Source organism: Colossoma macropomum, unplaced genomic scaffold (genome assembly GCF_904425465.1).
Source record: "Colossoma macropomum unplaced genomic scaffold, Colossoma_macropomum, whole genome shotgun sequence".
NCBI classification, from domain to species: Eukaryota; Metazoa; Chordata; class Actinopteri; order Characiformes; family Serrasalmidae; genus Colossoma; species Colossoma macropomum.
Genome location: NW_023494791.1, coordinates 4,960,855 through 5,021,802, shown reverse-complemented (window position 1 = coordinate 5,021,802; position 60,948 = coordinate 4,960,855). Strand labels below are relative to the sequence as shown.

The 60,948-nt window shown below is 38.3% G+C and overlaps 4 protein-coding genes across 4 annotated transcripts; 1 reads left to right on the top strand and 3 right to left on the bottom strand.

Moving 5' to 3' along the window:
- Positions 1-4,758: 4,758 nt before the first annotated feature.
- LOC118810028 lies at positions 4,759-16,258 on the bottom strand. The gene is made up of 9 exons (XM_036573545.1): positions 16,207-16,258; positions 14,715-14,890; positions 13,748-13,972; positions 12,065-12,267; positions 11,242-11,373; positions 9,437-9,574; positions 7,958-8,189; positions 6,389-6,590; positions 4,759-5,048 (listed from the first exon to the last, which is right to left on the bottom strand). The coding sequence occupies exons 1-9, from the start codon at positions 16,256-16,258 to the stop codon at positions 4,759-4,761; spliced, it is 1,650 nt and encodes a 549-aa protein (XP_036429438.1).
- Positions 14,805-20,507, bottom strand: LOC118809885. The gene is made up of 8 exons (XM_036573394.1): positions 20,193-20,507; positions 19,946-20,112; positions 18,752-18,882; positions 17,251-17,417; positions 17,048-17,133; positions 16,870-16,950; positions 16,663-16,778; positions 14,805-14,890 (listed from the first exon to the last, which is right to left on the bottom strand). Exons 2-7 carry the CDS (start codon positions 20,051-20,053, stop codon positions 16,704-16,706), a joined length of 648 nt encoding a protein of 215 aa, XP_036429287.1. The 5' UTR covers positions 20,054-20,112; positions 20,193-20,507; the 3' UTR covers positions 14,805-14,890; positions 16,663-16,703.
- A 5,692-nt stretch (positions 20,508-26,199) lies between these two features.
- psmb1 (proteasome 20S subunit beta 1) lies at positions 26,200-32,279 on the bottom strand. Its single transcript, XM_036573688.1, has 6 exons — positions 32,076-32,279; positions 29,568-29,675; positions 29,381-29,462; positions 28,521-28,650; positions 28,210-28,316; positions 26,200-26,495 (listed from the first exon to the last, which is right to left on the bottom strand). The coding sequence occupies exons 1-6, from the start codon at positions 32,174-32,176 to the stop codon at positions 26,310-26,312; spliced, it is 714 nt and encodes a 237-aa protein (XP_036429581.1). The 5' UTR covers positions 32,177-32,279; the 3' UTR covers positions 26,200-26,309.
- Positions 32,280-42,232: 9,953 nt separating this feature from the next.
- Positions 42,233-55,572, top strand: LOC118810131 (p53 apoptosis effector related to pmp22). Its single transcript, XM_036573687.1, has 3 exons — positions 42,233-42,543; positions 49,189-49,329; positions 54,208-55,572. The coding sequence occupies exons 1-3, from the start codon at positions 42,339-42,341 to the stop codon at positions 54,417-54,419; spliced, it is 558 nt and encodes a 185-aa protein (XP_036429580.1). The 5' UTR covers positions 42,233-42,338; the 3' UTR covers positions 54,420-55,572.
- The last annotated feature ends 5,376 nt before the right edge of the window (positions 55,573-60,948 follow it).

Here is a 60,948-nt window from a genome sequence, read left to right as displayed (position 1 = left end):
GGCTAATCCCAGCCGAGGAGCATGCGACTTCACATTCAGAATGGCTGGACTGGACACTCCACTGAGATTACTCTCCTCTTTTACTGACGCTGCTGAAATACACAAACGAACAAGAGGCAAACCTTTCAGTTTAAACAGCTTTCTGTTGGTTACAGTAAGTCTACAGTATTACAGTAAGGCTCAGCAGGAGCTCCAAGTCTCTCTAAAATTTAGCAGATGGTCTTTCATGAACTGTAATAATCCAAAGATTAGAAGCCATGTTTTAACTACTGATTACAGAATAATACTCCAGCACTGTAAAACACTGTCGAGGAGGGCTGGGAGTCCAGTTCTAAGTTTACAAGACCAGAAAGCAATAATCAACATCCAGCAAGTGCAAGAACAACATTTCAAAACTCAAAATAGGTCGGTTACATATGAATTGTTTATATTCTTCCTAGTGAAAAAACACTCCTATTGGGATATGATAATCTAGCCCAATGTTTATTTATGGTTATGTCTATGCTATGAAGCCCTAGAAAGAGAATTTTATTTGTCATCCTGGCCGTATAACTGATAAAAAACAATAAAAAACAAAAATAAAACACTGGACACTTAAATATAAATATAATACAATATGAATTCAATAAAGCTCTTTATAAAGCACAGTATAAAAATCAAGCATGCTTCCACTGGGAATTTTAGGTTGGGGGGTTTAAGATAACTTGGGGCACTTTTTTACGCTTTCAGGCACTTCCACAAACCCTAAACTAAATCCTAACACAGGACAGCACTAGCTTTGAATGACACACATAAAACCAGGAAATAGACATCATTTAAAATTTTTGACTTTAAACTGTCCCAAATTCACTCATACAGCATTAGGTATAAATTAATGTCCAAACCTTTCTGTCATTTACAGTCGTGTGCAAAAGTTTGGGCATCCCTGGTCAGGTGACGTATTGTTGATTTTCTGAGTGGAAATAAGTGAACACATCCTCTACAGAGACACACTTCTGCACATTTTAATACACAGCTACAGCAAAAGTTACAGCACATTTTATATTTCATGTTTTAGCTCAAAGTGTGATCTCTGTAGAGGATGTGTTGTTTTCACCTAGAAAATCAGCACAACGTCATTTGACCAGGGGCGCCCAAACTTTTGCATATTACTGTAAATGTTTGATTGTACTACAGCTGGCGTGAACAGCTGTCTACAGGCTTCAACTGCTCGCTGATATTGCTGAGTAATGCCCCTATAGTTCTTCTCAAAAGTGTCCAAAACAAAGGAAGCATTTTTTCATTTGTTCCACTGATGGAACAGATACACTTTAGAAACCATTTCAGTCTGTGATCACGTCCGTCAAAACACAAGCCCTTCCAATCTGTCTTGTTTTTTGTTTGTTTTCTTTTTTTTCTGACTTGTGCGCACACGAGTGAAACAAAAACTCCACAGTAATTCAGCCAAATCACCCCCTCCTATTATACTGCTCTAAATTATATTGAAAATACTAAGTTACTAAAATGCAGAGATGCTGTTGGTGTGGTAGTTTCAGAGCAGCTCCTGCGCTGTACTAACTCTGTGTGGAGGAGAAACTTCTCTGATAACAGCCGCAAAAACCTGTGATTGTGATTTAGTCTAAAACAGATCTGCAGTTTGTGCTGTCAGGCTGTCAGGTTTCATTATAAACTGCTGTAAAACGGTTTCATTAGAAAAGAAAGCAAGAAAAAGAGCTGATATTCCCATCTGAAGTGGTTACATAACAAAGCTGAGTTAGACAGTGTGGATAGGACACATGGTGGTACTCGGATAAGGATCACTGTACTTACATATCTACACACACACAAGATACATCAAACTTGTCGTGTCTGTTTTTTAAAGTGCTTCACGTTTGATTGTTGAGGCATCTGTGCTCTTTTAGCTTCATACCAGCAATAACTGATTTACTTTTAATATTTTCCATATTAACAAAAACTGTTTTATCTAAAGGCTTTTGCTGATCAAATTTATTTTAGTTTCCATTTTTTGTAGCTCAAAAGAGGTGAAGCTTCTGAATACTAAAATATCAACGTAACAAACAAGTACTCGAGTATTCACTTTATTCTGGCCAGTCCTAAATTCTAGTTTATTCATTTTAGTCTATGTAAGATTTAGTGACTTTTGAATTGACCAGCCCAAAACATCAAATACAGTGTCAGATATAGTATCAGTATATCAGTATATATTTTCAGTGAAAATAACCGAGGGCAAAACGCACAAGAAGGCTAATACATATTGTTGTGTATTACTCATTAAACAAAGCAGATGGGTGGAAAAAGGATGGGCAAAACGCCCAGGCATCAGAGACACTGTATTTCACTACAGGCTACTGATAGATGGGCACACCCAAAAACACCTACCAGTGTTACAGCAATAAAGAAAGGATCAGCAGACATGAGTAAACCTGAAGCTGGCAATCACAGTAAATTCAAAATGCAAAGTGGACACACCTGCTGGCTCAGCCTGTGGAGGGCTGCTCTCCTGTTTGGACTTGCAGGGAGAGAGCTGAGTTTTAGAACCCGCCTTGCCTGGACTCCTCCCTCGTCCATCACTCTTAGCGGCCGCACCTCTAATACAAAATATGATAAAATGAGACGTACTAAGCAGATGCATGTATTCTATATAGTGTATGTTTTGCCTCAAACTGTATTGAACCTAAAAAAGTTTTCTTTCTAAGAAGACATAGTCTTACTCTAGTGGGCACACAATCTACATATACGAAGTATGTCCTGTGAATGACTTTCCATGTCCACTAAATGGCCGATATATTTTGGCAACATTGTCCTCTTTCAGTGCAAACTAGGCAGTCCTAATCTTGGGTCATGCATACATAAGTAGTGCCTTTGCAATCACAAGATTGATGTAGTTTGTCCCGCTCACACAGTAAAGTCAGAGAAACCTACAGAGAGGAAGTTTGTTCATTCAAGTGGCCTCGCCAGCGTTCTCTGGATGCACCTCCAGCAGTAAAGTGAAAAAGAGCCGTTTTTAAGATGTCACCACATAAAACCCATGTGTCAAACACAAGGCCTGCGGGCCAATCAGGCCCGTGACACAGTCCTATTCAGCACGCAAAATAATTTTAATTTTCTATTATTAGTGGCCCGTTTCACCCTGAGATGCACTACAGTCCCCAGCATGCACTGCGGCATAGTGTGTGTTCTGACCCTCTTCCCTCAACACCAATCTGTGGGCCAGCAAAAAGAAACGATGCCAGGTGTCTAGTTCAAGCAAATAGGCAGGTTTAAAAAAAACACCTAAAACTATTTATTTTTATTTAGAATTATATTTAATGAATATGTGTTAAATATGTAAATGTGTTAAGTATTTAATGGCTATTTTGCTGTTGCAGTTTTGGAATATTTTGACACCCCTGATATAAAAGTTGGGTAATGTTTTTAGTGAGTAAACACCACCACCTGTATATGTAGAGCCTGTGTCACTCATTTCTCCTCACTCACTCTGTTCTGTTTTGTTCTGCTACAGCGGTGTGGCTGGCTAGGAGTGTTGGACTGAGGACCATAATGCTCATTAGAATATTAGGCCACGTCCAGACAGTTCTCACAATAGGTCTTATCACAGGGGTTGTGGCTGTTTCACTGCCCTGTTCCGGCTCCATAGCAGAATTAGATTTGTAGGTAAAAATAAAATAATCCTCCTTTGCAGTAAAATAAAGCTCTGCTGATCGTTCAACACAGTTTCAACAATAAATGGTCTTAAACGCTGGAGTTAATGTAGAACTGCTAATTCACCCTTTAACCCTGAAGGTTGGCATGCAGACTGCTGGTCTAGCTAGTGGCTAACGAAAAGGCAAAGAATTTAGAAACAAATGGACTTATTTGCATTTATAATCACTCCAGCTGGTTTCCTGATACATTTAATCTGCAAAGAGAAACTGTCAAACACAAAAAAGTCACAAAGCTGAAGTCGGTTTCTCATTCGCCAGCTTCTTGATCGAATTCTCCCGTTCCACCTTAAATCATACAGCATTCTAAATTCTGGCGCATCAGGCACCATTTAAGGTGGACCAAAATAATTTGAACAATATGCTGGCAAATGAGAAGCGACTTCAGCCTCGTAGAAGTTGAACGTTGAGAGACATTTTACAAGAAACTGTTCTACTTTTGAAAAAGTTTCCTGCTGGAGATGTGAGAAAAGCAGCTACAGATGAGCTAAAGTTTAAAACAGAGCAAAGTCTGCATTTTCGTCTATATTATATTTGTTAGCCGAAATAGCTCATTAGCACATACTGAGACGTATTTACAGCCGAGATGGTAAAATGGACATAAAATGTTGTGGCTCCCAAAGTGGTTTGATTTTTGCTGAAAGGACAAAATGGCTCTTAACATTTGGGTTGCCGACCCCTGTCTATTCAGTAGTAATTTTAAGCTGTGTTTTTACACCGTTCACTGGGACGACTGTTACCTATTAAATTGACAAAATTACATGACATAACCAAAGTGAAGTAGCAGCCACCTTAAAGCCTGAATTTTGTCCATACATTTCTCCATGTTTTTATAGTAAAGAGTTTGGCCTACAGTGTCAGAAAACACATAATCAAGTCTGTCTAAGATTACTTAACAACTTGACATGAGGCAAACGTGATGAATTAGTCTTAGCCTTGTAGCTGAAGTGCAGACTTCTGACACCAAACATATACTGGCTAACTGACTATATTTTGGGTAACTATTCCTTTAAGTGTCCCAAAAAACAGGTGAAGTTCACTCAGGTGAGTATATCAGTTACACTGGTGCTCTCCTGTCCGGATGTGTCTCAAATGCTAACCTTGCTGCTTGGCCAGTCTGTTTGGCTGCTGTGGCAGTCCTGACCCCACGGCCTGGGGCAGATGCAGCGCTCTTGGCTGTGGCTGTAGCTGTAGCTCCACCTCGGCCTGGAGCACCTCTGCCTCTTCCAGCTGCTCTCCCAGCTGCTGTGGCCTCAGGAGGTCCAGCTGCTTCTGTGGCCTTAACGCTGGCCTGCCTGTCTGTTTTCTCCTCCTCTTTAGCCAAGTGGTCCCTCCACCACTTCTGCTCTGTATTAAGCCAAAAACAAACTCTTTCACATAAGCTGACTTTTAAAAGGCCACCAGGTGAGACAATGCATCAAACAAAATGCTAATGCTGATAATAATGAATGACAGAACCAGTGAAATGTATTCTCCAGCATCTTCTAAACTAATGGTTGTCTGCCAGCTATCTGTACCATATCGCTGCTGTCGGAACAAAACCTTGAATCTCCAAAAAAGTTACTTCATAGGACGAGGAAAAACGGTCTTAACTTTTAATGGAAGTAAATGGATAAATAATTTTTTACAAGTAATTTTGGACCATTTTTGTTGGTCCATTCATCATGAAATTTTGTCACATCATATAAGGCAACGGGCCTTTTTTTCAAATGATGTCAAAAAATACAAATACGTCAAAAAATTTGTTATGATGAACAATAATGACAATGTATTTCCCTGTGCATAGAAAAAAAAACCTTTTGACTAAAACATCTGGAAGCAAGTTTTGCTCCTTTTTTAACTACCTGTAAATGCAATGGAATTATTATTGTTATCATATTAATTATCATACTTAACACACAATCCACACTTACATATCATGACTGTCATTTCAAAACTGTGTACCTTTATATTTTCCAGCTGCCTTTTAAAATGTGAGAACATTTCATGATGAATGGACCAACAGATATTACATTAACATATATTAAAGAGTACATAATTAAATCACTGAGATGTAAACAGACTCATTCAGAGTGGTTTGATGTAAAATTGCAGAGAAACCCACTGACTCACAGTGGCGGTGAGAGGAACCAGGGGTCTCAAAATATAACCATTTTATTTTCTATCCAAAACCACCAGTGAGCCTACATGTGTCTTTTTATATGTAATGTTGATGATGGAAAAATTGTGGTAAACCTGAAAAAATACACTTTTCTGGGGACTGCTTTGCCTTACAGAGCCCTGCATGTACCTATCCATCACAAATGGATAAACAAAAAAATCTTCATCTCATGACTCAGACATCAGGCAGTGTATTCATAACCACTTAATGTAATAACTCCCTGTGGGGGAGCTTTTAGAGTCACTAAACCCTTTAGATGTCTGGTTCCTATCACCACCACTGTGACCAATTGTGATACTTCTGATAGGTAAGTTTGTCTGGAACAGCTCATTTCACATCAGTCCACTGTGAATTACTTTGTTGACATATTTACGATTGAATTATGCAGAAATTTAGATTTTTTTTTAGCTTCCTTTATAAAAGTAAAATATCTGAAACATTACACAAGATCTTAAGAGTAAAGAAGCAGTCTGTATAAAATGCTTGAGCCCACTTTAAAGTGATAACCCTAAAGACTTAAGCTTACTGGTCAGTTGCTCAGGAGGATCTCCGGTCAAAGCCGATCCCTCCAGTGCGATACTAGCCTGGAAACTGAGGCAGGCGTCGGCCATGGCTGCCTGACCACTTTCTGAGCTGGGGTCACTGTCGTATTGGGCCAGTTGGCTCAGGCCCAGCAGGCAGAGTGCAGTGCTGCTGCGGGGTGTGGTCATCACTCCCACCTTACACACCTGCACAGATCAGAAAGAAAGAATAACACACAGACCTGCAGTAGAAAACTAAACAAAGTCAAAAGCTGAACAAGACTTGATGACCATGACTGTCATGAAGAGAACTATTTAGGCTCATAGACAGAGATGGGTAAAATATTAATGCATTACAATTTTTACAATTAGCTAATAATTAGCTAATGATATGACACAGATGCCAGGTCAATTACAGCCTGTAGCTGGTAATTTTTCTGGTGCTGAGTTTAAAATAAAATATAAAATACGCCATAACCTTTGCACAGGCCATATTATGTTTTCATTCCCAATATGTTAAATTCAGCAAATAAACAGAACAGTATCTGTGCATTAAAATGTGCAGAAATGTGTTCTCTGTAGGGAACTAATTTTCACTTAGAATATCAACAGTAATGTGTTATTTGACTAGGGGTGCCCAAACTTTTGCATATGACTGTAGGGGGTCACAGATATATGAGACACCCTGCGAAAATGCAAAATAATACTGTGCAGTTCAGGTGGATTGGAGCTGGCAAACACTGCTTTAGAGAATAGATAATAGGCATGTTCATATATAGCTTGCTAACTAGTATTGCGATATTGGCCTTTGGCCTCAAACTGATAAGGCTGCAATATGATGACCATGATGACCAATTACAGTTCCAGGTGAGTGTTTCTGAGGATGCTTTTGATGAATCAAAGTATTTTAACAAAAGTCAAATATTTTGTTGAACATAATCAGAGCAATCTTTCACATTATCTCACATTATGTATTTACAAGTGCAATAACATAATGCTGCAATATAATTTGTTATATAAATTGAATTTTGAATCGTCAAAAAGCTTCTTCAAACTTACCTCATTTACAAACAATTCTTTTCTCTTGTGGAAATGTGTAATTGCACGCAAAGTGTAGAAGAACATTTTGTAACTTGGGTTGTGCTTCCCGAGCGGAACGATCTGATGATTGCAAGAGCGTTGAAAGAGAATTCAAAGAGAACTCAAAAACTCAAAACTTGGTGAAGGACGTGTCTTCTGAGGATGTGAGTGAATTATCTACTATTCTCATCATATCTTCATCTGTAAATGTTGATTTTGCATTTGAGACTTAAGCACTGAGCTGGACCTTCTTTCTGAGTCCGTGTGTGTGACGTTAATATGTAAAGATGTACGACGTGGTCTGAAAAACTCCCGACCCCACGACTCTGACTTTTAAATTATAATTTCAGTGTGTTGTTCAAAGGTTGTTCTTCAAAAGCATCACTCTGAAGAATGCATTATTTTAAGACTTGAGCTATTTTCAAGCTTAAATAGCAACATAAATGTATTTCAACTGATAAAATTCAGGCGAAACGTCAAAAATGTGAACTCACTTTCTCCTGCATGTCCAGGAGCTCCCTGCAGGGGGCGATGCAGGAGAGCCGTATAAGAGCAGTGAGCGCCTGGCATCTCTGAGCGATCCACGCCTGCCTGATCACGCTCTGCTGCTGCATGAGGGCTTCAAGCAAAGCAAAGTGGGCATCGAGCAGCACCCACTCCAACTGCTGAGTCAGCTCACCCCGACCAACACACACGCTAACAGCTCGAGCAGCGAACACAGCAACACTGCAGAGGAAAATAATAGAGAGTTTGTCCCGGTTTGCTGCTGTAACAGCTTCTATTCTTCTTTACACTAGATGCTGGAACACTGCTGTGAGGATCTGATTGCGCATTAGTGAGGTCAGGTACTGATGTTGGATGACTGGCGCTGGATCACTCCAACTCATCCCAAAGGTATTGGATGGAGCTCCATCACTCCAGAGAACGCAGTTCCACTGCTGCACTGCCCAATGCTGGGGCACCTGATTGGGCATTGGGCAAGGTGACCTAAGACTCATGTGCAGCAGTTTGCACACAACTGAATGTTTGTGCCAGCAATGGGTGCAACTTAAAGTATCTCAGTTAAAGCTACACTATGTATTTTTAGTCAAAACGTGTCTTCTGAGGATGTGAGTGAATGATCTAATATTGTCATCATATCTTCATCAGTATAATGTTGGCATTTGAGCCCTAAACATCGAGCTGGACCTTCTTTTTGAGCCTGTGCGTGTGATGAAAAGATGTACGACATAGTATGACAAACTCCCAACCTGCCCCGACTCGAAAACCTCTGACTTTTAATGGTTATTTCAGGCGTTACAGGATGACTCGCAGAAGCGCATGCTCACCACATTATAGCCTGTTTTTATTCTCCTGACTCAGTAACACTACTTCTTTCAATTTGAACACTAAAAAAACTTACATAGTGCAGCTTCAGTTCATTAAAGGGCTGTCTGGATACTTTTGGACATGTACTGTATGATAGGTGACTGAATATATTTGGGATAAAATAAATTTGTTTGTTTGAAAGTGTAGTACAAAATAACACTACACAGATCGTACTGCAACCAACATACTAATTCAGTTAACCCCTTAAAACTCCAGGCTTATTACATACTATGGCTTATTATTCAGTAACTACAGGGACTTCAGTGCAAATGGCTGAGCTATTCTTAGGTTATAGAAGTGTATAATATTCTTTGGGCCCGCCGGTGGACCAACAGAGATTAACACATTTGCATTCTCACATACTTATAACTTAAAGCCTGGGTATACAAGAAATGGCGACTGTGCACTGTTTTTATTGGATTAAGAGTTTCTTATTTTAGTCAGTCCACAGTCCCACCTTTGGGCGCATGTTTTGGATTTAGTGTCACTTCTCTATCATGTTGTCTGGTGCAAATAAATACGCAAACATGAACACCTCTAATCCAGCTATAATGAGGAGAACTCATTCATTATCAACACATTTCATGGCTGTCACTGCTACTTACATGTGATAGACCAGCACTGGACTCATCTTCTGCCCTGAGGTCATATGTTTGGACAGCAGCGCTCCCAGATTGAGACAGCCTCTTAGAAATTGGACATTCACAGTGGACAGAGAGTATTCAGCATCCTGTTTCTGTTCTCTGTGGAGAAAAAACTATGTTTGTATCCAGGGTTGGAATGTAACACAATATAATTATTTGGAATTCATGTTCAGAATACAGAATGAAGTCCAGGTTACATTTGCATTCAGTCCAGGTTATATTTTTAAAAAGCAGTACTATGAATGTGAATACTTTTTACATTTTTAGGACAATACTGTTCGAATACTTGCCCACTAAATAAAAACATACAATCAATGACACCATCAATGCTTGTTTATTAACTAATTTAAAATCAGTGCACAGCTTGTAGCAAAAACACTGACGAGGAATTCAGCAAATAGCTTCTATACATACACTGAAGTTCCTGCTAAAGCCTGAGTAGACTGATAAATCAATGTGACCAGTTATTAATCTCAGTGTTACTGAGCTCTGCTAAAGCCTGAGTAGACTGATAAATCAATGTGATGATCAGTTATTAATCTCAGTGTTACTGAGCTCTGCTAAAGCCTGAGTAGACTGATAAATCAATGTGACCAGTTATGAATCTCAGTGTTACTGAACTCTGCTAAAGCCTGAGTAGACTGATAAATCAATGTGACCAGTTATGAATCTCAGTGTTACTGAGCTCTGCTTAAGCCTGAGTAGACTGATAAATCAATGTGATCAGTTATTAATCTCAGTGTTACTGAGCTCTGCTAAAGCCCTGAGTAGACTGATAAATCAATGTGATGATCAGTTATTAATTACTGTGTTACTGAGCTCTGCTAAAGCCTGAGTAGACTGATAAATCAATGTGATCAGTTATTAATCACTGTGTTACTGAGCTCTGCTAAAGCCTGAGTAGACTGATAAATCTCCAAAATAGTGGACATGCTCTCTTTAGTAGTGGACACATTGATGAGTGATAAGCTCAGCATTAGTGCTGTACTAAACTTTGTGGCATGTAAATAATCACATAGCTACTCAATTCACATTCAAATTGGAAAATTATTTGTTTATTTATTTATTTATAACTTTTATTAATTTCCATAGTAAACACACAAACAACATTCTCTGGAAAAAAATATTTATTTTTGAAAGAAAATATTTATTAAATAATTTTGTTTTAGTGCATTTGTCACAAGTGGGACAATAAATTTGACAACATGTATATGTATACTCATCCATCCATCCATCATCTAAACCGCTTATCCTTCTGGGTCGCAGTGGGGTGCGGGAGCCTATCCCAGCTGTCATTGGGCGGAAGGCAGGATACACCCTGGACAGGTCGCCAGTTCATCGCAGGGCATATATGTATACTCAAAATTCCATATTTATTTATTTGACAAAGTGAGTTTTAAGGACTGCATCATGATTGTTTTTAAAGCTATGGTGATTTATTATGATTATTTATTATCAAAATTAAGACAGCTAAAATGTCATAAAATAAATAAAAAAAAATGTTGAGGATTGTAGATCGTTCTTCAAATGATAAGCAATTTTTTATTAAACGCATTAAAAGGAGATTTTTTTCCAATGTGTCTTATCAAGATGAGTTCTAAACATATTTTACATAAGTTTACTTTTTCGCGTACTGTAATGAACTTTATTGAATACAGTTAGGACAATGTATTTTGCATTTATCCATCACTTTTTCTGCCCAACTCTGTTTGTGTCAAATAACTCTTTTAGCTAATTTAGAATGATTAAATGGTCATGTTCCTCACCGGTCTTGCTCTGGTGAGGTAAAGTACTGGTCCATAACATACTCTAGGCCCTGCTGGAGGAACAGAATTGCCTCTTGCTCCTCTTCCACTGATGCTCCATCCTGCTGCAGGACAGCCAGGCCCATGTAGAACCTGCAGTGACAAGGCTTTTGGTTAAGTATAAAGCTTATCTGATCTAAAACTATAGATGCATGTTGCAGCAACACAACACTGCCTTATATAGTACACTGTATGTCCATAACTAGACACAAGTGTCTAGTTTTGGACACAAGTACATCCGTGTTTTTTCCCAAAATCAAGTGTGTTGATAGAGTGTTAGCCACCCTTTGCGGCAAAAACATTACATCTCTACTTTTCTGGGAAGGCTTTACACTAAATGTGGAATACTGCTGCAGGATTTAGCCACGAGGGCAATAGTAAGGTGAGGTACTGCACAATGCTGGGGGGGATTTGAAGTGGTGTTTGAGATCCAGTTATCTAACATTAGTACCTGACCTCAATAATGCTCTGGTGGCTGAATCCTGACACTTGACATCAGGCATGCTGACCTCAGGCTCAAGTGCGGCTGCCCCAGAGCATACCATTCTATTGGTCAGTGCTTCTATGGGGATTGTACAAGCTGTGTGCTCAATTGAAGTCCTGTGTCAGCAATGAGTTCACTTTAAAGAAGCTGAATTCACCATTCAGAAAGGCTGTCTGGATACTTCTGGACCTACAGTGTAAATTATCAATGGCCAATAAGTGTAGGTACCTAGGTGTACCTAATAAACTGGAAACTACACAATCCTACAAAAATTCCAACCAAAAAGTGGCCAGGTCTGACCTGAGCGCTGCTTGTGAGGGTGTCAGGGCCAATGCAGAGAGTAGATGCTGCAGTGCCTCTCTGCTCTTCCCCTGTAAGAGCAGCAGACGGCCCACCTGCAGGTTTAACTCCCATCTCTCTGGACTCAGAGACCAGGCGTCCAGGTACTTCAGAAAGGCTCTGTGGAGCCAGCTCTCCTCATCACACACTCCAGCCTTGTGGTCCTGAAACAATACAGTCAACACTATAACTGCCCTAACAAAGCAGTCAACACTGTAACTGCTGTAAGAATACAGTCAACACTGTAACTGCTGTAAGAATACAGTCAACACTGTAACTGCTGTAAGACCACAGTCAACACTGTAACTGCTGTAAGAATACAGTCAACACTGTAACTGCTGTAAGACCACAGTCAACACTGTAACTGCTGTAAGAATACAGTCAACACTGTAACTGAACTGTTAATACAGTCAACACTGTAACTGCTGCAAGAATACAGTCAACACTGTAACTGAACTGTGAATACAGTCAACACTGTAACTGCACAGTCAACAATAACTGCTCTAACAAAGCAATCAACACTGTAACTGCTGTAAGAATACAGTCAACACTATAACTGCCCTAACAAAGCAGTCAACACTGTAACTGCTGTAAGAATACAATCAACACTGTAACAGCTGCAAGAATACAGTCAACACTGTAACTGCTGTAAGAATACAGTCAACACTGTAACTGAACTGTTAATACAGTCAACACTGTAACTGCACAGTCAACAGTAACTGCTCTAACAAAGCAATCAACACTGTAGCAACTGTAAGAGTACAGTCAACACTGTAACTGCTGTAAGAATACAATCAACACTGCAACTGCTGTAAGAACACAGTCAACACTGTAACTGCTATAAGAATACAATCAACAATATAACTGCTGTAAGAATACAGTCAGCACTCCAATTGCTAAAACAATAAGGCCAATGCTACTCCTGTAATAATAAAGTCAACAGTATAACTGCTGTAACAATAGTCAACACTGTAGCTGTACAGTCATTACAGTCAACACTGAAACTGCTGTAACAAAGCAAACTGCACTGTCACTGCTATAAGAACAAAGTCAACATTCAAACTGCTGTAACAATAGTCAACACTCTAACTGCTATAACGATAAATGCTGTAACAATAAAGTCAACAATATAACTGCTGTAACAATACTGTCAACACTGTAGCTTCTGTAACAATACTGTCAACAGTGTAACTGTTGTAAAAATGCAGTCAACACTGTAGCTTCTGTAACAATACTGTCAACACTGTAGCTTCTGTAACAATACTGTCAACACTAGCTTCTGTAACAATACTGTCAACAGTGTAACTGTTGTAAAAATGCAGTCAACACTGTAGCTACTGTAACAATACAGTCAATGCTATAACAATATAGTCAGTTCTGTAGCTGCTGTAACAATACAGCTAACACTGTAACTACTATTAGAATACAGTGAACACTGTCAGTGCTGTTCCAGTAAGAGTGCATCACAGTTCTTTAGTTGCATTCAAATGTCACCTTTTTGTAACACATAAACAGCCATACAGCAGAACACTAAATACTTTTTCATGCATAAACACCAGAGATATATTGTCTCAACAGAACACAATACGCAGAACCAAACCCATAATGAGCACATTCCATTATGACAAACATTGCACTGCAAACCTTTCCAGCTTTTTTGGAAAGCCAGATGAAAAGAGTCTGGACATAATCAGCCTTCCCTGACTGGCCCTGCTCTTTCAGCTGGTGGAACTCTCTGTCGAGGGCTTTCAGCTGGTTCTCTACTGTGGGTGTTCCCAAGAAGCCATGAAGCCTGCAAATGGCCAAGATCTCCTCCTGCCTCCCGGTAGTCTGGGCTTCATTAAGATTTCGGTCATCTTCCTCAAGAACCTAGGAGACAAACAATTGCCATGTAAGAACTTCCGCTTCACTGGCCCTTTGAGTTTTCAGTTTTCACATAAGCCCCATATGTGACGGGGGGGGTTCTCAGCATTGCAGTGACACTGACATGGTAATATACGTGGCACTGGTGCTGCTGGAGTTTTTAAACACTGTGTACTCTTACTGACCACTCTGTTAGACACACTGAACCTTGTAGGTGTACAGTTAGAAACTATATCCCCTCTGTTTGCAAACATTATTTGTGTTTGTCATCTAGTTTTTCATTAAGAGGCAGTTTCTGACCACAGGACCACAGTTGGCTGGATATTTGTCCTTAGCTGACCACTCCCAACTCATTTGTACCAGCTCCATAGCAAACTACCATGCCTCTACAACACTGGTGTCACCCATACAAATTATATTTGCTTATTGGTGGTCTTATAGTGGTCCCTTTCCACAACAGCTGATGAATTGCTGATGAATGAACAGATGAGCTACAGTCAGTAATGGTAAGGTACAAAGTGCTCCTGTAATATAACTGACTGTCTACACCAATGAGTGTAGATAAATCGTAAGTGTACCTAATTAACTGTCAACTCAGCGTATCATTTTGTTTGGGCCGGTCTTTAACAACCCAGAATACAGATCTAGTAGCGGCATGCATGTGCTGTTCACCACTGTACAAAAACACGCATGTATTCTTGTCCTATTTTTCCTCACTGACTGGTGAATTTGAGTCTCTCTCCCATACCCTCTTTTTCAGGCCATACATTTCTGTAGCATAGTAGTATTCCTCTAGAGTCTTTCCAAGCAGGAAATGCAGTTTGGAATCCCTGGGCTTGAATTTGATGGCAGTAGCATAGTGGATGGCTGCCTGTTCCAAACAATCCAGAGGTGATTGTCCTGCCTCATACTGCAACACATCACCTGCAAAAGTAAAAAGGAAAGATTAGCAGGTACAAAAAAAAGACACTGATACACTTTGTATGGCCAAGCACCACAGTATTTTCTCTCCACCATTACGGGTCAGTGAGAATGAGAGTGTTCAATTTTTTATTGCTTTCTGATGTCACAACCTCTAAGCATTAGAGATAGCAGAAGACATCCTACAAATCAGCGCACCCCGTTAGGTATAATTTGTCTCTGTCTTTTCATCTGTGGTTGATTGGTAACCAATAATCAAACATTTCACTTTAACTGATACCCCAGAACTGTCTCAAGAGGGAAAAGCAGAGTGAGTAGCACACAGTTTCCATACAACAACCACATTTTCTCTTTAAAGATTAAGGTCTGTTCTAAACATTGTCAGATATCTGAGTCATCCAAAGTACAAACAAAGCAAATCTACCTTCAAAGGTACAACATGGTCCTTAATTTTTTACCTTTTGCTACCCAAGTTTTTAAAGGTGTATCTTTTCATATTAACTTACTTTTTTAGGTAAAAAATAAAATAAAAAGCATGGAGAAAAACAGGTGGTATGACGTCTATGTAGATTACTCAGTTACAAAAAGCACTCTGATTGGTCCTGACTGCCACAGGATTAAAATCAATCATAAAGAAGCAGAGTTCTAGTTGTAGTGAGCGAGAACTGGATCAGGTCTATAACTTAAACAGCAACATACAGTTCATTATATTCAAATTAACAGTTGTAATGAAAGTTATTTGACCCACATAAGAACAGATCTGGCAACAATGTAACCTGGGAAATATGGCAAAAATGTAATATCACAATACTTCAAAACATTATCATAATACACAATGATATTTCAGGTTTCCGAGTTAGAGGGTAAGTTAGCACAAAGCAAAAAGCCCCAGTACTGCTGCATCTTTACAAATACTACCAAAAACAACATCATAAAAAAATATTTTTATATATTTATATTTTTTGTTCAGTATTATGTACTGCATTACAGTACATTCAAATAACAACAAAGTGACATGCTTACAAAAACATATTGTGACATCATTTATCACGATAACAATAAAATATCATCTTATTGCCCAGCCCTAGATGCAACCACCCATTGCAAGGTTCTTTAAGGAGTGGTTTGTCAAAATATCAAATCTACACAATTTTCCACTTGACCCAGATGGAGTCGATTGACTGAGACATGTTCAGAGTCCAAGTCTTGCTTCTTTACATTAAAACTGGAGCAGCGAGGCTAATGTAGCTAACAAACACAAGAACTCAATAGTCACCCAAATAGTCAAAACAGTTTCTGTAAAAATACATCCCAAAAACTTGCTGGTTTGTCAACCCACTCAAACTGCATCCAGGTCTTCATTGAGGTCATGCTGGTTTGTCTATATGGTTTAGGATACAGTAGGACTTACTGTGAGCTATATAAATGAAATTGTGGCCAGCCACTTTAATATAGAGCTGGATGCAGTTTGAGTGGGTTGAGAGAAGTTTTGGGGGGAGTTTCTACAGACATGATTTGGACTATTTGGGTGACTACTGATTTCTAGTGTTTGTTAGCAACATTAGCCTTGTAGCACCAGGTCTAATCTAAGGAAGCAAAATTTGGACTCCAGACGTGTCTTAGCTGATCAATTACGTGAAAAACTGGGTATACTTTTTCGCTGAACCATTCTTTTAAGAGGACCAAAAGTTCTATTGCACCGTTCCACAGAACGCTTTGTGGCCCCTTTTTTTATGAGTGTACCATTTTGCCTTGTTGACTGAAGAGTATCACACCTGGTTTGGGAAGCCGTTCTTTGTACAGCTTTATCTGGCTCTCAGCATGACTGCACAAGTCGTCTATATTGCCCTCGTCCCACTGCAGTCTGAAGCCTTTTCTCCCAGTTTCGAACCTTATAGAGCAACAAGAAGAGGTTTGCTTAAGGTACGCTCATTTAAAAGTCCTGAAAAGGTGAAACATTTTGATGAAAATGCTGCCTCCACCTGAAGAGAGTGCTTTGTCTCAATTTCCAGGTTTCTTGAGGATGTGAAATGTTTTTTGTACCAGTTTGTTTCAGTGACCTCCTATTAGGATTTAAGAAGGTAAATGAGGAATCAGACAAAAAAGTCACATGTTTAATATGAAATATTTTAAAATACTGCTAAATGTAATATCTAGGACCTTTGTATCCAGGTTGACTGGCGGCCTGTTGGGACAGTCTTTTGCGTGTGCTCCAATCTCTGCAAGTTTCAGCACGCTTTTACAACCTAAGCAGCCAATTGTTAAATATTAATGACAACCATAAGCACCATTCATTAAACAAGCTTCACATGCACTGTTACAGTTTTGATGAGCCTGAGTTTTTTCTGAAATGATATTCATACCACGATGTGCAAAGAAACATTTGACGGATGTGCTGGACATTCTCTTGTCGAGCTGACCCTCTGGAACTTTCCATGAGTCTCCCAAAGGTCTGTCAGTAAATGGATGCACCTTTGACCTCCGTGTCAGCATGTCAATATATGGGGCTGAGAAGATGGCCTTTGGGTCACTGCATAAAACATGTTAAAATAAGCATCATACAGTCACTGCAACATCTTAAACCTGAAAGCGGAGCCACTTTCAAAGTTACTGTATGATACTCAATGCATAAAACATAAGCTCCCCAGATAAAAATAGCACTGCATGCATCATTTCTTCTCTAATACTTGGTTAAGCGTCCAGCTGCCTTAAAGGGCCCATATCGTGGAAAAGTTAATATACCTCTTTTTTAAATAAATGAGTTTAACGTAATATGTAAACAATGCTGTCAAAACATGCCATTCACTCCCCAGTCCATACATGTGTATATATAAAAAGAAACTAAGCTGCAAAAACAGGTTGATTCTGTGATGTCACAAAAACTAAAACATTAATATTCAGCCACCTATTCAGCCTACAGCTGGTGACATACCTTACAAGTAATAATAATGTGTGGCCACGACTTAGCAAAGCATGAGAACGAGATAATTAAGTCATGGCCACGACTTAGTAAGGCGTGGGAGTGAGATAAATAATCCTGGGCCACAGTTTAATAAGGAATGATCTCGTTCCCATGTCTTGATAAGTCAAGACCACGACTTAATTATCTCATTCCCACACCTTACCAAGTTGTGGCCACGCATTAGGATCTTGTTCCTACGCGTTAATATGACAACACATTAATTTTATTTATACAGGATGTCACCAGCAGGGCTCCGTATACAGCTGTTTAGCCTGCACTGCTTTTGAATGAAGCATACAGGGCAACTAATCAGCACAGAGCACATTAAACAAATTAAAAGGCACAATAATAAAAAACAGCCTGATCAGTTCTGAGGGATAAAAGGATGATGGAAAATGGTCATGTAAAAAGTAATAAAGTTGTTGGTACATAAAACCACACTAACATTATGAATGGACCTCAGGGGAAAAAATAAAATGTATGAAAAATGTAGGATATGGGCCCTTTAATGATAGGATCAGTCCTGTCAGCTCTCTTAAGTTCCGGTCCATTTTAGTCCACATTTCCCACTAAACTGGAGCTTAATGTCAGAATAGAAAAACACTGACACTCCCACATTCCAGGATGACGACTGTAACGTGTCTATATGTGACTGCTTCAACAGACATGATGGAACACAGACAATCTGACTGACCAGCAAAAACACCAGACCTCAATCCCAGTTCTCAATCAACAGCGACAACAATTATATTATAATTACTAATAATAAATATTTGTTATAATTTAATATTAGTATTTGTTATTATTAAATACTATACAGAATAAACATCTCCGAGCATCTTATACCTTTAAAAACCTGTGTGTAACAAAGGCAATATTACAGTTATTGAATTGTTTCCTACCTCTGATTTATTGACACAGGTCTATAAAGTGCACTTAAAGACACGGGACACTCAAACTCCATCTGGTCTTTCATCTCGCAGAAGGTGACGGCTAAAGGAATCTGTTCCCGAGTAATCATGATTGTGTACACCTGAAAACACAAGACGTCTTCATCAGCCAAAATACAGCAACCTATCAGACAATCTTAGCCCTTTACTGCATGTTGTTGTCACACAGCAAGAAAAAGAAATACTTTCCTTTGAATTTTTGCAAAAACTACAATAAATTTGGAAACAGCATGACAATAGAACTACAATCTGCAATGCATACAATATGAGTGAATTAATATGCCGCCATTTCGACATTTTTTAAATTCATTCTTCTTTTATTATTATAACTGTCAAACGTATGTTCTTATGTTCTTTAAATGCGTATGCATACATAGATGTTATGCACATGATTTTTTCATGGAGGATGAATGTGGCTGTGTCTGATGGTAGCGTACTGGTTTACTCCCTGCTGTTCCACTGTCACATGCTGTTGCCATATGGCAACAAAATGCAAAGTATCCCTTCAGAAATACAGTGCATTATGTAAGTAAATGGACAGTGACCATTTTTGCTGTTTTGACCCTACATAACATTTGTTAGCTCTCCTGTGCTTGAACTAATGATGCAGTGACATACAGCCAGCCAAGAAACAACAGCAGCCAACTATTTCTGGTATTAAATAAGGAAAAGTAAACTTACAAACAGCAGTAATTCCTACAACTGATATAGACATACTTAAATTTGTATTAAAGCTGACAGTTCACACTTTAATTTCAAATCTGATGTGCTGGAGTGCAGAGGCTACACAGGAAAAACTGTCACTGCCTAGTTGTTTATCTGGACTGCACTGTATTTGCTTGTAAATCATATGCGAATGATGAATATCACCACTCACAGCTCAGTCAAGCAATTAATCGATCAGCCAATCAGTGTTGCAGTGCATAAAATCATGCAGAGAATTCAAGCATTAGAACTGTGTCAATAATTTGACAGTCTTACATAACTAAGATGTTTAGCTCACTGTTGCTAAATTTACTCACTATTAACTTCCCACATTGCTGACACCCATGAAGGTGCCTCCCCCACCTCCGAAATCAGTGTTAGTATCGCAGTCAGCATCTATATTATGTCATGCTCTGGATGTCGGTAGCTTTCACAGCTTACTTGGGAATTGGTGCCATCTGGTGATGAGACTTTGACAGTGACCAGCGTGTCTCCGACGTTTAACCTCACAAACCCGGAGCTGCAGGCCTCCTTCACTGTGACCTGCATGTTGTGGTCAGGCACTTGGGCTTCCACAGTGACCACATGACAGTCAAAATTCACCTGGCCTAAACAGGTAACACTGATGCAGGTTATCAGGGAAAGTTGATATGAGCACATCTTAAAATCAACTGCAGGAAACACTTACATGAGTACTCATAAGTGTCTGGAGAAAATGCAGGGTGGAGCTGCTGTCTCTTTATAATCAGGGCACTCAAACTGGCCCCACTGGCCGAAAGCTTGGTCAGCTCGATGCTGTATTTCTTCAACGTGCCGTCCTCTGCTGTCACCTCAATGTCCACTTGGTTTAAGCCGTCTTCCAATTTTACTGTCCTTGATCCATCACCGCATAACTCGAACACAGCAAACAGGCATGTAAGTTAAAGGGCAATTCCACCAAGATTCTGCTTAATTAATTGTTTAGATGTCAATAAAGTAGGGCTGGGCAATTAATAAAATTTTATTTTCAATTATGATTTTGGCTTCCAGCGATTATGAAAACAAGATAATCGAAATTGTGCTGCATTCTGTTCCACAGTGATGCTCTCGTTTGGTTCTGGTGTTACGAATCCAGCGCATACGCCTTTCGCCCCTTCCTAAAAGCCCAAACTCATCCAATGCAGGGTTTCTTAACCACTTCTGAATCCGCCAAGGACCACAAGTGGGCCACGAAGCACCCCTCGGTGGTCCTTGGGCCTATACTCAGGGGGGCAGTAGTCCGTAGTGGGCCTGTGATGGCATTCTGTTATAAAAATCAGTTTAAAAATATTTGACTTAACAATAAAAAAGAAATATGAAACCTTTTTCAGACAGTTAACAACATTAATACAAGCCCCACAATAGCAGTGCACAAAGGCAGCTTCATCAGTTTTTTTGCCCTTTGCCTCTAGAAACACCTGACCTTTCAGTTGTCCACTCGCACCAATATTTTACTGACATTTTATGTCCACTGATACACATCACATATTTCAAGGGTAGGCTAAGGGCACCCAAACATCACTCTGTTAAAAATTCAAAAACGTTGAGTTTTGTTTTCTTGTGGGTCTTCATGCTTTCTAGTGATGAACAGGTGGGCCTTGAGGTGGAAAAGGTTGAGAACCCTTGATCTAATGTATTTTGGACTAATTTATTCTTAGTAATGATTTTTATATATGTTTAGTAGTTTCAGTAGGTTGTGGAAGTGCAATATAACATAGTTGATCCTGTTTAATTTGATCTTATTTAATTGTATTTACTATTTTCAAATTATTTATTTAAACGTACACTGTTAAAAAGGTGGTCCTAGTAAGGACAATGGTTCTACTTAGAACCATGAACACTCAAAGAACCATTTGCATGCTTAAAAGGCTCTTTGCATGATTAAATTGTTCTTAAGATTGATGGAGAATGTGTTCTATATGGTTCTATATAGAACCTTTTTGAAAATGGTTCTGTATAGCATCAAAAAGAATTCTTCTGTTGTTACAAGCTTGACATTGTAACAACAGCAGAATCCTTTTTGGTGCTCTATAGAACAACATACAGCACATTCTCCATCTGTCTGAAGAACCATTTTACCATGCAAAGAACCCTTTAAGCTTTGAGTGTTCATGGTTCTAACTCGAACCACTGTCTTTACTAACGAACCTTTGAAGAACCATATTTTTAAGAGCGTATATATGTAATTATATAGTGTATTATTTGTTTATCATTTTTACATTTATTTTTTTATTTGTGTTCCAGCTCAATTATATTTAAAGTTCAAGGAAATTCACTGTTAAGTTAATAGTTAAGTTACAGTTTTGTTTTTTTTTTAAGTTCAATAAATGTATGATGTCCAAAGCCAATATATATGAATATATAGTATTCATGTTAAATAATCACGATTTCAATACTGACCAAATAATCATGATTATGATTTTTGCCATATTCGAGCAGCCCTTAAAACAGAGTCATTCAGAGTGGTGTGATGTGAAATGGTTCACTTTAGAAAAACTTGTCTTTACAGTGGTGGCGATAGGAACCAAGGGTCACCATGGCTACAACACAAATATAGCCATTTTATTTACTATCTGAAACCACCTACATGTGTCTTCTGAGCTTTCATATTTATGTTGATGATGGTAAAATAGTAGCAAATCTGAAGAAAAATTAAATAAATAAATTCTACGGGGACTATTTTGCCTCACACCATACTGCATGTGCAAAAACGTCACCACAAATGGATTTAATACAATACGTTTAGTCCAAAATCTTCTCAAAACTATCCTAAAACAGTGCCTCAGACATCAGGCAGTGAATTCATAACCATTTATTGTAATAAACCTTCTGTGAGGGAGCTTTTAGAGGTGGCCGTCTGGTTCCTATCACCACCACTGTGAACAAATTTGACTCTTTAAGTTTCTCTAGAACAGAGCATTTCACACCAAACCACTCTGAATGACTCTGTTTACATCTTAACCACTTAATTATGCAGATAATTTTGAAAAGTCAGTGAAATATCACTTTAATTGCTCGTTGTGAGGTCTGCTCAGGTTAGCCTACTTACTATCCTATAGGAAGCTCCGCAGTCGCTCGTTAGCAGGTCGAGGGTAGCTGAGCTGGTGTTACTCGGGAATAGTCGCTGTATAAAGTGTTATTTCGGGCTGGAATGGAGGGCAAAGTTTTACTCCATCCACTGAAAGCTTTTCTAGATCACAGTTATCCATTCTGGACCAAAAACCTTCCCTCAACTCTTTAAAACAGGCTTAGCATTCAGCTCAGCGTTTGTTGATACTCTGGGACAGGTTTCATGTTCAACGCTGTTGCTGTGGCAACGCGCCTTCGCCTTATTAGGATTAACACGTCAAAGGGGAAATCCAACGACTTTTCAAAATTTCTGCATATGTGAAGCCATTCGGAGTGGTTTGGTGTAAAATGCTCCGTTCTAGAGAAACTTGCCGAGTCAGAATTGCTCACAGTGGTGGTGATGGGAACCAGACGTCCACCTCTAAAGCTCCCTCACAGAAAGATCTGAAAAAATTGTGACTTACCATAAAGATTTTGGCCTTTTTTCCTTCAATGCAGGGTTTGTTTTCCACTATTTTACCATCATCAACATTACATATAACACGTCAGAAGACACGTGTAGGTTCACTGGTCGTTTTGGATAGCAAATAAAATGGCTATATTTGTGTCGTACACATGGCGACCCCTGGTTCCTATCACCACCACTGTAAAGAGATCTGACTCTAAGTTACTCTACAATAAACCATTTCAGCTCTAACCACTTTGAATGACTTTGTTGGCATCTCAATGTCTGAATTGGGCAGAATTTTTTAAAAACTGGTGGAATTCCCCTTTTTAATGCCCATGTCTAAAAATGTTAATTTCCTGAAATGTTCCCTGACTACAAATCTGTAGAAATTCTTCAAAACAACTGAAAAACCCATCTATATGTAAATAAAAGTACAGAATCAGAAACTCTGCGTACAGTTGTGCTTAATTTCATTACTATAAATCAGGGCGGCCCAAAGTGGGCCATTTGATTTGGCCCCCCAGAAAGCTGTCAAAAGGGAGAATGATTATATACAACTTCTTATTCTTTAGCTTCTTATTTTTTTCATATTTTATTTCTGAAGTTGTTTTGGTAACAGAACATAATGTAATGTGATAAAATTAAATGTAAAAATACAACATACAATGTAAATGGCAACGTCAGGAAAGAGAAAGCTAACGATCGCTAGCTGACTGGGCACCATTGCTTTGTCCATGCTCAGTCCATCTTTCCTTATCGTACCAAAGTCAGCTGCTGAATATGAAAGGGATAAAACAAAAAAATTAAAAGCTTCACAAAATCATGTCTTGATTTTTTGATTTTGCACTGCAAAAAATAGTATATTGTCAAGTAAAATTATCTTAAATATTGTCAATAAACCTAATATTTCTCCTGTTGAGACTGTTGTAAGCTTAATTTAAGAAGATTATCTCATTTCTAGACATTTTTACTTGTTGTAAGTAATTTTACTAAGTAAACTTATCGCACTATGTTGGCCGATAGTTTTTTTGTTTTAGAAAATGTGCTTGAAACCAGCAAAATGTGATGTCTAAAAATAAATAATCTTGCAAGATGGTGCACAACCATCTCAAAATGGGAAATATTAGATATATCGACTAGATATAAAATGATTTCATTTGACAAGAGACCTTTCTTTGCAGTGTGTAACTGTGGGAACAACAGTATAGAGTTAAAAGGACAGTCCAGCCGAAATGAAAAATTTAACCATCAGATTTAAACACGCTTACAGCGTAAATCTTTGCTGCAGACCCCAGAGCAGTGGTCACCACTCCTGACCCCAGAGATCTACTTTCCCTCAGTTTATTTCCGACCTGCATCTTACATGATGCCTCTCCCTTTTACCTGATGCCAACACATCTAATTCGGCCAATCAAGGATTTATGGAGAATTAGCTGGAGCGGGTGCAGCAGTTTGGTTGGAACTAGACCCCACAGGAAAGTAGATGTTCAGGAGCAGGATTGGTGACCACTGCTCTACACTCTCAGAAAAATGATACTAAACTGTCACTCAGGTAGTTTCCTCAAGGGTCCATCTCAGTACCGTTAGTCAGGAAACATAACTGAACCATAATCCACTGAAATGATATGTTCTAAGCTGTGCTGACTCCACACACCCCGTCTCGCCTCCAGGCTTTTATTTTACTGTTCTGTTTAAAACATTCGGTTATGAAAAGATACAAATACGAACTTTTCGCCTGGAAAAACTTATTTAAGGTTCACAATCAGACCTTAAAACCACTGTTGGAGCTTTGAGGGAACATTTACACTGTTTGTACCTTGATTAACAAAAAATGTACCTGCACAGAACCTTTATTTCTAACAGTGCAGAGTGAGCTTTTTTTTTAGGTTTAAAGACTAGTAAAACTCCCTTCTGGTGAATGCATCTTGAAAGTGGGAGGAACCTGATCAACTACAATAGTTTAGGGGGGCAGTCATGGGCTGGAGGTTAAGGAACCAGCCCTGTGACCCCTTGGCTGACAGTCCATGACTGAAGTGCCCTTGAGCAAGGCACCTAACCCCCAGTTGCTCCCCTGGCGCTGTGGATAGGGCTGCCCACCGCCCTAGGCAAGTGTGCTCACTGCCCCCTAGTGTGTGTGTTCACTAGTGTGCATGTATGTGGGTGTTTCACTGCACAGATGGGTTAAATGCGGAGGTCTAATTCCACAGTGTGCAAACACAGTTGGCTAATGGTTCTGAATTCAATTCAATTTTGCGGTGGGCACTTCGAAGTTTTAGCTGGCCTATGTATAAGAAAGCCAGCTAGCTAATGTTACTACCAGGAAGGTCTATTTATTAGCCACTACATTAGAGGCAATTTATTCATCACTGCTAGAGGGACTCCTCTTGATTTATGGTGTTTTAGTGTAATGCATGTAGGTACTGTAGTGAGAGAACATTAACGGATTAAAGGACGAAATAAAGTTCTGATGAAATTCTGTCAAACCATGGAACCTGAGGGCTACAATCCTACACTCTTTACATAATATATATGTTTACATAATACGACAAAATATCGCTGCTGTCACAACAAAGCCTCATCTCCAGAAAGGTAACTTTACAGGATAAGGAAAAACTTTCTTGACTTTTAATGAAAGTTAATGGAAAAAAAATTTTCGAAGTGATTTTGGACCATTTCTGTTGGTCCAATCATCACAAAATAAATAAAATAAAAAACAAAGCCAACATAAAGAGCAGCTGGCTTTTTCAAAATATGTCAAAAAATGAAAAATAACAAATTGAGAGATGCAAGGTTTTGTCCTGACAGTGACGATATGCTATTTATCAGTTCTATGCCAAAATGCCCCTTTAAGATTAAACAACAGAAAACCAGCCTCAGAATATTGATCATTTCATAACCATGGAAACATATAGCACCACAGAATTATTATAATTAATCAGCTGAACGACCCCATATTCATATTAATCAATCCTGGTTTAATAAGGCTTCTTGATGAAGTTTCTTCTACACTGCCTAGTCTGACACCTCCTTATACCAACATACCCCCCCACAAAATGTTCCCAGTGAGTTTCTGCCTTTTCACTTCATATCCTAAGGTTGAGAATTCATAGAGAAAAGACAGCCTGAATACAATGTCAAATAAATGATACGATACTCTGTGATCTATTAATTATTTTTATTCTTGAGATAGAATATAAAAAGAACAGCAGAGCAAAAAATCCAGAGTGAAGGAAAACAGAAGAGGGATTTTGGCATGACTGAAAAGGCTCCTCAGTCTTTCCTGAGCGGGATCACCTCTTCCCGGATGCCCTCCTTGGTGACGATGCAAATTTTGAGGGCGTCTCCGGTGTACACATCTCTCTCCGCAGCAGAAATGAACACGTCCTTCACCAGCTGCACGGCCTTCTCCAGGGTCAGGGGCACGTGCTCAACGTTCTCCATGTTCTTGAATCCGATCTGAGCATAAAGAAAGCAGGTTTAGTCTAAGCGGTTAGCTAATTTGATTGTTTAAGCATTAAAAATTCAAGTGAAAAGACATGAAGCAGAAGTACTACTTTGCTATTTTGTAAAAGCATTTTTTGTCTAAGAATCTCCAAGGTTGGTCAGAATAAAAAAAAAGGTTTTACTGGAATATTTAGCTTATTAAATTAATTAAAAAATTCCTAATTCCTAACCAGGAGTTTTGTGTCATTTTCACACACACAGTGAGTGCGTTCACATGCACTCAATAATCCGATCATTATCGGATTTCTGCAGTTATCTGATTATTCAGACGGGCATGTAAACAGCACAGTCCGATAAAGAAATCTGATAAACAGAGCTAGATTTTAGCTCAGTAATCAGAATATCTCAGTGCATGCGAACTCTTACTCTGATTTCTCAGTCTGTGCATGTGCGAAAACAGACAGCGTGTACCGGAAATAAGCGAGCAGCGTTGCTGTGAGACGCAGCAGAACACTTTTGGAGTGACACTGAAACATTTAGGTCACGTCGTCTTCTGCAATTTTATCGGCTGGTTGTAAAGCAGAAATCTGATTACTGCTTGATTCATGTAGACCTGGTAATCCCCATTATCTGATTACTCAAGTGCAGGTAAACGTGTTGATCAGTTTACTGACAAAATCCGATTTTCTGCAGTTATAGGATTATTAAGTGCATGTAAACTCACTCTATGACTATCCAATGCACTGGATAACAATTTAGTGTTTAATAAGGTTTGTTGCTAAACTTGTTTGTTAATAATATACATATATTTTAGGGATCGATCTATGGAGATATTCAATATTTTTCAAGTACACATCTGCTGATGCTAATACATAAACATTTACAAAATGTAGAAATTGGGACTTGATCCACCTGGATAAGCATTGCACAGAAATAACATTTGTTTCTGTAGCAGTGCTGAAGTAGTAAAACTAATATAACGCAGATATTTCAGCGCAGTAACTCAGCGCCACCTAAACATTTGGCTCAATAACAATAAATACATCATGAAATACCGGTATAAAATACCAGTATGAAATATTGGTCAAATCTAAACACCTGTCTGATGCCAACATAATTTTTTTGACCAATTGTTCTCTATCATTCTTTGCACTAACTAAACTTGCAATAAAACCTTGGCGGCTGGGGATTTTCTGCCGGAGATGCGAGAAAAGTGGCTATAGCTGAGCTAAAGCTTAAAGCAGTGCAAAGTAAGTCTGCATTTCTGTTTACATTATATATTTTTAGTGTATACTTGGACATTAGCACATGCGGAGCATATTTACAGCCAAGACAGTAAAACGTCACTTCAATAAAACGGATATGAAACGTTGTGGCTCTCAAGCTGCTTCAATTATTGTTGAAACGGGGCAAAATGGCTCTTAACATTAGGGTTGCCGACCCCTGGTGTAGAATAACTGACAAATTCTGAAGGGACCACACATGGGTGATCTATTTAACAGCATACAACTGAAAAATCTTCTTCTGCTTGACTGATCCATCTCAGATACAGTCATTTAATTAAACATACGAAAAACTTATGGCTGGTTAGATGTCTCATATTATTTGAGCAATAATTCAGACTAGTCAGCTCTGATTTCCAAAGAAAGCAGCTGCTACATTAACATTTCACACTGCCTGTGCTAATAAATACTTTCTACTGTACGTAAATCTGTTATCTCCTTACCTGATTGTCGAGCAGTGGCTGCAGCATCGCACTCGCTGATCCGCCTGCTTTGTAAGTGTCCCTCTGGTAGGATCCAACTGGATCAAAACTGTACACGGCACCTCGACCTTGAACAAGAGAGAAACATGGCTTTTTGTAAGTTGGAAAAAGATTTAAAAGATTCTCTTTTTAAATATTAGTCTTGGTTTTCTTTTTGGCTGGTTCGTTTTGTAAGATTTGAAGGGACATTTAAAAGGTTTTTAAAAGTAAAATGAAGTACCCAGTGAAAATAAACCAAGCCTGCTGGAATTCAATCATGAGGAACAGCTTACCTTCCTCATCAAGCCCACCAATTATGTTGTAAACATAGTACGGGAAGAAGCGCCTTCCGTACAGAATTGTTGACAGCATGGCTGCAATGGCTCCACTTGTCATGGTCTTGTTATTTGCGTGCTTGTACATCTGTAAGGGAATACAAAAGAGTAAATATTAAATACTGGCTATTTTGTCTGAAGATACAACCCAGCATTGAGTGGAAGGAACAATCCACTGAAACAAACCTTTATGTAACTTCTATACTGACTGGACTAAGTTACAATGTGAAAACTCACAGTTGATCATTAATTTATATAATGAGGTGCACCGAAAGAAGGCTAGAAGTGTTCGAAAAGCTGCAGGATTCTCATATTTGTCATTTAGCTGATATCCCCAGCAAGGATTTAGCCTAAAAATGCGCGCGCGCACGCGCGCGCTCTCTCTCTCTCTCTCTATATATATATATATATATATATATAATAACTGTCAACAAAAAAAGATTCCATTCAAAATCATGTGCAATTCAGTGCTAGGCTTAATAACCACCCAGAAAACTGACTCATAACACCAAATAAGCACAAAATTTGCAAGTAGCTTCAGCTCCCCAGTGGAAAATTGCAATTTGACCAAAAGAAGAAATGAGTGCTGCTGCAATTACACATGATTTCTTCATCAAACGTCAGATGACTGTGATAATACTGTGCTAAAATTTACTCAATTATATTATCTTATTATACTCTATAATATTATCTTTACTAATAGCATTATCTAAAGCCCATACAGTAAAAACTGTAAACAAATATGAAAAACTATTGCAAGTAAAGGATTTGGGGTTTCAGTCACACAAACCACAGTTAAAAAAGTGAAAGTGATCTACCTTAAGCCTTGCATCAATAATTTTGGTCAGCGTTAAACAGTCTCCATGGAATCCACTGCAGCCAATCACTGTAGTGTCTGTTCTGTAAGAAAAGACCAAAGAAATATTTAAAACACATAAGCAACACGTTTTTTGTATATTAGTTTTGCTGTACGGACGTGTTAATCCAAAGGCTGTGGTCACTTACAGTTTATAACATTTTGCGGAGTCCCGGCTATGGATCAAGTAACCCTCACTTAAACGTGTGTCTGAGGCCACAAGAGCAAAGTCTTCACCAGCTACCGCCAGCACCGTCCTGCAAGACAGATACAGGTTAAGGCAAGTTACTAAAAACAAGAGAGGAGAGTTTTCACACAACTACATAAAGCAACTAAGACAACCAACAGTTTAACTGTAAATCCAGGGTGGTATTAAAGGGGCCATGGCAAGAAAAAAACTAATCATCCTCACTTTTTTTGAAAGTTTTAAAATGCCAGTTCACTCCTCAAATCCATACAGTCCATGTATGAAATCTCTTTTTGAATACATTGGTTTTCACATCATCATAAAACAATGTATTTACATATACATGCCAAATCAGCCTACAGTAGCTTTGCCCTGCTCATTGACAATGAAGTTACAAAGTGTTTCAGCCTGTTTTTTTGAATGAAATATGAGGCCAAGACAGGGCCTCATCAAGGCCAATCAGAACAGAGGTCAGTTACACATACCAGTCATAAAGGCACAGTAACAAAAACAGTCCCTTATCATAACAGGTTTTGTTATTGTGATAAACAATATTCTTTACTGATCATCAGTACTTAAAGGACACTGTGCAACTGCATGTTTCATCACAAAGAATCCATAATCAGTCCTGTTTGAATGGATTTAGTGCAACATAGTAAACCGATCGACCATAACATTAAAACCACCTCCTTTCTACACTCACTGTCCATTTTATCAGCTCCACTGACCACATAGGTGCACTTTGTAGTTCTACAGTTACAGACTGTAGTCCATCTGTTTCTCTGCATACTTTGTTACCCTGTTCTTCAGTGGTCAGGACCCCCAAAGAGCACCACAGAGCAGGTATTATTTGGGTGGTGGGTCATTCTCAGCACTGCAGCGACACTGTGTGTTGCGCTGGTGCGAGTAGATCAGTCACAGCAGTGCTGCTGGAGTTTTTAAACACTGTGTCCACTCACTGTCTACTCTATTACACACTCCTACCTTGTCAGTCCACCTTGTAGATGTAAAGTCAGAGACGACAGCTCATCTGCTCCTGCACAGTTTGTGCTGGTCATCCTCTAGTTCAGAGGCCAGTATCCAGCACAGTCTGGTGATTCACCTGCTCAAACACACCTGATTCAACTCACCTGTTAATTGCAAAGATTAGTGTGTGTGTATGAGTAGGAGAACTACCAAACTGTGCCGGATACTGGCCCTCCAGGACTGGAGCTGTGCACCCCTGCTCTAGTCCGATATCAGTGGTGACAGGATGCTGCCCACGGGACGCTGTTGGCTGGATGTTTCTGGTTGGGGGACTATTCTCAGTCCAGCAGTGACAATGAGGTGTTTAAAAACTCCAGCAGCACTGCTGTGTCTGATCCACTCTTACCAGCGCAACAAAGTATGCAGAGTAACAGATGGATCCCCCTGTATGGAAAGCGGAGGTGATAAAATGGACAATGAGTGTAGAAACAAGGAGGTGGTCATAATGTTATGGTTGCTCTGTGTATGTAACTAATGATATACTATTCCATATCCATAAAAAAGAAATCAGAAAATGATCAGGTAGAAAACAATGATGACTGTTTTTGGTACATAAAACCTCATAAACGATCCAAGTGATCCTCTGGTAGCTAAACTACATACACAAAATCCAAGGAAATGTGGGTTAAAGCCCCTTTAACCGCCCCTGAGCATCAAAGCAAAACCGAAAGATGAATCTGCAGAACTTCACGCTAACATTAGCACGTTAGCTGTCAACTCCGAGCCGAATTAGCTGCCACCTGGGCTGCTGTGGGCGATTACACTGTGTTATTTCACGTTATATAATTCTGACTGAACGAAATTTAGCCTGAAAGTTAGAAATCAAAGTGAACGCTGCCGAAATCTGGTCCTTTAACAGCACAGCCGCCCTCAAAACAGCCAACTTAGCTACTGTTAGCTAGCAAAGCTAACAACCTGCTTTACAGACAAACAAAACGTAGCGTTATAAAAAAATCATCTTATCGACTTATGTTCGATTCCCGAAGTCTCCTTCTTTAGTTCTGGACTGGATATATGTGGCTAATATCGCTAGTTAGTTAGTTAGTTAACTAACAAATCTGTCCAAAAAGCTGCTAAGCTAATTGGTGGCTATAAGCCCCCACTGCTGTTTAGCCTCGTTAGCTTCACAGCTCCGGCTGATTTAATGGCGATTTTTGTCAGCTAGAATTAAGATTTCGCCAGTTTTTTAACTCTTCATTATGATATTTTGATATGATCATTCGAAACAAGATCACTGTGAAACTTTGCCCATTCAGCCCGCCAGCCTCTTTTTTCAATTTCCCCGTTCCACCTTAAATGGTGCAGCAGTAACGTTCTGGCGCTTCAGGGCTTCAAGTGCCAGAATGGATGCTGCCGCATTTAAGGTGGAACGGGGAAATTCGAACAAGAGCCGGCGAGTAGGAAGCCGACTTGAGCCTGCAGCTCCTCTCTGGTCGGTTCTTACCCTCCGTTAAAGGCGTAAGGAGAGAATTTGTGCTCTACGGGTCCGGCGTAGTGATACTCCTTCATCTTCCCGTTTTCTCCTAGGGAGTGTGTGGAGAGCATGTCTGGGCCGGGCTGAGCTGAGCCGAACTGAAACTGCACCTCCGAAAACCTCACTAAACTCGCTGTCTCACTGCGACATGGAGGACGGAAGTTGATTTTTCCCTCTTCCGATGACGCGAACGAGCCAGACATAGATATACATACCTAGATGCCGCGTTTGTTTTTGTTTTTTTGTTTAAACTTTGTTGTTTAAATTTGTTTCCACATTTTACTTACGCAATTTGTTATCTGACTTGACTATATCTGCTCTGCTTTATACTGCTTTTGTACTAATCTAATTATATAATAAACAATTGGAAGAAAGAAAAAAAATAGAGCAGCCAAGACCAAAAAAATAGAGCAGCTAAGACAAAAAAGAGCAGCTAAGACAAAAAAATAGAGCAGCTAAGACAAAAAAGAGTAGCTAAGACAAAAAAGAGCAGCTAAGACAAAAAATAGAGCAGCTAAGACAAAAAATAGAGCAGCTAAGACAAAAAAAATAGAGCAGCTAAGGCAAAAAAAAACAAACCCTAGATGCCGCATCCTTATTTAATTTGTTTCTGTAAAAACGTTTTCATTCCCCTGGCTTTCTTTCTTTCTTTATTTATTTATTTATTTATTTATTTATTATTTTATTTTATTTTTTTGTGTGTAAACTTTGTTTTTTTTTGTTTTGTTTAAACTTTGTTGTTTAAATTTGTTTCCACATTTTTCTTACGCAATTTGTTATCTGACCTAACTATATCTGTTCTGCTTTATACTGCTTTTGTACTAATGTAATTATATAATAAACAATTGGAAGAAAGAAAAAAAAAGAGAACCTGTAGAGATGAGAATTACCCTCTACAATGTCTTCCGGTTTTCTCGAACGCTAGAGGGCGCTCCCGAGTGAGCCCAAAATGAATGGGTTGATGTGGAGCATTTGAGCAAAATCATAGTTTATAAATGCTGAAACATTTTTAATGTAAAAGAATTCATTCATTTCCTGAACACAGAACAGCATAAAGCATTTTAACACCGCTGTTATATTTTTAAGAGCTTTTAAACTCGAGTTACAGGAGTTTAAAACCGCGCCTCATGTACGTTCATGACGTCAGTGAGCGCGAATAACCAATGAGCTGCTCCGCTCGCCAATCAATCAGCACACACTAGCAGTAAAGCCCGCCTCCTGCTGCCCAAAACCTGTTTACTGTAGAAAAAAGGAAACATACAGGTGAGATTTCTTTGTTTTTTTAGTGAAATCCATCCTTCTACTCTCTAAAACTAAAGGAAAGTTCTGGTTCAGTGATTAGAAACTATTTTAACTGTTCGTTTTTAGCCGTTGAGCTCCGTTTACTCCCATTCATTGAGGACTCACTCGTGGGCGCCCTCTGCTGTTCAGCAGGCCTGTTTTTGATAATACGGGAGGAATAGGGAGGGACCAGGCTCCTCCTAAACCGGCTCTGGATATACATACCTAGATGCCGCGTCGGGTCCAGCCAGGCACGTCAACGGCGCTGCCATTTTGGGGCGGTCAACATCGTTGCTGGACTGCATTCAGTACCATTACAGAGCGTCAGTTCAAGAAAGATACTCTCCAAAATGACACTATTTCAAGAATATTACTCTCAGAAAGTGGGATAGGATTATATACCAGAGGGAACGCAGTGATCCACGCTCGTGTTTGTGTGATATGTATTGTTTGTGTAGTGTTTAAATATGGCCGTGTGGTTAATGAGGCACAGAGAACCTGTTGATGTGATTGTTTTTCCTCTGGTTTTATATTGAGCTTATTTCATTTAATAGTCCTTACACTCCTTAATCCGTGTAGATATTCATAATAGATGAGCACCTTATTACACGAACCCGAAGTTAGGCTCTGATTTGCCAGTTTCTTGTTTGAATTTTCTCGTTCCATATTAAACGGTGCAGCTTCAGGCACCAGAAAGTGAATGCTGCACTATTTAAGGTGGAACGGGAAAACTCGAACCAGAAGCTGGCGAATAGGAAGCCAACTTTACCTTCGCTCTTCTGTGTATAAAGATTAGAAGTGATTCACACATTGATGGATTTGCTGATTATGTTTCCATCGGTGCGCTACACTCAGTTTTTAACGTCAGGTGCAGACTGAATACTTTCCTGCTGGTCCGGACTGCTAATTATCACGATCAGTTATTAAAGTAATAAAAGCTACCGAGAGCAGATCCGTGCAGCCTGGATTAGTCTGTGTCTGAGGATTATAACAAAACAGATTTGGTGAATATCGGTTGAGTAATAAGGAAGTTGTGGCTGATTTAATTCTGAGACTCATCGTCTCTCAATACAAGTCAATTTGTTCACAAGCGGATCTTGACCGCTCCAACATGGCGGACGCGCAGACGTATTGGCTCAGATAGAGAACAACAGGCAAGCGGCATCTAGGTATGTATATCTATGGAGCCAGAGGCCTGAGTGTCTGAAGTGTGATAAACTACCCCTCAAATGATTTAAAGATAATATAGATGCAAACTGTTATTTTTGTAATAGAATTCCTGGGAATTTCACTTATTTTGGATCTGCTCTCACTCTCATAACTTTTGGAAAGATATTTGTTCTTTTATTATACAGAAAACTGATACTAACCTCTCCTCTTATTTTGAACATGTGTTGTTTGCTTTCAAAGATCTCCTCTATCGAGTCAGAAAAATGCTATATAATCAGTCTTATTTTATTGCTAGCTAAACTCCATATTCATAAGTGTAAATATTCAAATCAAAAGCCTGCTTTGGTTTTATTTGTTAATGAAACCAAACAATACTTGAAAACAGTTACTGGTTCTAACGATAAGAAGGCTGTCGAAACACTGAAATGATGTAAATCTTTAGACATTTTCGCATAAAATGTCTGTTTGTTTTTGAATCCCCTGAATGTCGGTTGTAAGTTTTTTTTCCTCCTTCCTGTTCTGTTTTATTTATTTATTTGTTTGATGTTTCTGTTTGATGCGTCCTATCATGTTTCATTTTCTGCATTAAATTAAAAAAAGAAATTAAAAAAAGAAAAGAAACATAATAAACACAGCTGTGGCAAAATATCTGTAGCTCTATCTTGGACTTCATCTAGAAAATGTTTTATTTGGGTTTACAAATTATTGAAATGACTGGAAAAGTGAATATTTTTTAATATAATCTAATTATTTTATTTGCAAAGTACTAAATACATAAGTGTAATGTGCAAAAGAGTAGACTCCTTATCTTCCTGGAACCTGTGTTCTAATTTTGGCATTTTGTGTATATAATCTGTTTTATAATATTATATTATATTATTTGTTTGTTTATTTACCCCTCAGTAACCCCCCTCTCTCCGGTTCAACCGCACAACAAACTTCCTTTTATTTCAAGATCAGGAATCTCAAATGGCTCCCTCTGTAGTGCACTACATAGGTCTTAAAATAATGACTCCGGCACCCAGACAGTGCATGATACGTCTAAACAAAGAGCTATTTGAGATTCTACTGTAATGTAGTAACATGTGCTGCACTGGTCTAATTATTAACCCCCAGCAGCAAGAGATTGTGAGTTTGAGCCCCAGTGATCTCACAGCTGTCCATACCTGGAAACCCCAGAGAGAAAAAGGACTGATGAGACAGAAAGAATCCCAGCTAGAGGAGAAAGCAAGAAAACTAATTCTATATTGTTTACTTAACTGTTTGCTTTGTAATTTTAAGTGCCACCAATAGAAGCTGCTGTTGTTACTGATGCAGTCCCATCAGGTGTTGCTTTTTAAAAACAGGGCAGGAGTTCAGCCAACCTTATTGCCTTTTGACCCCACTGTTACCGATATTGGTCAGATATATCATCTCCCTACGAGCATTATTCCAGAAGGATGTAGTGTCTGTTCCATATGCAATGGAATAACTTTATAGTGTACATTATATATTAATATAAGCAGCGTGCTTTACAATGGGCATGTTTTCAGGATTATTTATGGTCGCCTTTAGAATACGAATAGATCGAGCACATTTTTGTGCCTCGGAACTCTAATGAAGTAAAATATGTGACATGAAATGTCTGTGGCAAGCTTTAATAATCCATGACGGGACACCGTTAGTCTGGAGCCCTGAAGTTTTAGTGAGAGGCACTCAGATCATATAGAGCAGGGCTGCCCAAAATTGGCCCATGTGGATGTTTGTTTTGGCTCGCCAGAAAGTTACACTAACCCCACCCTCTCAGTGACCGAACAAGTTATTCAGTTATTAATTTTCATTTTAAAATGGTTTTGAACTATTTTAGTAAGAAAATATAATGTAAGGTTATGAAATCTTAATTTGATGCCTAGCAACCTTCTTTATTTGTGCATTGTTTTGTCTTTGTGGCTCTTGGCCCACCACAAGCATTAAGCTTTGCTTTGGGTTTAGGCACCCCTGATACAGAGGAAGAAGATATTTGACTGTTTCTCTCAGCGCTGTGTGAAAATCAGGTCTGCCGAGTTGTGCAGGCGTGTTAGAACAGTGCAGAGTTCATCTAGGCCACACAGATCTGATCATTCCATACCTCACAGCTTAGCTAAGGTTCTTTGACCGTTTTCCTCCCAGATTTTGTAGTTTTTAGAAACGTGTTTATACATAATAATATAATAATAATGTTCTCAAACATATGTACAGTACTGTACAGAAGTCCTGGGCAACAGAGAAAATGACTTGTAAAATTATTAAAATAAAGAGAAGGCATTAAAAAACTAAGAGTAGAAAAATCATCAGTTTCTAAAGAAATATAGTATCTCTACAACAGTACTTTTACAGGAGAAGGTAAAAACTTTAAAGTCGACGTAATGAGATTTGTTTAGAGCATTTCTATTGGTCCATTCATCATGAAATTTTGACACGATGTGAAGGACAGCTTCTCTGCTCTAATGATGTAGAAAAATAAAATTTTTAAAAAATTGGAGGTACATTTTTTGGACAGTGACGATATACAACTAAGGAAATTAACAATGCATTTTGATTGTTGTGTGTTAACCATTTCCAAATCTCTCCTCGAGGAAGTTCAACATTAGGCTATCTAGTACCGAGTTTATCTAATCAGTCCTTCATTATATTAAATTCAGGTGCTGCTGATGGAACTGAACAAATCCATCTGATGGCTGGAGTGCAGTGAGAACCAAACCTGTGCTGTTCTAACTGTATTCTTATAACCCACCCATTCATAACTGTACATTCCTTTTACAATTTACTGTATTTATGTATTTATTCTAATGTTATTTAGTGTTTTGCTTTGGCAAAAACACACTTACTGCCCAGACAAATACTTTTAATTTTCTTGGTTGTCTAAAACTACTACACAGTACTGAATATATGCATCATTTATATTACATAGTTATATATTACCACTATTGTTTATTGTTATTATTGTTATTGTCTACAGTATCTGAAATGTTCTCCCAGATTGCCTGAGCAAGCTTCTTCAAACAGATCAAACCATATGGCTACAGATGAGTTTTATCCCTTAATTTATGATATTATACTCAATATTTTGTCCACATGGCACTTCTGACTTTTAACAAAACAACAAAATCAAAATTTGATTGTGAATAAAAGCATGAATGTAATAAACAGTATGAAAGTTACACAGTAAGGAGCACTGATAGACTTTAGACTGATTCCCACTTTAACTACACAAAATTTCATCACTGTAAGCCAAGCAGATCAAGTTCTGTGTAATTTTTCCTGCTTATATTAAATGGAAGTGTTGGACATGAATAAGTTTATGATGATTAATAAGTCGTCATAACTGTGAGTGAATTAGTGAAGATTCTCACTTTGATCATTTTGCTACAAACTGAGAACTGTTTCAATTTATTGTTGGTGAGTAAAGATGCATAAAATGTTTGTGTTGTTATTAAATAATATCTTGTGTATTTAATAAATATCTATTATTACAGCTTAAAGATAATATCAAAGATAAGAGGCTTATCATGTATACAGTACTGTGGACCACTCTTTCCAGACAAAACAGCCATTAAGAGAAAGTCAGAGTCAGGAAAAAAGCAGAAAACATGTTCAACAGAAAAAAACATGTTTCAGTGTTTAGTGTGTCCACTCTATACTGTCATTACAGCGTCCACTCTTTTCTGGAGACACACTTTCAGTTCCTCAAGTAAATCTGCAGACACGCTCCAAAGTTCAGTCTTAGAAGCTGGTTGATCATTTTCTGAAGTAATCAAACACATTCAGTGGTGTTGAGGTCTGGACTCTGGGGTGGTCAGTCCGTCGTTCAGTTTCTTTGTTTGGTGTGTCCGTCTCCTTTTCTCAGTGAGGTTCTTCTTGACAGCTACACATCCTTTCAGACCCACAGCGCTGAGTCGTCTTCTCACAGTGGAAGGATGGACAGAAACACCTGTGGATGTTTTCAGATCTGAAGCAGCTTGATTTTCTCCTCTCTCTCAGAGATGAAAGCTTTAAGTGCTGTTTATCTGATGGGGGCAGTTTTGGGTGTCTACCAGGTCTTCCAGGTGGTTGTTAGGAGGCCCAGTTTCTCTGTAACTTTTAACTATTTTTTGAAAAATCACTTAATTTTCCCAGGTTTCTCCTTCATTATGTAAGTGGATGATCTTATATTTAATCTCATCTGAAATATGCCTGAAAATGAATAATTGGTACTTATAATAATAAGTAACTGGAAATTAAATGCATGATCTATGACTTTTTCACAGCTCTGTATATCCACATACAATTCAAAGGTTTTTGTAAACTGTACATGTGCAAGCTATAGAAGATAAATAGTTTTTTTTACTTCATGTTTTCATGTGACAGACCAAAGCTGTGAAGTCGTGAGGAAGGTTAGTAATAGGGCACACCTTCAGCCGCTCCCTGCTGATCACCCTTCAGGGAGAACTGCTCTAAACAGTGAGATGATCACTTAATTATTTAGTGAGAAAAGTAATGCAGTTTTACACTGTAAAATGACTACATCAGACACTGCATCATGAAATCTATTGTTTTACACCGGAACTGTTTTCCACTGTTGTTTTTTTTAAAGTGGAGCAATAATTAATATTCCTTGCATGACTCATGTTTTGTTTCGTAGAGCAGATAGTTGTTTTACTCAGGGCTGAGACACTATCAGTCTTTGAATTTAGGCTCAGTTTATGACTAAACTTTGTCCCACCCTCAGCATAAAATACTCCATGGGTGGAACACTGGGCAGAACAAGTACATATACTTACACTAATATCGCTGTTTTCAGAACAAAACCTCGTATCTCCATTTTTGTCGTTTTTCAGTTTTTGACATAGTTTGAAAATGTCTGTTGGTCTTTACATTGCGTGTAAATTTCATGATGAATGGCGCAAAAGAAATGGCCCAAAATTACTTGGAAAAAAGTCTGGTTTAAATTGACTTATTATTAACATATATTGACATATATGACATGTATTAACATACATTAACATATATGAAATCACTACTTATTGTATTAATGATATTTGTATTTTATTCAAATTTTTTTGTGTTTTTTGAGCAAATAAACAGTTAATGCCCAGATAAAGTTGTAAGCTTTTTAAATATTATTATTCTCAGGGGTCTAAAACTTGTGCACAGTACCGTATGTGTACATATATTTGCCCTTATTATAAATGCATGTGCAGTATATGTAATGTTTTAAAATATATGTGTGAAACATATTTAAAACGAGCACATTTATATATTTAAATATATGCCAATATATGTCAGAATATTTAAAACAGATAATCACTATTGGAACAAAACCTCATGTCTCTATTTTTGTCATTTAAATTGTTTTTTTTTTTACAGAATTTGAAAAAGCTGCTGTTTGAACTGTTATAATTTTATGATGAATGGAGCAAAAGAACTGCTGCAAAACTCCATAAAAAGTAAAAATCAAAATTAAAATTAAAGTTTTTTCCTTCTCCTGTAAAGTTACCATTTTGGAGATATGAGGTTTTCTTCCAACAGCACTGATATATTCCAAAAGTATCCAGACAGCCCTTCTAATGAGTGAATTCAGCTACTTTAAGGCAGAACCCCAAATTCTAACTTTAAATTTTATTATAATAAATGGTTAAGATGTAAACAGAGTCATTCAGAGCAGTTTGGTGTGAAATGCTCTGTTCTAGAGAAACTTACTGAGTCAGAACTGTTCACAGTGGTGGTGATAGGAACCAGACGTCCACCTCTAAAAGCTATCACGTTTTGGCCCAAAATGTGTTTTCTTGATTGCATACGTGGCAGAGATTTGCACGCAGGGTGTTATAAGGCAAAATAGTCCTCAACAAAAACTTTACCACTATTCTACACTGTTAATTATTGCTAGGATTTTACAATATTTAACACTATTTTTTCACAGTACAATACTGTATTCATCATTGTGAAATCAACTCACCTCAGAACAACACACAGCAATTTACTGTGAGGCAGACGCTGCACTGTACCGCACTGCTTTATGTGACATTACAGCAACTGAGAGTTAAAAAGGCTAAACATTTTAATAAAAGTGTTTTTATTCTGACAGTTCAGGTTTTAAAGACTTTCAAAGTTTTATGCTGGATTATTACAATTTTATTTATTTATTTATGTATGTATGTATGTATGTATGTATGTATGTATGTATGTTTTTAAATGCTATTTTTTTTTCTAATGCTGGAAAACAGTGAAATTGACCAAAAAAATGTATTGTTTATTGATTTTGCCAAATGTGAATTTTCGGTCATGTTTGTGCACATAATAAGCAAATTTCAAATGTGTGTAAAATGTGTGTTTGCAATTAAAAATGCTTACTTACTTAATGTATAATTCATATACAACGCTAACTGCAGCAAATAAATATGTAGTGGACACTGTTTCTGATTTTATTGCAGTTTATAGTATATTAAATTTTGCAGATATTTTAAAAATAGAATTTGTCATCCAGCATGACTGAGTACCTGACCTCACTAATGCTCTTTTGGCTGAATGCAATCAAATCCTCACAGCAATGTTCCAACATCTAGTGTAAAGCCTTCCCAGAAGAGTACAGGCTGTTACTGCAGCAGTGGGGGCACAAATTTCAGAAGAAAATGCTGGATGAGCAGATGTGTGTGGAAGCCCCTTTCCACCACTGGAGAAAAATGTACAGCCTTTAATAAGTTTTCCATAATTATGAGGTATCTCTTAATTATGACTTAATATCTTATAATGAGAAACTCATAATTATGATATAGAAGTTCTTTATTATGAGATACTAACTTATAATTATGATGTATCTCTTAATTATGAGATTCTATCTCATAATCATGATTTTACATCTCATAATAATGAGAAAAGTTCTTTATTATGAGATAACTCATAGTTATGAAAGTAAGTCATAATTATGTGATCCTCATAATGATTCATAACTATGAGATAGAATTTCTCTATTTTGAGATACTACGTCATAATTATGAGATATTAGGTCATAATTATGAGATATTAGGTAACTCTTATGAGACTGAGCCTCAATATTATGAGCAACTAAGTAAAAACGATGAGACATTAAGTCAAAATGATGAGATCCTAAATCATAACTATGAGATATTGTCATAATTATGAGATAGTAAGTCATAATTATGAAAATAAGTCATATTTATAAGATATTATGTAATACTTATGAGATTGAATCTCAATATTATGAGCTACTAAGTCATAACTTTGAGATATTAAGTCATAATTTTGAGGTGCTAAGTCGTAATTGTGAGATATTACGTCAAACTGATGAGATCCTAAATCATAATTATGAGATAGTAAGTCACAATAATGAAAATAAGTCATATTTATGAGATATTAAGTAATACTTATGAGATTGAATCTCAATATTATGAGCTACTAAGTCATAATTTTGAGGTGCTAAGTCGTAATTATGAGATATCAAGTCAAAATGATGAGATCCTAAATCATAATTATGAGATATTAAGTCATAATGAAAAACTTTGATTAATATGACTTGTTAAATGGCTGTATTGTTTCGAGAGGCATAGACGCTGTTCTACAGGTTCGAACATAACCAGAGCTGAAAAGTAAAAGGGCCTGTCTGGGCGAGTCCCTCTGCTCTCCTGCCCTGATCAGGTTTCATGGGTGGAGCTCCGGGGTACTGTAGTTCAGAGTCCAGGCTGGAGAGGAACGCAGTCAACTTCGGACTCCGGGCGGCGCGCAAGCAACAGACGGTAACACACCCAGACACACAGCCGACTTTCAGAGATGTTTCGCTGCGGAATCGCGTATCCACGGTGCAGGTGGATCCTTCCTCTTCTCCTGCTCTTCGCCATCATCTTTGACATAATCGCCATCGCCGCGCAGTCCGGATGGGTGGAGGACGAGGACGCCAAGTCTCACTACGCCAACATGTGGGAGCAGTGCCGCGGCCGGAACAACAACTGGGCCTGCAAGTCGCTCATGGAGTTCTGTAAGTTGGCCGGGCAGCCTAAGCTGCTTAAACAAGCTCAGAACAAGCTGTTTTAACGCGGGGCTTAAGTTAGTTTCCTCTTCGGCAGCTTCTTGTTCGGATTTCCCGTTTCCCCTTAGGCGCGAGGACTCAGCCATTTAAGGTGGAAAGAGAAATTCGAATAAGAAGTTAAAGGGGAACTCCACCGACTTGCTAAAAATTAATTGCTTGGTTGAGACGTAAACAAAGTCATTCAGAGCGGTTTGGCGTGAAGTGCTCCGTTCTGGGGAAACTGAAGGGTCAGAACTGTTCACAGTGGTGGTGATAGGAACCAGACGTCCACCTCTAAAAGCTCCCTCACAGAAAGTTATTACAATAAATGGTTATGAAAACACTGCCTGAAGTCTGAGACACTGGTTAATCATAGTTTTGTGACAAAGTTTTGGCTTAAAATGTATTTTAATCAATTTGTTTAAGTTAATTTATGGCGGAGGGGTACATGCAGGGTGTTTTAAGGCAAAGTGGTCCCCAAAGAAGACGTGTGTAGGTTCACGGGTGGTTTTGGAAATTAAATAAAATGGCTATATTTTGTGTTGTTGTCATGGCGACCCCTGGTACCTATCACCACCACTGTAAAGATGAGTCTCTACAATCAACCGTTTCACACCAAACCACACTGAATGATTCTGTTTGCATCCCAAGGACTGAATTATTTGGAAATGTTGAAAAATTGGTGGAATTCCCCGTAAGCTCTGTGTTTGGCCAACTGACTTAGATTGTTTAAAAACTGTGGGTTGTAGGACAACAACTCAAAAAGCAGCTAATAAACCACTAAAATGGTTTACTTCAGGCCCCAGTTGACCATTTTGTTGTTTTCACTCTTCCTCAGTGTGTGTTGCTGTGTGCGATATATGATGGAATATAACGATATAATATTTTAACTATTGGTCTGTATTAAATATTAGTAATTTTAAAAAATAGTAGGAGTAGTAGAAGAAGAAGAAGAAAGCACCTAGACAACTAAGATCACGGTACAAATGAATTTAAAGGAAAAACATACAAATATAGCTACATTCCAAAATAAGAAAAAAAAAAACAAGTAATATATAGAGAAACTTTTTTGTTGGTTGTATTTTAGTTGGTGTTGCAAATTCAGCACCTTTGTGCTGAATCTTTACACATGCACAGACGCATATTTATGTAGGGTTGCGAAATATGACGATATGATTTTCATTATTGTGATAAATTACTTCAGAATATGCCTTTTTTAGCATATCATAGGTGATCAGCTGCATGTTTCATTATCAAGATAGCATAATCAGTTCTATATTTCAGTTTGAACCAAATTCATTGATCACACAGTTTTTAACATTATTTTTAAACATGGATGCTCTGACTTATCAAACCTGAGAAAAACGTATTATCGTGATACGTGTTGTATGTTGTGAAAGTATCATTTTATATATATATGTATATAGTATAGTATGTGTGTGTGTGTGTCTGTATGTATGTATGTGTGTATATATATATATATATATATATATATATATATATATAAAATTATAACACAGTTTAAACAGCAGCTTTTTCAAATTTGGTTAAAAAAAAAAAACAATTTAAATGACAAAAATGGAGACATGAGGTTTTGTTCCAATAGTGATTATCTGTTTTAAATATTCTGACATATATGCACATATATTGGCATATATTTAAATATTTAAATGTGCTCATTTTAAATATGTTTCGCACATATATTTTAAAACATTACATATACTGCACATGCATTTATAATAAGGGCAAATATATGTACACATACAGTACTGTGCACAAGTTTAGACCCCTGAGAATAATAATATTTAAAAAGCTTACAACTTTATCTGGGCATTAAGTGTTTATTTGCTCAAAAAACACAAAAAATTTGAATAAAATACAAATATCATTAATACAATAAGTAGTGATTTCATATATGTCAATATATGTTAATAATAAGTCAATTTAAACCAGACTTTTTTCCAAGTAATTTTGGAAATCAGTTCTATTATATTTCAGTTTGAACCAAATTCATTGATCACACAGTTTTTAATATTATTTTTAAACATGGATGCTCTGACTTATCAAACCTGAGAAAAACGTATTATCGTGAAATGTGTTGTGTGTTGTGAAAGTATCGTAATATATACATATATATTATATTTCACCGTCACAGTAGTGTCCAGCTGGACCACTGAACTGCGGATTGTGCTGAGTGGTGACCAAAAATGTATTTTGTTCTAGGCATGACTGAGTAATTTGGGTATCTCAACATTCACATCCTTCTGAACTGAGAAACGCAAACTCGTCCATTGTTTATTCACTAACGTGTGGCTCTGTATACGGCAGATAACTTGTTTAACCAGTAGGGAGACCATTTAGTTTGTGTCGTACACAGCGTACATAGGCCTGACTGTCTGCCTCGGGGTGCTGTCAGTTATTCTGCCAGCTATTCAATAGAAACACATCCTCAAAACACAGTCTTAATAAACAGGTTCTCACATGCTGGGATCATTACTGATGTGTTTCACTCAGGCCGCTTTTATGTTTGAGTTGATGTGGCTACCGCTAACCGGCTTAAACCGAATATACAGTCATATACAAAAGTTTGAACATCCACAGTGAAATTACATGTTTTGCTGATCACATATGCTCTACAGCACGAGTGTCAGGTTCCAGTCCTCATGGGACAAAACACTGCAGACTTCCTCATTAAATACCTGATTAATAAACACACCTGATTCAGCTTGTCAGCTAATTAGCAAAGCCTTCATGAGCTGAATTCAGAGCGTCAGATGAGGGTAAACGCTGATCTCCGCAGAACTTTGGTCCGGACGTGCCTGCTCTACAGAGAACACACCACTGCAGACGTTGATGCACAACTTCTGTTTGTTTGCTGAGTTTAACACATTGGGGGGAAAGAAATAAAATGTAAAATATAAAATTTTGCACACGGCATATTTTACATTGTATTTTCTACTGCAATATATTAAACATTCCCCAGTATTTAAACATCTGCAGGAGTGTGTTCACTGTAGAGGATGCGTTTATCTTAGAAAGATCAGCAAAACCATTCCAAAAATCATTTGACTGGGTGTGCCAAAACTTTTGCACACTGCTGTAAGCTTTCATACCACTTTAAACTCATCAGTCAACGTTCTTATAATGCCATTATATTTATGTTATCAGTGTAAATATATTGCCTGTTGTGTAATATGTGCTCTTCTAATGAATGGCAGTTTCAGAGCTCCTCTCAGTGGGGGAAGGGAGTGGGTGGGTTACAGGAGTCACACCCTTTGCCTCCTGCCTTTGTTTCACCGGGTGTGGTTTGACACTCCAGCCCAACCTAAACGCACCCGACAGGCTTGCCAAGTATCTCTGAGTGCTGAGAAAGCAGAGCCGCAGTGCTGGTTCACATGACGTAGAGCTGGGCAGTGCTTCATTAATGCACAGCCTGTTATCAGTCAGTTTCTTGCTTGGGTTGGTCTCGTTTTTGAAGAGATCGTAGGGTGAAAGTCGAGGTGACAGTCATAGGGTGGAGCTACTGTTTACAGATGTCCACCATTCTTTCTCTGTTTCTCATATTTTGTCATCCTGAGTCATAGGTTACAGAACAGTGAGAGCGTCTGTCTTACAATCAGAGGGTTAAACCTCATGAAACAGCCACACCCTGCCCGGCAGTAACAAGCCAGCTTAACTCTGAGTAATCATTGTTTACCAGGGTAAACTAGCTCAGAGCGCTGGGCGGTACTGATAAAATTATAGAGACTCGGATTTCTTTACAGCGGTGGTGATAGGAACCAGAGGTCGCCATGACTACAACACAAATATGGACATTTTATTTATTATCCAAAGCCACCAGTGAACCTGCATGTATTATGAGTTTTTATATTAAGAACAATGGTAAAATAGGCATAAATCTGAAAAAAGAAGCTTACTTTGGGGGCTATTTTGCCTTAAAACACCCTGCATGTACCACCCCCCCCCCCAACCCCTCACCATGAATTAATTGAAATAAATTGATTAAAATGCATTTTAGGCCAAAACTGTATAACAAAACTACAGAACAGTGAGAGCATCTGACTTGACTTACAGTCAGAGGGTTAAACCTCATGAAAACAGCCACACCCTGCCCTGCAACAACAAGCCATCTTAACTCTGAGTAATCTTGTGTTTACCAGGTTAAACGAGATCAGAGCGCCGGGTGGTACTGATAAAATTCAGTATCTGGATATTTTACATATATCGTCATGGGGTCAGAGGGTGTTAGAAGTTTGTGTAAATATATTCGGTGAATGTATTGTGTGCTTCCTGAATGCTTGTGCAAATCTGACATACAGTCGTATGCGAAGGTTTTGGTACCGTATGCAAGTTTTTTGTGTATGCAAGTGTAAATAAGTGAACACATCCTCTACAGAGGACACACTTCTGCACATTTTAATGCACTGTTACTGTTTATTTGCTGAGGGGAAGAAATAATAAAACATAAAATGTGGCCTGTGCAAAAGTTATGTTTTATGTTGTATTTTTTTTCCAAATATGTTAAACTCAGCAAATAAACAGGAACTGTGCTTTAACATCTGCAGAAGTGTGTTCTCTGTAGAGGATTTGTTCACTTATTTTTACTTAGAAAATTAATAAAATCTAATTTAACTGCACATATTCAGACTTAGCTTAGCAAATAAATAGAAACACTAAATTTGGTAGAAAAAAAAATGCACATTTCAGGTTTGTTGGTAGAGGCTGTGTTGACTTATTTTCACTTTAAAATAAACAAAAGACAAATTTGAGCAGGGATGTTCAAGCTGTTGTGTCTGTAATCTGTCAGTTGGAATCTTTTGTCCTCTTCTGTTTCCGTTCACACCAGAGGGAGCCCTAAGACAGCATTGTAAACCTTGACCGGACGGAAAGCACATTCCCAGAAAGAAAACTTAAGTGTAGTACAGTTAAAAAGTTTAGAATCACTTGTTATATTAATCATCTCTGTTATTTTATTGGATAATAACTAATAACTCTGTGTAGACTGAAATACTGTAAGCTACACACCAAAGGTATTTCACCATAACTTATGCAATAAAACAGTAAGATATTATTAAATGATAAATAATACTGCAGTTATCTATTTACAGTAATTTCATAGTAAGTTTTTTTGTTGGAGATTTAATCAGCACTTTTCAAGTGTGAGTCATTCTGGATATTAATTTTAATAGAACCTAATTCTTGATGTTCTACAGCGTTCTCAGTCATTATGGAATCATCTACAGCTCTAATATTTTTTGTTTTTCTATAGCTTTGTACAAACTTATAAAGTTGTAGAGTATTAGCATCATATTAGAATCGTTTAGTACATGTAACTGCAACACAACTGGGTTTATATTATTGGAAAACAGTGAATCCAAAGTAGTATAGCTTTGTTTTTGTTTGTTTGTTTGTTTGTTTGTTTGTTTTTTCTTTCTCAAAATGAAGAGGCAGGTGATATTCAGTTCACCAGGAATTTGTTGTCTGTCAATACTACTAAAACTGAACATCAATATTGTACTAGTATACAGATATAAGTGATCTACACTGATCAGCCATAACATTAATCCTTGTTTCTTCACTCACTGTCCATTTTATCAGCTCCACTTACTATATAGGAGCACTTTGTAGTTCTACAGTTACAGACTGTAGTCCATCTGTTTCTCTGCATACTTTGTTAGCCCCCTTTTACCCTGTTCTTTAGTGGTCAGGACCCCCATGGACCCTCACAGAGCAGGTACTATTTGGATGGTGGATCATTCTCAGCACTGCAGTAACACTGACATGGTGGTGGTGTGTTAGTGTGTGTTGTGCTGGTTTGAGTGGATCAGACACAGCAGTGCTGCTGGAGTTTTTAAACACCTCAGTGTGACTGCTGGACTGAGAATAGTCCACCAACCAAAAATATCCAGCCAACAGCGTCCTGTGGGCAGCGTCCTGTGACCACTGATGAAGGACTAGAGGATGACCAGCACAAACTGTGCAGCAGCAGATGAGCTATCGTCTCTGACTTTACATCTACAAGGTGGACTAACAAGGTAGGAGTGTCTAATAGAGTGGACAGTGAGTGGACACAGTGTTTAAAAACTCCAGCAGCACTGCTGTGTCTGATCCACTCAGACCAGCCCAACACACACTAACACACAACCACCACGTCAGTGTCACTGCAGTGCTGAGAATGATCCACCACCCAAATAGTACCTGCTCTGTGAGGGTCCATGGCGGTCCTGACCACTGAAGAACAGGGTAACAAAGTATGCAGAGGAACAGATGGACTACAGTCTGTAACTGTAGAACCACAAAGTGTAACGATATGGTCAGTGGAGCTGATAAGAGTGTAGAAACAAGGAGGTGCTTTTAACATCATGGCTAATTGGTATATATCACCCAGCACTACGAATTGTGATGGTTATAAACGTGAATCTTTGGATAAGCTCATCATGTAAATTATAATTATTTACTTCAGTTGGGGAAAATACCAAAACTAACCCCTTCCAGTTTCGAAAAATGTTTATTCTCATGTTTTTTTAATGTCAAGAGAACTAAAGCGGTGCTTCACTAGTCACACATAAAGCCGTTATTGTTGATCCTGTGCTAAAAAGCTTTTGTCTCCTTTAGCTTGGGCCCAGGCTGTTGCTGCACTGATGATCATCGGCCTGATCATCCTCATCATAGCCTTCATCATCTCGTGTATCGCGCTCTGCTGTACCCTCAACATTCCTCTCCTGCCGTTCATCGGACTCCTCCTCATCATCGCTGGTAGGAGCCTCACTGATTCAAAGATAATGTCTAATATAGAGATGATCTAAATCATCCTTTTCTTTTTAGTCAGTACAGTTTGAAGATGATAGACCTACTACATTTGTGAATTGTAGCCTAGCACCTTGTTTTTTGAGTGCTTCTAAAGGGACATGACACCTTAACGCTCCCGTCCTGTGATAAAGTGGTAGCTGACCACTTCAAAAATCACCCCTTACATAAACATATTCAATCAGCCAAAACATGTTCAGTGTCTGAAGTTTCCTTCTTTCCTTCTTCTTAAGCCCCTAAGCAAATAAACACTTAATGCCCATATAAAGTTGTAAGCTTTTTAAATATTATTATTCTCAGGGGTCTAAAACTTGTGCACAGTACTGTATGTGTACATATATTTGCCCTTATTATAAATGCATGTGCAGTATATGTAATGTTTTAAAATATATGTGTGAAACATTAAAAATGAGCACATTTAAATATTTAAATATATGCCAATATATGTGCATATATGTCAGAATATTTAAAACAGATAATCACTATTGGAACAAAACCTCATGTCTCTATTTTTGTCATTAAAATTTTTTTTACGGAAATTGAAAAAGGCTGCTGTTTGAACTGTTATAATTTTATGATGAATGGAGCAAAAGAAATGCTGCAAAACTTCATAAAAAGTAAAAAATCGCCCATTAAAATGAAAGCTTTCTCCTGTAAAGTTACCATTTTGGTGATACGAGGTTTTGTTCGGACAGAGATGAGATGCACATGTGTAATTTAAATGTAGGTAATAGGTGTAGGTGTTCATTTTTACGCTTACATATCGCTATTGTTGGAAGAAAACCTTGTATCTCTAAAATGGTAACTTTACAGGAGAAAGAAAAACATACTTTACTTTTAATGTAAGTCAATGGAACCAGACTTTTTTCCAAGTCATTTTGAACCATTTCTTTTGGTCGATTCATCATGAAATTTACACACACTGTAAAGAGCAACAGATATTTTTGAATTATGTCAAAAACTGAAAAACGACCAAAATGATACGAAGTTTTGTTCTGACAGCACCGATATGTCAAAAATATATGTAAATGCATTACTTTTGCATATAGCTTATACCACAGCTGTCCAATTAGCATGCCTAAACGATCACATACTCGCCTCAAACCGTTTGTTAAATGTTCTTAAATAGACTTGCTTGTGTTGTTTCCGACACTGTATTCACACACTATAAACATGGAGAAATGTATGTTGGATAGCTAAAACAGTGGCAGCGTACATATTTACGCCTGAACTTTCTCCACATCAGAAATGTCTTGGCTGATTAGAAACATTTGGGTGAAAAAATTGCTCAAGTCTGCTTTGCTGCTGAACTATCACTTTAACTCCCAGCACAAGGTAATGGCAGAGAAAGTGGTCACATTAGCATTACTCAGTACAAGCCTGAGCACCACCAACTAGCCTTGAGCTCTCACTGAGTAATCGCATGAGTTGTGCCCCTTCGAGCGTCGCCCTGAGCTTTTGTTGTGCTGTTGCTATGGAGGCCTGGGAGTGGATTGTTAAGTGACTAATGTGAGAGCACAGAGCGTAGAGAGAGAAAGAGAGAGAGAAAGAGATAGAGGACGCCTCCCCGCCCCCACAGGCGCTCATACAGGCGTGGGAGTGAGGCCTGGTAAAATAAGACACCGCCTGCCCTCTTAGCGAACCTCACTGTGGCTCTTTCTCTCCCGTCAGACTGAACTGTAGACATGGTCTAATCAGGTTTGCTGAGTTTTTGTATCAGCTTCCTAACAGCACCTTTAGATTTCCACGGTGGATCTGAATTGTATCAAAGTTGGCAGGAGGCCAGGAAGACTCCTCTGCCTGATCTTTTGTGCCAAAGGGAAAGCCACACGCCTGTGTGAAAGAATTTCAGCTACACACCCGAGCAGGGCGAGGCACTTATTCACACGTACACTGCAAATTTCCAGCCGGGCGTCGGCCCTCGCCTGCGGGGACGGAAGTGCCTCTGTTTTCGTTAGAAGCATAAAAAGTTCATAATTGGGAGTAAAAGTTAACATAAAGGAGGAAAAAAGGAAAGAAAGACGTTTTTTTTAATTATCCCTCAATGTCCTCTTATGACGTATGTGTGGTTTTATGTACTAAAAAGACAATGAATTTTTTTTTCTGACCATTTTCTGACCTCTCCTTATCCTTTAGAAACTGGTTTTGTTGTTGTGCCTTTTTAAAGAGGACTTTTTTCTTCATAATTTTAATAAAATAAATTCTGCATAATTCAATCATTGAGATGTAAACAGTGTCTTTCAGAGTGGCTTCATGTGAAATTGTACTGTTTTCCTTACAGTGGTGGTGATAGGAAACAGGGGTCGCCATGACTACAGCACAAATATAGTCATTTTATTTACTATCCAAATAAAAAAAGATTCTGTGCAGGTGCATTCTTTGTTCATTAAGGTACGGTGTAAAGTGTTTTAAAAGTGTAAGTGTTTTAAAACAGAATTTAAGAAAATTAAAAGGGCTGTAGACAAGACCGGATATGTGGAATCCATATAACGTAAAAATGTAATTGCAGTGGATTACGGTACAGTTATGTACCCAGCCTTACTTGAGACTAGGGATGTCCACCAAAAAGGCCTGATTTTAGTTAAAACAAAAACCTAATAAATACTGTATTATCAGAAATATTGTATTGAATTGTATGTAGATGCATATAAATCCATTATCTGACTACAGAACTTAAACTTTAACTAGAAGCCTCCATTTTGCTCTGTTTGTCATTGGGAATGATTTTTATTACACTTCTCACTTTTTGAAGCTCAATCCTTTAATTCAGTGTGAAGCAAGATGTTTAAAGCCCTTAAAAAAAGTATCAATGCAGGATTTTAAAACTTTTTCCTGTGTTGCATTTACCTAGTTCTACAGCAGCTGTGACTGATACCCATTAATTCATTCAGTGAAAAGGTTAAACTTATTTGGAGTATCGCTCGGTGCACGATCCCAACTTTCATTCGCAGAAATAATTATTTAACTGTAATTCTCTTTTGAAATAAACGAATAAGTAAACGAAATAAATGGGATCTGCTCTGCTTGAGATGGACATAGTAGAAGCTACAGTGGAGGACCTGACATTCAAGTGTGCTAATGGCTTATCAGTCCCAGCAGTCGTCACACTGTGACCTTATTGAAAGCCCATTTTGGAAGCAGAGGAATTTCCTTTGGGTTAGAGGATCAGAATGTCCCCTATTGTCCTGCCAATAGGTTCCTGTAGTTTAGCTCTGTTAGAAAGTAAACAAGCATGAAAAAAGCTAAGTGCATAGCAGTATTTGTTATTTAGAAGAGCCTGTTACATCCCGGGTTGCACTGATGAATCTTTGACTCCTTAAACTGCAGACTTATTATTCACTTAATACATTTAAGACTTATTATTTAGGAACTACTGTGAATTATTCAGTACATACTTGCGCAGTAGACCATGGGAGGAGGTGTGATATCATAAATAACATTAGAGCTGTGATTCGGTCGCAGGCACAGGCTGAAGGCGAGTACAGTAGATCATCACTGCCATAATTTTACTTGCGATAAAACAAGTTTTTCTATTTTTTTTTTTCTATTTCTTTCATACAACAGTTATGCTAACTAAAGAAAAAAGTAAAGCAGTGAAGCCCTGAACATTGTATCAAACATGCTTTAACACTGGCAATTCCTTCCGCCGCAGAAAGTAGTACCCTTTTACATTACAGAGCCATAAAACTGTCACAATATCAGGTTCAGCTCAGCTTTTTTTCAATTAAAATTTTTCAATTTTTCAATTAAAATTTTTTTTTTTCAATTTAAATTCTGTTTCTGGCTGATTTTCAATTGCTCCATCACAGCTGCTGACCGAAAGGCTCGCTTGGGATCAACGACAGGTTCAGAATTGTTGATGTAGTCTTGTGGTTTCTCTCTTGCTTAGAATCTGACCAAACAGGCTGCAGGTCAAATATTATTTTAAAGAAGTTATGGTTCAGTTATGTTCCCTGACAGAAGGTACTGAGATGGACCCTTGAGGGTCCCATCCTAGTGACAAGAGGGGCACTGCCCCAGTGAGAGTTTAGTACTTTTTTTTCGGAGAGTGTACATGAGGTATTTTCTCTGTCATGTCCTTAATAACGTGTCGGGCTCACGCTCACACAAGATGTACTTGGCTGTAAATGCAAGCAAAAACAACATGTTTCACTGAATTGTTTGTGTGGTTTTTCTCCATCATCCCGCCATAAAGCGTAACAAATACCCAAACAGTGATTTCAGTATTCAAATACTGCCACCGAGTACTTGAGTACCTGAGCACATCCCTAGTGAAACGCTTCTCAGCCAATCAGATTGTGTATATAATATAAAACTAATATATCACTATTGTTGGAAGAAAACTTCGTATCTGCAGAATGGTAACTTTACAGGAGAAGGAAAAAACCTGCTTTACTTTTAATGTAAGTCAATGGAACCAGACTTTTTTTCCAAGTCATTTTGGGTCGTTTCTTTTAGTCCATTCACCATGAAATTTACATACAATGTAAAAGGCAACAGGTACTTTCAAAATTTGTCAAAAACTGAAAAACGTCAAAAATGGAGATACGAGGTTTTCTTCTGACAACAGTGATAAAAGCTCTGTGCTTGTAAGAGTGAGGAAGAACAGCGTGGGCTTATTTGGGCCCTCCAGCTTATTTCAACCTAATCTCTATCTGCCACGTCTGTAGCATACGTTCAGTAATTTCGACTCATTCCAAACACATTTATAGTATCAGTTTGTTTCCACTTAACAGGATTTATGTTCAGGGAAACGTGTTCAAATGTTTATATTCAGCTATATGAAAGAGAATAGTTCTCCTAACTGACCTTCTTGTGCCATTTCAGTCATCCTCCAGATCATCGCCCTCATCATCTATCCAGTGAAGTTCAACGAGTTAATCTTCGAAGGCCACTACGACTACACCTGGGCGTACGGCTTCGGGTGGGGAGCCACCATCCTCATGATGGGCTGCGGAGTTCTGTTCTGCTGTCTGCCCCACTACGAAGACTATCTCACTGGCCTGGAAAAGACCAAATACATCTACTCCTCCAGCTAAACTCCCATCACACAGCTCGAGCACTGCTCTCCAAAAAGAACATCTTCCAAGGCTTTACACTTTGACTGCATAAACGACATTATTGAAAGCCCCAATCAGGAATTTTGTTAAAGCAGGTCCACAGCGTGCCCAAGACTACATCTGAGTGTAGTGAGAGAGAGCTTGGTTAAGATATGTGCAGTATTACTGACTTTACAGTTGATTTCAAAGGCCTATACCGAAAACTGCCAATGCATTATTGTTGCTGCAATTCCTGCTTGGGGTTTTAAGACGCTTAGTTTTAGTTTGTGAGGACACTGGTTGCTCTTGGGGTTTGATTTTGTACATTTGTTGGGGGAATCGTCTCATTCCTGAGGCATATCGGCATGCCAGCATTTCAGTTTTCAGTTTTCGTCATTTAACACCAGCTTAGGCCTTTAATTTTTGTACATCGCTCAGCCTGGATCAGTTTTAAGCAGCCAGAAACTGTGATTTTGTAGTGCAAATCTCCGATCCAGGCAGGGCGCTCGAGGATTACCTGATAGAGAACACATACTTACCAATTTACTGTAACGGCTGTATCTCAGTCACCTTATGAGGGCTGTGTTTGTTTGTATAGGCCTCATTCTTGCTATTGAGTGTTGTTCTATTTACTTGCAAAGAATAACACTATCAGTAGTTAGAGCTTTGTGTAGTAAAAGTGCATGTATATTTTTAGAAATGTATTAAATGTCTACCATTAAGTGTCCCACACTGGTCCCAGTTCAGCCAAAGTCATTCCCATCTCATTTGCTTTGTATTACTTCAAACATATCTCCAAAGTGCTCTTACTGTCCTCAGATGCTGTATGGATTGTGTGGTTGACTGGTACAAATGTGGACTGATGATGTTTTTGTGTTGCTAAAGCAACTGCCTTGTGTTTTTTTTTGTTTTTTTTTCTTATCAGAAACTTTATATATATATATATATATATATATATGTATAGAATGACACTATGCAATACAGTGGGATTTTGAATTTTAGGGTTTCCAGTTTTAATACATGACCTTTCCTACTTCTTGAGCTAAATTCCAGCACTACTAATGTTTTTACTGTTTCAGATGTTTGATTCTGTATAGCATTCGATCCAAAGCAATGCTTAATAAAGGGAAGACCAAACTCTTAAAATACTAAAGTATGTGTTGTTGTTAATATGTGGGTGTTGTTTTGTTGGGACGTTAGACGATTCTGATTTCAGTTGCACCTCAACATACGGAAAATAAACATCCTCCTCATTTCGAACGTTCAGCATACTCAGCATCTTATTCCAGCTCTGTAGAAGCAGGTACGTCACCACGCTTACCTTAATGTGTTTTTACAGAACTCAGTCTTTTTATTCTAATGTTGCTAACATTTGACATGTATGCAAACATGGCAGCCGGTGAGATGGACGCTCACCGCCTCCGAAAAATATTGTTTCTGAATGATCCTGTATTTATTTCAGAAATGGTTTTTGTGAATGTGCTTGTAGAACGTCTCTCTTACGAAAGATCAAAAAGGAAATAGGAGATATTTATTTCTACAAACACGAGTTTTGAGATAATGTTGAATGTCCTGGCGACATTTGGACTGTAGTGAGTTATGTTTTAATTAGTATAATAGACTCTGGCATTACAAAACACAATCACACAAGATTTTTGTTTATTTTAAATCTAAAATTAATATTAAAATCTGATGTGTTTTTTTCAAGATTTACAGTAGCTGTTATGTAAATTTGGGCATAATATTGGGGCTTTTTTTTAGTGATTTCAATGGATTTCATTGTCCAGTATACTGGACACTGGAATTAGGCACATGAAATCTGCAAGATTTTGAAAAAAGTTCATTGTGAATATCAAAAATGAACAAGTTTATTCTGATAGCAGACCCAAACAAAAACTGAAGATTTCCTTTGTTTCTGAAACACAGAAAAGGTATTTTGGACTAATATAGCCTATGTAATATGTAAAATAGCTTATGTAATGTTTTGGGAATTTTTGTTGTCAGTGACCAAAATCAGTTTACTTTGTCTTAAAAGGCTCTTTGTTTGCTATTAGGATATACAGCTTATTATAAAAGCTATGTAATACTTAAGGGCCATTCATGAAGAAGTCCAGGTTCTTACAAGAGTTCAGAAACAGCTTGATGATGATGCAGCTGAACATCCAGTAAACACATAAAAAGTTAAGTGCTTACTTTGTGTCTTGTGATGTTGGTGATGATAAACATGTTCATTTTTCAAAAACTTTCATGCAAACAATTCCAACTGTCCAGTATACTGGACACTGAATATTAAATGTTTCCCAGTAAACAAAAGCAAAAAAAATCATATTTAGTACGCAGCAGAGAACATGTACCATAACAAAACATTGTTTAAGTGTCCAGTCTCTGGACAGAGAAGGATATATAAATACATATATATATATACAAGGATATATAAATACAAATATAAATATATATATATATATATACAGATTCATACTTTACAAATTCGTTTGAAAAGTATGGAAATGTATTTTGTTTATGTACTTTAGTGCTTGGAATACATTTTGAACTGAAATAATGTATTTCAAACGTATCTTACATACATAGCCGTGTATTTTTTTTCCGTAAGTTATATTACAGAATTTCTCATGTAAAATGATCAATCAGGTGAGGTAAATGTGCTGAAGTAACTCCTGCTGTGCAGCTGTGGGTGTTGTACGGTTACTGGAAGGCTGTGCTGTTTCAGCCTAGAATGAAACTGTAAGGAAATGTGATAAGCCAGGAATCTGGTTTCTGGCTAAAATGAAAACGACAACTGATCAGACACAACGGAGCAGACAGAAGACACACCTTCCTTAGACAAAATACCAAACCGTAAAGTCACCGAGGACTAATATGATCTGCGGTCAGATAATACAGTTAACTGAAAACAAAACAACTTGAGATGAGAACAAAGCCTGAATGCCTTGAGTCAACACTTCTAGATCTGTTTACTTTTTAATTCTACATGACTAATAAGCGGGGGTACTTTGTTATTTTACTTTCTGGAAGTTTTAAGCTTTAGTTGAGCATTACTGAAACTGAGTACTTGAAATTTTATACACTTTACAAATTTTATATTTTCAGGAGAAAATTTCATTTAGATCACGGCTGCCCAATCTTGGTCCTGGAGATCTACCACCCTGCAGAGTTTTGCTCCAACCCTAATCAAACACGCCTGATCCAGGTGATGAAGGCCTCCAGGAGCATCTGACGATTATAGCAAGGTAGGTTGGATCAGAAATCTCCAGGGTGGTAGATCTCCAGGACCAGGAATGGGCACCCCTGACTTAGACCTTTAAATACTCCTTTCAAATCTCAAAGACCAGGAGATTTTTCACTTTTTCAGTTTTTCTCTTGCAAAGTCCCGTCTCTCTTTGTTACTACAGCTCTGACTGATTGGTAGCATCTGTAGCTAAACTCCTGCAGCACACAGGAGACGTGAGCAGAGGAGTACAATTGTTATTGTACTAAAGGAAACTGGCTTGGAAATTGTTCAGTGCAGACATATGTTGGATATTTGAGAACTGACATGAATGTCGGCCAATTTTAAGCAAGGATTCTTGAATCCATGTTTATGATAAAAATGATGGTTGGAGAATGTGTTGAATATGGTTCTATATAGAACCTTTTTGAAAAGGTTCTGTATAGCACCAAAAAGGGTTCTTCCATTGTCTTCTATTGAAGCTTGTAATAATAGAAGATTATTATGAAGAACCTTTTCAAAAAGGTTCTATATAGAACCATATTCAACACATTCTCCACCAATCCAAAGAGCCATTTCACGATTCAAAGAACGCTTTAATCATGCAAAGGGTTCTTTGAGTGTTCGTGGTTCTATATAGGACTTTTTTTTTACTAAAGAACCCTTAAAGAACCATTTTTAAGTGTGCTTCTATGCAGTGTGTCTCAAAATGAGAGTGGTTTGGCAGATGGTGATCCAATTTAGAAATCAGGAAATGTTCCATGTTGGTGACATGGCTTAACAGGCTTCCCCCTTTCCCCTCGTATTGTGTCTAAAATTGGATCACCGAGTGCCAAAACGTTTTCATTTATATGGGTCGTTCCTTACTTTTAAGACACCCTGTACATGGTGGCACTATGAGGGAAAACTGATTGAGGGAGGGGGGAAAACTTGGGCTGGAGCTCTGGGCAGCCTCTGCCTGTAGCTGGAACGCAGGACCCCCTCATAGCTGTAGCAGGACTGATGTAGGACTGAGGAACAGGGAGGAGACGGGGTGGCGGCGGGGATTGCAAACACTTCGTCACGGGAACAGAAGGTGAGGATGTAAATTTATAGGGTGTTAGATTGGAAGAAGGAGGGGTTACAGGCATGTTCCTCCCCTCAAACTTCAGTTATAACGTAATTACATTTTTCTTTGTTTAAAAATAGTGTAATTACGTTATAACTGAATATTTTTGACTTTTGATTTTGTAGCTTTTACCTGAGTCTTTCACTAAATTCTCATACTTTCGCTTGTATAATGTTTCCATCCCTTGCTAATTATATTCAATGCTGAGCTCATAAATGAAGCCAATAACTTTTATTATCTTGTGCATGTCAAGGCCTGTGATTTATTAGATGTTAAGCGAGTCGGTTCTTGTAGTCGACATGTTGGATGCAGCAGAAATAGGCAGGTGTGAAGACCAGAGCAGCTCTGACAAGAGCTAAATCTTTATGGTCAGAGGACTCTGTAGGAGCATCTCTGAAACGGCAAGGCTTGTGTGGCGCTTCTTGGTCAGCAGTGGTAAATACCTACTGTACAGTAGACCGAGGAGGGACAAACCACAAAGTTTGGTTCAGTGAGTCCTGTTTTATATTGTATTGGGACACCTACACATCACACCTACAGGAGCTTTTATGACGTCCCATTCTAAATCCATAGGCATTAATATGGAGTTGGTCCCCCTTTGCAGCTCTAACAGCTTCCACTCTTCTGGGAAGCTTTCTACAAGATGTTGGAGAGAGTCTGTGGGAATTTTTGTCCATTCATCCAGAAGAGCATTTGTGAGGTCAGACACTGATGTTGGACGAGAGGGTCTGGCTCACAATCTCTGTTCTAGTTCATCCCAAAGGTGTTGGATGGGGTTGAGGTCAGGGCTCTGTGAGGGCCAGTCAAGTTATTCCACACCAAACTCACCCAGTCAGGCCTTTATGGAGCTGCTTTGTGCACTGGGGCTCAGTAATGCTGGAACAGAAAAGGTTCTTCCTCAAACTGTTCCCACAAAGTTGGAATCGTACAATTGTCCAAAATGTCTTGGTGCTGAAGCATTAAGATTTCCCTTCCCTGGAATTAAGGGTTCTAGACTGACCCCTGAAAAACAACCCCATATCATCATCCCTCCTCCACCAAACTTTACAGCTGGCACAGTGCAGTGAGGTGGGTAACGTTCTCCTGGCATTCGCCAAACCCAGACTCAACATCAGACTGACAGATAGAGAAGCTGAGTTGTCACTCTACAGAATGCGTTTCCACTGCTCCAGAGTCCAGCGGCGGTGCTTTACTCCACTCCATCCGATGCTTGGCATTGTGTATAGTGATCTTAGGTTTGTGTGCAGCTGCTCAGCCATGGAAACCCATTTCATGAAGCTCCTAAAGTGCAGCTCTTTTGCTGATGTTGCTTCCAGAGGCAATTTGGAGCTCTGAGTGATTCAACAGGGGATCGGCACTGTGCGCTTCAGCACTCGGTGGTCCCGCTCTTTGAGTTTACGTGGTCTACAACTTCAAGGCTGAGCTGTTCTTGCTCTGAGGTGCTTCCATTTCACAATGATAGCACTTACAGTTGACAGGGGCCAGATCTAGCAGGACAGAAATGTCACAAACTGACTTGTGGCAGAGGTGGCGTCCTATGACAGTGCCATGTTTACAGTCACTGAGGTCATCAGTTCGACCCTCTACTGCCAGTGTTTGTTTATGGAGACTGCAAGGCTATGTGCTTAAATGTATCCACCTGTTAGTAATGGGTGTTGCTGAACCACCTGAACTCAATAAAATAGAAGGTGTGTCAAAATACTTCTGTCTGTATAGTGTAGTTCAAAATTTTAGAGATGTCCCCCTGGCCTTAGGCAGCACACATTTTTCACCTAATTCATCTGTCGAGAGTGATTTTACAGCCCATCATTACCTGGCAAAGGAACTCAGCGACCTCGAAACGAACAAAAATGCGACTCAACCTGGCATCCCTGAACTCTGGAGTGTCTCACATGCTTTAGACAAACAGACTGAACATAACCTTCAGCTCAAAACTGGTCCCTTCATTAGTGCTTGTCTGAAACTGATCCAAAGGCCAAAAGGCCACCACACAGGAACCGGATCTGTTCAGTTCTTATCTGGACATCTCCCACATAACAATAGTCATTTTGGTAAGTGATTTTATCAATATGTCATTTGTCTAAATCTGCAAAACTTGTTCAGATGATGAAGAAACCTTTGTGATTTCAGAATGTCAGAAAGTGCCTCTTTTGAAATTTCTGAATATTCACTGTGCAGGATGAAAACCACAGCTC

What these genes read in the sequence shown, in the direction of transcription:
- LOC118809885 (XM_036573394.1), bottom strand. Translation starts at nt 20,053, where the DNA reads ATGCAGGTCACAGTGAAGGAGGCCTGCAGCTCCGGGTTTGTGAGGTTA. An exon ending in CCTGTGTCAATAAATCAGAG is followed by an intron (nt 17,418 to 18,751) that starts GTAGGAAACAAT and finishes TGTTTTATGCAG; the next exon opens with TGACCCAAAGGCCATCTTCT. An exon ending in AGACAAAGCACTCTCTTCAG is followed by an intron (nt 16,779 to 16,869) that starts GTGGAGGCAGCA and finishes TTGCTCTATAAG; the next exon opens with GTTCGAAACTGGGAGAAAAG.
- LOC118810028 (XM_036573545.1), bottom strand. Translation starts at nt 16,258, where the DNA reads ATGACCTCAATGAAGACCTGGATGCAGTTTGAGTGGGTTGACAAACCA. An exon ending in CCCTCACAAGCAGCGCTCAG is followed by an intron (nt 11,374 to 12,064) that starts GTCAGACCTGGC and finishes TTGTCACTGCAG; the next exon opens with GTTCTACATGGGCCTGGCTG. An exon ending in ACCTCACCAGAGCAAGACCG is followed by an intron (nt 9,575 to 11,241) that starts GTGAGGAACATG and finishes TTTTCTCCACAG; the next exon opens with AGAACAGAAACAGGATGCTG.
- LOC118810131 (XM_036573687.1), top strand. Translation starts at nt 42,339, where the DNA reads ATGTTTCGCTGCGGAATCGCGTATCCACGGTGCAGGTGGATCCTTCCT. An exon ending in CAAGTCGCTCATGGAGTTCT is followed by an intron (nt 42,544 to 49,188) that starts GTAAGTTGGCCG and finishes TGTCTCCTTTAG; the next exon opens with CTTGGGCCCAGGCTGTTGCT. An exon ending in ACTCCTCCTCATCATCGCTG is followed by an intron (nt 49,330 to 54,207) that starts GTAGGAGCCTCA and finishes GTGCCATTTCAG; the next exon opens with TCATCCTCCAGATCATCGCC.
- psmb1 (XM_036573688.1), bottom strand. Translation starts at nt 32,176, where the DNA reads ATGCTCTCCACACACTCCCTAGGAGAAAACGGGAAGATGAAGGAGTAT. An exon ending in TCCGCAAAATGTTATAAACT is followed by an intron (nt 29,463 to 29,567) that starts GTAAGTGACCAC and finishes CTTTTCTTACAG; the next exon opens with AACAGACACTACAGTGATTG. An exon ending in TTATTGATGCAAGGCTTAAG is followed by an intron (nt 28,651 to 29,380) that starts GTAGATCACTTT and finishes ATTCCCTTACAG; the next exon opens with ATGTACAAGCACGCAAATAA.